This window comes from Nicotiana tabacum, chromosome 16 (assembly GCF_000715075.1).
Source record: "Nicotiana tabacum cultivar K326 chromosome 16, ASM71507v2, whole genome shotgun sequence".
Lineage (NCBI taxonomy): Eukaryota > Viridiplantae > Streptophyta > Magnoliopsida > Solanales > Solanaceae > Nicotiana > Nicotiana tabacum.
In genome coordinates, this window is record NC_134095.1 from 49,798,471 (window position 1) to 49,870,559 (window position 72,089).

At 36.8% G+C, this 72,089-nt stretch overlaps 3 protein-coding genes across 12 annotated transcripts; all 3 read left to right on the forward strand.

The window, feature by feature from the left end:
• The first annotated feature begins 23,937 nt into the window (after positions 1-23,937).
• On the forward strand, positions 23,938-31,477 carry LOC107832501 (F-box/LRR-repeat protein At3g03360-like). The gene is made up of 7 exons (XM_075232082.1): positions 23,938-24,185; positions 24,291-24,900; positions 25,218-25,337; positions 25,816-28,375; positions 29,565-29,939; positions 30,353-30,514; positions 30,948-31,477. Exons 1-4 carry the CDS (start codon positions 23,938-23,940, stop codon positions 25,960-25,962), a joined length of 1,125 nt encoding a protein of 374 aa, XP_075088183.1. The 3' UTR covers positions 25,963-28,375; positions 29,565-29,939; positions 30,353-30,514; positions 30,948-31,477.
• Positions 31,478-33,994: 2,517 nt separating this feature from the next.
• On the forward strand, positions 33,995-36,525 carry LOC107832500 (uncharacterized). Its single transcript, XM_075232786.1, has 3 exons — positions 33,995-35,048; positions 35,454-35,615; positions 35,967-36,525. The coding sequence occupies exons 1-2, from the start codon at positions 34,636-34,638 to the stop codon at positions 35,497-35,499; spliced, it is 459 nt and encodes a 152-aa protein (XP_075088887.1). The 5' UTR covers positions 33,995-34,635; the 3' UTR covers positions 35,500-35,615; positions 35,967-36,525.
• Positions 36,526-44,718: 8,193 nt separating this feature from the next.
• LOC107813081 (F-box protein At5g03100) lies at positions 44,719-58,492 on the forward strand. 10 transcript variants are annotated; one of them, XM_075232788.1, is made up of 6 exons: positions 44,719-44,856; positions 44,968-45,062; positions 54,583-54,623; positions 55,124-56,760; positions 57,097-57,261; positions 57,855-58,492. In XM_075232788.1, the coding sequence occupies exons 4-6, from the start codon at positions 55,774-55,776 to the stop codon at positions 58,209-58,211; spliced, it is 1,509 nt and encodes a 502-aa protein (XP_075088889.1). In that variant the 5' UTR covers positions 44,719-44,856; positions 44,968-45,062; positions 54,583-54,623; positions 55,124-55,773; the 3' UTR covers positions 58,212-58,492. The 10 variants fall into 10 exon arrangements, with proteins under 10 accessions (XP_075088889.1, XP_075088893.1, XP_075088891.1 ...); XM_075232792.1 differs by having other exon boundaries at positions 55,793-56,760; XM_075232790.1 differs by having other exon boundaries at positions 44,968-45,057.
• The last annotated feature ends 13,597 nt before the right edge of the window (positions 58,493-72,089 follow it).

Here is a 72,089-nt window from a genome sequence, read left to right on the forward strand (position 1 = left end):
TTCTCGTGGAAATTACTTATGAATGAGTATTGGTGTTAGCTGAGGTAGTTAGGTATTGGAACAAGTTTGGTTATAGATGTTTCTCCCTTGCTGGGACGTAGTTAATTATACTGTCGATTCCCTTGCCGGGATAGTGTAGTTCTTTATTGATCCCTTGCTGGGAATCTTGTTATGATTGTTGTTGATTGTATTTGTGGATCGGGTTGCACGCCACAACAATGATATATATATGGATAGGGTTGCACGCCGCAACAATATTATATGTGGATCGGGTTGCACGCCGCAATAATGATATATTGGGATTGGTTTACACGCTACAATAGTGTCGTTATATATTGGGATCGGGTTGCGCGCCTCAACAATGTTACTATATATTGGGATCGGGTTGCGCGCCGCAACAATTGTTGATACAAAGTGTTTATAGATTGGATACCAGTTCTTATTGTTTTGCTATTACTCTTGATTTACTGTTGATATTGATACACCCCCACAGCATGTACCCCCGCCCATCTTTACTTATTTATTTCTGTTTTATTTTCCGCTGTATATTATGTAACTGCACAGGTTCATTTGGTAGTCTGGTCCTAGCCTCGTCACTACTTCGCGAGGTTAGGCTAGGCACTTACCAGCACAAGGGAGTCGGTTGTGCTGATTCTACACTCTGTACTATGTGCAGATCCCGGAGCAGCTCTTGGACCATAGCATTTGGATAGCTACTTTCAGTCCACGCAGAGATCCAAGGTAGACCTGCAGGCGTCCGCAGGCCCTGGCGTCTCCTCTATCCGTTATTTCCTGTTTCAATTCTTTGATTTGGAAACAGTGTATCTTTATTTTCAGACTTTGTATTTAGCACTCTTAGATCGTCTGTGACACCAGTTCTGGGTGATTAAGGCTTAGTTGTATTAGATTCATATTGCAGACATTTTACTACATTTCTTCCGCTTAATGAAATTTCCGTTGTTTTTCATGTTATTGCTTTATAAATGCTGAAAAGGTATAAAAATGGATAAAGGTAATCAGTTCAATAATTGGCTTGCCTAGCTCACATTAGTAGGCGCCATCACGACTCCCGAAGGTGGGGAAAACCGGGTCGTGACAATATGGGACCATTAACCTTCCATGTATACCACATAAGATGCATCTATGAGATAGTTACATGTGCGATCATTATTAACCCGCAACCTGGTGTTTGCGTGATAATTTGCTCAATAATTTAATTTAAGAGCATAATTTCCAAATTTTCTAATTGAGATAGTTTATCTTGATAAGTTGGTTTACATCACAATTGGTCTAGCAAGATGATTTATTGAGTGCCTCCACTTAATAGTTAAACTATTGCTTATGAGAACAAAGTTATGTATATCAGTTTGATATATGTTATATACGAAATTAAATTATAATCTCCCCTCACAAGTGGTTCAGGGTAAGGAATCAAATAATTCCATCTTATTATTATTGATGTGCGGTGTATATTTTTATTAATACCATAACACACAAAGATGGGCTTTCAAAGTTGAGGAAACAAGTTAGTTTTTCTAACATGAGGGGTAGACAAGATAAACAATTGAGAAAAAGTTATGTGGAATGAATTATCGTGTGTACATCTAGATTGTCACGACCCTAAAACCGACCCGGTCGTGATGGCGCCTATCGTGAAACTAGACCAGCCGACACAACTCCCAAATTAACCATTAATTAATAATAATCATTTTTAAGTCTTTAATTAATCAATATCAAATAATATAAGTCTAAATGAATAATGCGGAATAAATACACAAGTCACGAGCGTCTACTAAGGTCTGAATACAACGAAGAGTCTAAAATATACTAAAACAATCTAAGGAAGACAAGAGGGAGAAGAGCAGGGTTGTGAACGTCGGACAGCTACCTTGCCAACTCCGATGACTCTGTCACTGAGCACTCAACACCCGCTACCGGGTTCAGAAATACCTGAATCTGCACACAAGGTGCAGGGAGTAATGTGAGTACACCAACTTAGTAAGTAATAAAGGTAGATGAAAGCTGAGCAGTAAGAAAACACGTAAGCTACATCACAACGCTACAACAAATGCAGTATATTTCCAAAACAGTACAGAAATTATTTAATTCATAAACCAAGCTTAGTTTCCGTAAAACCTTTTAAAACAACTTTCAATAGTTTCAACGAGTGATAAAACAGTGAGTAAAAAAGATGGAAACATAAACAGCCTCTCGGACAAAAACATGTACCATAAACCACCCCTCGGGCATAATATCAACAGAACCAGCCCCTCGGGCTACCTTACAATCACTCGTAATCAGCCCCTTGGGCATATCATAAATCAAGATCCGCACCTCGGGCACTAACATGGAACAACATCAGCCCCTCGGGCTATATCACATCTTACAATGGGTACCCGCGCTCACTGGGGATGTACAGACTCCGGGAGGGGCCCCTTACGGACCAAGCGCAATAACAAGCCATCTCGTGGCATAATCAATATATCACTCATTCAGGGTACCCGCATTCACTAGGGGCAGGAGGGGCCTATTACGGCCCAAGCGCAATATCAAGCCATCTCGTGACATAATCAAACAGGCTCTCGGCCTCATATCAAGCCACCTTGTGGCGTACAACTCAAGCCCTCGGCCTCATAATCATGATCAGTACAACACTGATGCGGCGTGCAGCCCGATCCCATAATCCTCACAACATAGGTTGTCACGACCCAAACTGATGGGCCGCAACGGGCACCCGGTACCTTACTCAACCTAATACCAACGTAATGCATCTTTCTTATTACATCATCATATACACGTGACATACGAGCCTAATAGGCCAACATAATCATTTATAATCTCAAAACATAGGCCTACAAGGCCGTACAATCTTTCACATACACGACATATGTCTACAAGCCTCTAAGAAACATAAATATCATAAAGGTCGAGACAGAGTCCCGCCATACCAAACAATATACGTCTAACTCATACTAACCAAACAAGCAACTCCGAAGCAAATGGAGCGCACCAACATCCTCCGCTGAGCTGATAGCCTACATGGAGGGCTCTCGACCTATCTATCAGGACCTGCGGGCATGAAACGCAGCGTCTCAGGCAAAAGGGACGTCAGTACGAATAATGTACTGAGTATGTAAGTCACATAAATAAATACATAAGAGACATGGAAGACATATAGAGTACATGACTCAACTTGTAAGTCTGAATAACTTTGTAAATCATAAATTACTTTTAGCGTCATGCGTATGCGTATGAATGTCATGTCGTGCATAGGTACATGTTTCATAACATCATCAGCCTCTGAGGGCATCTTATTATATCATATCGGCCACTGCGGGCAAACATCATCATCATATACCAGCTGATCAGGTGGTGGTGCGTATATAACGCCATAACCTTTTCTCATATCCCATATACATATATTTACATATATACGCGTATATAACGCCATCTGGTCATGGGTCAATGCACATGAATGCAATACATGAAGAGTACATCAATAAAATCATTCGGAAGGTCATAAGACCACTTTGCCTCTTGAGAAATATCATAAAGTAACATCTTTTCAACTTTCGTTTTTTTCTGAGATCCATGAACAGATGATAAAATATTATGACACATGGGAATTAAAGAGCATAGATATTTCTATTACTTCTATGAGTATAGTCACTTATGGAGTTTGTGCATTGGCACGTTTCGTTCATATCGTATGAATCATGCCAAAAGAAAGAAGGGATAGCCTTAACATACCTGTTTCTGTGAAATTCTTGAATGGAATTGTTCTTGCTTCTTTAAAATATATAAACAAAACTTGGCTTTGAATTCGTTGAAATTCTGGACGAAATTGCTCTTGAATGAAGCCTTTCTTTATAAACGAAATCTGATTCTGCTTCAACGTTTCCTTTGAGCCAAAGGAATAAGGCTTTTGAATCTTCAACTAAGGAATTGATACATAACATAATGGACCAAGGAAAAATGCTTATACGTAAGCACTATTTGGTGAGACTTATCTTTAAGTCTTGCCTTTTAGTTACATTTTCATAGCTACCCACATGGCAATAATGACTAATGAGTCATTTTTTGCCATGGTGGATTTGTGACATATTTTTATTTTGGGTATATTTTATAAAATATTTCACTTATTAGTTAACCGGGTAATGTCCCGTTATCCGGTAATTAATCAATTATCTGCATAATTTAAAAATTACCACAAATTACTTAAAATTCTATTTATTTTCAAAAATACTTCATATACACTTTATATATTATACTACCATGGTAACATGGTACCCTGCATGGTACTAGTTCATAATTATCGGGTATTATCGCTCAACCCGTATTTTATTCCAAATTATCCTCTTTCAACGAAACTTGTTTTCTTTAATCTGTGTACCCTTTTATCCTTCATAACACTTATTTATTGCTTGCTATAAATAGCGTAAGTACGTTAATGTCAAGATGATGTCATCCCTGAGTCTTACATCGGTTAACTGAAAATGAAATTTTAACGTACAATACTTCATGGTGCAACGTCGTCGTAACTTAATACTGCGAAACGTGACATCACCTTAATGTAATACTGTGAGATGTGAAATCTCACTTCTGGGTTCTTATTAATTTATTTATGGCGTATTTTTATGTACGAAAATATGGGGTGTAACATCATTCCCCCCTTTGGAACATTCGTCCTCGAATGTTAATTGATCCACTTATCGTTCTCATATCCCATAACTCTTGCGAATACTTTAGTAGTCCTCTTGCCATCTAGGCAACTGTTCTGTGAATAAGTCCAAAGGCCAGGGCATGTCCCCCTTTTAAGACTCTTTCTCACACCACAACTTGTAGTCGGAATCTTTCTAATCTCGTAATTGTTGCTACCTTCTATCATGCAACTTTTACGACTCTAACTTTGTATATGCGCCTATACAACTCTTCTCTTCTATTTCCTCTATCTTTTATCTCTAGGCTTCACTTTATGAACATATACAAAATTATGTCAAGTTGTCCCTCTGGGCATCATTAGATTTACTATATCTAAGTAGGTCATATTATACCATAATTCTTACTTCAATTCATCGTTATTGAAGTATGCTACCGAACTCCAGGTTACTCTGGGTGTTTATCTATATGCATAAAGCTAAATTCTTTAACGCTTCTTCATTACTGTTGATCTTAAGACTGATGGCCCAATCTCATATCGTACTTTTCAACTTTTACCCATCAATTGTTGATTCACCTCAATTTTGATCCATAATCCACCCCTGATAACTTAACCTTTTATGTAATATTGTTGCTATGATTCACGTTTTATTGAAGAGCATCTGAAATGATTAGATTGATCCACCTAGGGCGATACCCTGCTTTTATAACCGTATCTCACGGCATCCCAATGTGATTTACCTTGCGTGGGTATTTTAATCATGTCCAATTCATGAGATACTTTCTTTTATTCGTCAGATCATTACTCAATCAAAGGCCTAAACGTCATTTTTTTCTATAATAATTACACCCTCATTCTATTAACAGGGCAGCATTCCATCTCTTCTGAATGTTATTAGTCTTACACTCCTTTTGAGTTCATTCAGGCTATACTGAACTTTCTATAACTTAGAGAAATCATTAGCTTTCTTGTTTTCATGGGTTTCAATCTCGAGGACTTATCCGTTCTCGTCACCCTTTCACTTGCCTTTCCTCATCCTTACTCATGTTTCGTTAAAACTTTGTCGCTCTACTATACTTTAGCTTGGGACCTATACATATCCATTTATTCTATCCGCGGCCTTCCTTCAACTTGCTTGCACCATAGATTTCCTTATGTTGTTCTGGAACATCAAGAGAGACATCACATCGTCTCTAACTATCCTTTACTCTCATAATCAGGCTTTTCGATACCTAGACCATAGGCTAGAAGATCTGCTACTGACGATGTTGCTATCATTCCTGGATATTGAATCCCCGCGCTTATAGACTTCTATCCGAAGTATGGATTATTCACGATGCCTTTGAGTATCTCGTATGTTGTTCACCTTTGCCTTACTTTCCTTAAAGACTCACATCATATCTTCTATTTATTTCGCACCTCTGACTTTAAGAGAGATCCTGCAATGTTCTCGATCATGATATTTCTATTTTCTGGGTCCAATAATCAAACTTCTGATTTACTTGGGCTGTTTATTTTCCTCATTCTTCTGATCGGCCTTTACGTCGGCTTAAGCTATCTTCCGATCTGTGATTCATAGTATTACTTATTCTGTTTAACCTTTCATGGGCGCTGAGGAATATGCATGATACAATCCTTTAACAATTTAATCCTTCGTTTATGACCTGGGCTCAAAAAAAAAATTTCTTTTAACGTATACCAGAACCTTCTACGGTTGTATATGCTACATATATAAAACTCCAAACCCTTAAGTAAGTTCTTAATACAACCAACTTTGGATCATTGATCGAGTAATTCCCCTTTTCCCCTCTTATCTTATCTTAGTGCCCATATATATTGAAATTCCATAAAACTCATATGATCCTGAATATCATTTCTGATTTTACTCCCTGTTCATTAGCCACTGTAGGTGCCACTTTCTTAGGGAGTGCATACAATGTTGTTTTGAGACTTTTGTCACATGACCATTTCCTCTTTAGGTCGTTGTGCTTAGGTTGAAGCCTTCTTTCTTATCTCCTCAGATAGTCTTTTGTTGTAGTACTTAGGGAGAACCCTTGACTCTCCTAAAGCAATGAGCTTATTATGGACCTTCTTTTTTTTTTATGTCCTTACTTGTCTATAATCATCTGTAGTTGCTTACTTTCATGCCCTTGTGCTTGTATGGTTGCTTCTAAACTGATATTTTGACTACCTTCCCAGTGGAACTTTCTTTTATCCCCAAAATACTCATATAGTACCTTTAATTATCCCGACTCTTGTTTGAATATGTCTCAAGTATTATAATGATATTCTTTGAGGCTGAATTCTCCATGTTGGGTTCTACTATATTTATCTTACATGATCTGATGTCTCATCTGTAACCCCGTGTTTAGTCATAACTGGGATCTTTCCTGATCAATTACTAACTACTCGTTGGCCCATTATTATGTCAATGTTCCTCGTAATCTTTCTTGGGTTATTTCCATTGTCTTACTTACGTCTCGCACTGGCTCCTTATTTATTAATAACAGCTCGGGCATGAACCTTTACTTCCTCTCCTTGACATAGTGCTTGCGCAATATTCTTGAATCGTAGTGTATCTGTAAGATTTGGATAAGTGTCATCTCATTCCTCTTTCATTTATCGCATTCTTCCTTTACCATTTCATAGTCACTAGAATCACTTAATTTTGACTTAATGTCACATCACTCTATATTCCTCCCTTTAGGGGTGTACTAAGACTTGGAGCTATGACGACCTGCCTATAGATGTTTTTCCTCTTCATTGTTGGCGTCCTCTCACATTATCAATGACCCTTACTCACCTTGCGGTAATCCTTTTGTACCAAGGATAACAAAATCCCTCGCTCGTGATGGTGACACTTAGTGTAACTGGCACATACAGTCTCTTAAGCTTAACTTTGCTCACATTGCTTGCTTTAGGGAAGCGTTTTCCTGAATGAACATTCTCTGAATTTCTCATGAACCTTCTTCTGTTGTCCGTCCTATTATTGCCAGAATACGATATGAAATTCATATGATACCGACTCTTATCAACTCACTCAGCCTCTATTTCATGTTTAGTTTATCTTGTTTACCAATCCATTTTGGCTTCTATTACTCTGGGGTCTAACTTTTCCTTTTGGTAATTGTGTCAGAGTTGCGAACTTATTTTTCGAAGTGAGGATATGACTTTGCGGCCTATATTCTTTCATTGTCTCAATGCCTGTCATCTTTTGTCTTTCCCTTTACTTGACTGTAAATTCTGTAATACTGTCATCATTTGTTTTTGACTACCATTATCATCCGTGTATCATATCTTACTCATAATGTTTTATTAACTCTCTTCGCATCTCTCGCTAATATTTCTGCATATCCCTTTTCTTGTGAAAACTTCAACACAACATTCTTTCGCTTTTAGCTCTCCTTGCTTGATTCATCGGCTCTTCAAGTTGCTTAATGTTCTCACTTTATTAGGGACGCGAGCCACATTATAGTAATATTTATCCCTTTAAGGCTTATAGTGCATGTCTTTGTAGTACTCATATCTGAGTGCACTATTTCAGAGTGCACCATCTGGTGTCTCATAAGGAGATCTATTAGCATATTTGCAATATCCTTCGGAAATGTCAACTGACGCAAACAATTCATCCATCATATCTTCTTATACTACTTTTGTTACCCCCATAGGGCATATCTGGAAGGGGTGCGACCAATTGTATATACCTCTGTTACTATTGAATATAACTCAAAAAGCTTATGTTTCTCTGCCTCAATTATAAACGTTGTTAACCTTCATTAACTAGGTACCTCGTACCCTTTTTCACCTTGCTCCTTTTACTTGCCGAAACTTGTACTTATCTTCTTAATCTATCATTGTCCTTCACCATAAAGATGGATAGGCATTCTTGCCTTAAGGATTCTTATCAGAAAGCTTACACCTTTCAGTACACCCATGAACTCTAAAGATCTCATATTTACTTATCGTAGGCATCATACAAAAATCGAATTCCTCTGACTCAGCTCTCCCATAACTATCTCTCTTTCCAACCGTCTTTCCGGATGTAGGTATCGTCTTATTACGAATAATATAGAATTTCGAAATTTGACTTCTTATAAGTGAGCTCTACCACACGATCTAGAGTAAGAAGAAAGAGTAACAATCCTAAATGCCCTGTAGCCTCCTGCTTATAAGTGTGGTGCACGACACACCCATAAAAAAGACTCTACTAGACACGGCTTGTAGACTCCCTAGGACAGAACTGCTCTGATATCACTTTTGTCACGACCCAAACCGATCGGCCGCAACGGGCACCCGGTACCTTACTCAACCGAATACCAACGTAATGCATCTTTCTTATTACATCATCATATACACGTGACATACGAGCCTAATAGGCCAACATAATCATTTATAAGCTCAAAACATAGGCCGACAAGGCCGTACAATCTTTCACATACACGACATATGTCTACAAGCCTCTAATAAACATAAATATCATAAAGGTCGAGACAGAGTCCCGCCATACCAAACAATATATGTCTAACTCATACTAACCAAACAAGCAACTTCGAATAAAATGGAGCGCACCAACATCTTCCACTGAGCTGATAGCCTACATGGAGGGCTCTCGACCTGTCTATCGGGACCTGCGGGCATAAAACGCAGCGTCCCAAGCAAAAGGGACGTCAGTACGAATAATGTACTGAGTATGTAAGGCACATAAATAAATACATAAGAGACATGGAAGACATATAGAGTACATGACTCAACCTGTAAGTCTGAATAACTTTGTAAATCATAAATTACTTTTAGCGTCATGCGTATGCGTATGAATGTCATGTCGTGCATAAGTACATGTTTCATAACATCATCAGCCTTTGAGGGCATCTCATTATATCATATCGGCCACTGCAGGCAAAATTATCATCATATACCTACTGATCAGGTGGTAGTGCGTATATAACGCCATAACCTTTCCCATATCCCATATACATATATACATACATATATACGCGTATATAACGCCGTTTGAATCATATTTACATATATATGCGTATATAACGCCGTTTGAATCATATTTCGGCCACTGTGGGCAACATCATTATCATATACCGATTGATCAGGTGGTGGTGTGTATATAACGCCATAACCTTTTCCCATATCCCATATACATATATTTACATATATACGCGTATATAACACCATCTGGTCATGGGTCAATGCACATGAATGCAATGCATGAAAAGTACGTCAATAAAATCATTCGGAAGGTCATAAGACCACTTTGCCTCTTGAGAAATATCATAAAGTAACATCTTTTCAACTTTCGTATTTTCTGAGACCCATGAACAGATAATAAGATATTATGACACATGGGAATTAAAGAGCATAGATATTTCTATTACTTGTATGAGTAGAGTCACTTATGGAGTTTGTGCATTGGCACATTTCGTTCATATCGTATGGATCATGCCAAAAGAAAGAAGGGATAGCCTTAACATACCTGTTTCTGTGAAATTCTTGAACGAAATTGTTCTTGCTTCTTTAAAATGTATAAACGAAACTTGGCTTTGAATACGTTGAAATTCTGGACGAAATTGCTCTTGAATGAAGCCTTTCTTTATAAACGAAATCTGATTCTGCTTCAACGTTTCCTTTGAGCCAAAGGAATAAGGCTTCTGAATCTTCAACTAAGGAATTGATACATAACATAATGGACCAAGGAAAAATGCTTATACGTAAGCACTATTTGGTGAGACTTATCTTTAAGTCTTGCCTTTTAGTTACATTTTCATAGCTAGCCACATGGAAATAATGACTAATGAGTCATTTTTTGCCATGGTGGATTTGTGACATATTTTTATTTTGGGTATATTTTATAAAAAAAATTCACTTATTAGTTAACCGGGTAATGTCCCGTTATCCGGTAATTAATAAATTATCCGCATAATTTAAAAATTACCACAAATTACTTAAAATTCTATTTATTTTCAAAAATACTTCATATATACTTTATATATTATACTACCGTGGTAACATGGTACCCTGCATGGTACTAGTTCATAATTATCGGGTATTATCGCTCGACTCGTATTTTATTCCAAATTATCCACTTTCAACGAAACTCGTTTTCTTTAATCCGTGTACCCCTTTATCCTTCATAACACTTATTTATTGCTTGCTATAAATAGTGTAAGTACGTTAACGTTAAGATGATGTCATCCCTGAGTCTTACATCGGTTAACTGAAAATGAAATTTTAATGTACAATACTTCATGGTGCAACATCATCGTAACTTAATACTGCGAAACATGACATCACCTTAATGTAATACTGCGAGATGTGACATCTCACTTCTGGGTTCTTATTAATTTATTTATGGCGTATTTTCATGTACGAAAATATGGGGTGTAACACAGGCCCTCGGCCCTACTCAATCAGAAATCTCTCAAGCCACTCGGGCAATAGTAAAATATGATGCTCAGCCCAAAATATCATTTAAAGTGTTAAAACATGGTAAACATGGTTGAGTTATGAAAAATAGTATAATATAGCATGGCTGAGTACAGATATAAATTCAAAACAGTAAGGAAATAGCAGTAAAAATCCCCTAAGGGTCCAAACAGTTGGCACGAGGCCCAAATATGGCATTCAGCCCAAAACATGGTGATAGCAAATAGTTTTCAATTAAATACGCAGTAAAATAGTTATTCGGGATGGACTAAGTCACAATCCCCAACAGTGCACGACCCCACGCTCGCCATCTAGCATGTGCGTCACCTCGAAATAGCACAACGATGTGAAATCTGAGGTTTCATACCCTCAAGACAGACATTTACAATCATTACTTACCTCTATCTGATCCAAACTCTAGACCGCGGTGTCTTTTCCCTCTCAAATCGACCTCCGGATGCTCCAAATCTAACCAAAATCAGTACATAACCATTAAAATATGCTAAGGGAACAAAGCCCACTCAAAAATATCTAACTTACATCAAAAATCTTGAAATTGCTCAAACCCGGCCCTCGGACCCATGTCTCGAAATCCAATAAAAATCACATCAATAGAATCTCCATCCTCTTACGAGTTTACCCATATCAAATTCGTCAAAACTCGACCTCAATTGCCCATTCAAATCCCCAAAAGAATTCTCAAACTTTTCTTCCATTTTTCCCCAATTTGCACTCAAATTTCTCAAATTAAATGATGAAATTCAAGACTAAATCATGGAATTAAACCAAATATGAATGAAGAATACTTACCCCAATTGCTTCACTGAAAATCTCCTCAAATTTCACCTTCTCTCGAGCTCTCCAATGGTTTTTGTGATATTGGACTTAAACCCTCCTTTTTAAAATATAAACTGACTGCCCAGGTTTAACCCTTCGCGAACGCGGTAGCTCCCTCATGTTCGCGAAACACAATTGCCTCAGACCCAGAAATCCTTCTATGCGATCACGATGAACCACTCGTGAACACGGACCTTTACTAGCTCAGCCATCGCGAACGCGACAGCCTCATCGCGAACGCGATGAATACTCAGCTCACCCTTCGCGTTCGCGTCTACACATTCACGAACGTGAAGAACAAAATTTGCCATCTCAGAGAACACTCTTCGCGAACGCAAAGCCCTTCCACGAACGCGATGAACAAACCTTCTGCAACACAAACCAACAAAATTTGCCAACACTCAAAACCAAAGACTGGTCCGTTAACTACCTGAAACTCACCCGAGGCCCTCGGGACCTCAACCAAACATGTCAACATATCCCATAAAATCATTCAAACTTGTTCCAACCTTCAGAACGCTCAAAATAACATAAAAACACCAAGATCACATCGGATTCAAGCTTAAGAATTCCAAAAACATCCAAATTTCGCTTTCGATCAAAAAGTCTATCAAACCTCTTCTGAATAACCTGAAATTTTGCACACACTTCAAAAATGTCACAACGGACCTACTACAACTTTGGGAATTCCATTCCGACCCCCAAATCAAAATCTCACCTATCAACCGGAAAACGCAAAAATTCTAATTTCGTCAATTCAAGCCTAAACCTTCCACGGACCTCCAAAATACATTCTGATCATGCTCCTAAGTCCCAAATCACCTAACAGAGCTAACCAAATCATAAATACTCCGATCCGAGATCATATACAAACAAGTCAAAACTTGGTCAACCCCTTTCAAATTTTAAGATTCAAACTGAGAACTGTTCTTCCAAATTCGTTCTGATTACCCTAAAAACCAAAACTGATGATTCACATAAGTCAGAATATACCACACGGGGCTAGTCATGCCCAAGAACTGGCGAGCGAAGTGCAAAAGCTCAAAACAATCGGTCAGGCCGTTACATAGATCCTCGAATAAGATAATATGAACTTGAATTTCATAAAAAGATAATTCATTTGCAATATATTGCAAAGCATGCTAGATGTATTTGCTGACCCATAGAAAGTAACTATATTCTCACTGCAAATGTGTTACATCTTACGTTTTTGTACGTTAAAATTTCATTTCAGTTAACCGACGTAGACTCGAGGATGAGATCATCTTGACGTTAACGTATTTACTCTATTTATAACAAGCGATAAATAAGGGTTATGAAGGATAAAGGGGTACACGATTAAAGAAATTGAGTTTCGTTGAAAGTGGCCAATTTGGAATAAAATACGGGTCGAGCAATAATACTGGATAATTATGAACTAGTACCATGCAAGATATCATATAACCACGGTAGTATAATATATAAAGTATATATGAAATATTTAAAAAAATAAAATTTTAAGTAATTTGTGATAATTTTTAAATTATGCGGGTAATTGATTAATTATCGGGTAACAGAACATTACCCAGTTAACTAATAAGTGGATAAATAATTAATAAATTAACCCCCCCCCCATGTGGCAAGAAGCCACAAAGCCTAGAAAGTGACTAAGTAGTCAAAATTTTAGGTGTCTACTTAATAATGACTTAAAGTTTTAGAAAGACTTATACAAACTTATCCAAATCTGTCTTTAGCCTCATTTAATGCCTTTGGCTTCATTTTCGTTACTTTGGCGTTGAAAGCAGAAGCATTCCATTTCAACAACAAAATCATTACTTGAAGCAATTTTGTCCAAAACAATTCAACCCCTTAAAAAATTTCGTTAGAAATTTCAAAAGCTAGGAACAGAAGCCACTTACGTTGGAACAAGTTTTAAGTTTAAATCCATTCTTTAGATCAAAAACGTTCAAAGAAGTACAATTCGTCCAAGATTTCAAGGAATTCAAATGTAATTTCGTTCATATTTCGTAGAAGCAGATTCGTTCAAATAATTCAAGAAACAGGTATGTTAAGGCCCTCCCTTCTTTCTTTTGGCATGGTCCAAATTATACTAAAGAAACGAGCAAACACACAGCTTTCATAAATTACTCTATTCATAGAATTATTAGGGGTGTCTATATTCTTGATTCCCCGTGAAAATTATTATTATTTTCTGTTCATGGGTCTCAGAATAATACGCAGTTGGAAAAGTTTATTCAGAAGGAATATTGAGATTTTTACGTATTTTTCATGTATTTCACTCATTTATACATGTGCATTGACCCATGACCAGATCGCGTTATATACACGTACATATGTAAATATATGTATATGGGATATGGAAAAAGGTTACGGCGTTATATACGCACTACCACCTGATCAGCTGGTGTATATTGATGATGTTACCCACAGTGGCCGAGATGATATGATGGGATGCCCTTAGTGGCTTGATGATATTATGTACACCCATACCTATGCATGGCACGATATTTATACGCACGTGCATGACATTATAAACGTTTCAGAATTTATAAAGTTATTCAGATATAAAGATATGTTTCCTTATTCCATATTTCATCTGTGTCTCTTATGTACTAATTTTCATGCCTTACATACTCAGTACATTTTTTGTACTGACGCCCTATTTCACGGGGCCTGCGTTTCATGCTCGCAGGTAGGCAAGCTGACGGTCCCCCTTCTTAGGATCCCTGATCCACGAGAGTTGACGTGCTCCATTTGATCCGGAGTTGCTTTTGATTTTGGTACGATACGTTTGTATATATATATATATATATATACATATATATATACATATATGTATGTATATATATATATACATATATGTATGTATATATATATAAATATATGTATGTATGTATATATATGTGTGTATGTATGTATATAGGTATGACGTGGCTCAGTCCCGTCTTTGTACAGCTATGTTTCTATTAGAGGTCTGTAGATAATATGTCTATTTGGGTTGCATGTGGCCTTTTTGGCTTTCAGTTTTGGATGTACAGTTGTCTATATCAGCCTTGCCGGCTCGGCCACTGTATTCTGCATGTATACGTGCATATGCCTTGATGGCAGGTTTCCTTCACGTATGTTAATTTTGCAATGCAGCAAATGTTATTCAGATTCATATCTTAGCGCATGCTTAGGGGTGTTTGACAGGTATGACTCAGGCACCCGTCGCGGCCCATCGGTTTGGGTCGTTAAAAAAGTGGTATCAGAGCAGTTTTGTCCTAGGGTTGTCTACAGACCGTGTCTAGTAGAGTCTTGTTTATGGGTGTGTCATGCACCACACTTATAAACAGGAGGCTACAGGACATATGGGATGTTATCCTCTCTTCTTATCTTAGATCGTGCAATATAAGCATTCATGTTCCTGACGATATGTTATGTTTTTAGCGATGCCTCCAAAGACTACAGCCGCTAGCACGGGTCAGAAGGCTACGAAGGTGTTAGAAAGAGAGATAAGTTATATTATGGATTTAGACCCATCAGAGATCATGGGTTCTATTGAGGAGGATCCATTCGAGTATCCATATGAGTCATCCATTCGAGTTGTTTCGACCACTCCGGCAGTAGATAGGGTGAGAGGAGTTCCGACCTCACCAAGGCCCTTAGTTTCACAGCCGTTGATCAGGGTATGAGGGGAGTAGTGCATGGACTGGCACAGCCGGGATTCCCTCAGGCTCAAAACTATGTCAAGGTATTTAAGGACACCAGCTCTTCTGAGGTTCCAGATAGTCCTCAGTCTTGGGAGTCCGTCAATCAAGGTTTGTCAGTGTATGTTATGGTACACAGAGGAAGAAGATAGCAGTCGGGCCAAGAGGAGGAAGGTAACTGATAAGGACATGAAGATTGCACTTTGAAGTGTGTCCGATCGAGGTTCTCATATAGGACGAGGCAAGGACCCTCTACTATAGACTTCTTCCAAGTGTCAGTTTTTGGTTGGTGAGTTCCACATCTTCTTGGAATATTACCAAGTCAGGGTTTTAAATGTGTTTGGTTGTTTTATGAGGATGTAGAGAGCCTCGTCCCGACTTGTATATTTTATGGTTATGCCTACTTAGAGGTTTTGCAGATAGTATCATGTATATAGTTTTGGGTATGATATGTCTATGGCTTAGTCGACCCCTATGTATATAAACCTTTTTCTAAATTAGTTATGCGAGTTAAGTCTTAATATTGTTGCTTATATATATAGATGTCGCCGTAATGGCCCTGATAGGTTTGATAATAAACAAGGATAAGGTACATGGTGTTCGGTTGGATAGAACTTGATATTATAATGGGTATGGATTGGTTGGCCTTTTGTTATGCTAACATCAAGTGTAGGTCAAGGAATATGGTTTAATTTCAGTCCCTAGGAGAGCCTGTTTTAGAATGGGAAGGTAATACGACATCACCAAGAGGTAAATTTATCTCCTATCTCAAGGAAAAGAAGATGATCAATAAGGGCCGTATTTATCACTTAGTTCGGATTCAGGATATGGAAGTAGAGTCACCAACCATTCAGTCCATCCTAGTGGTTAATGAGTTTCCAGATGTTTTTTCTGATAAACTTTCGGGTCTTCTGCCAGAGCGAGAAATTGAGTTTGTCATCGACCTTCTACCAGATACTCATCCAATATCTATTTCCCCCCCACCACCCCATAGAATGGCCCCCGCATAGCTGAAAAAGTTAAAGGAACAACTAAGGGGATTGCTTGAAAAAGGTTTTATCAGACCTAGTATGTCACCGTGGGGAGCACCTGTGTTGTTTGTGAGAAAGAAGGATGGTTCCTTACGAATGTGTATTGATTATAGGGAGTTGAATAAGGTAACGATCAAGAATAAGTACTCGCTCCCGAGGATTGATGATTTATTTGATTAGTTGCAAGGTGCCAAGTATTTTTTAAAGATAGACTTGAGGTCCGGGTACCATCATGTAAGGGTGAAGGATGAAGATATTTCGAAGACAACATTCAGGACGAGATATGGGCACTTTGAGTTTCGGGTTATGTCTTTCGGTCTGACCAATGCCCTAGTAGTATTCATGGATTTGATGAACCGTGTGTTCAGGATTTGTTTAGATCTATTCGTAATTATATTTATTAACGATATATTGGTATATTCTAGTTCAGAGGCTGAGCATGCAAATCATCTAGGTACTGTGCTCAGAGTTCTATAGAAGGGAAGTTGTATGCAAAATTTTCTAAATATGAATTCTGGTTGAACTCTGTAGCTTTCCTTGGGCATATTATTTCGGGTAAAGACATCCGAGTGGATACACAAGGGACTGAGGCAGTGAAGACTTTTCCTAGACCCACAACACCGATGAAGGTTCGTAGCTTCTCCATTTGGCAGGTTATTACAAGAAACTTGTAACGAAATTTTCTTCTCTTCTAAGCACCTTTGACCAAAGTAGTATGTGGTGTCTTGCTTGATGTTCCGGAATAACATAAGGAAATCTATGGTGCAAGCAGGTTGAAGAAAGGTTGCGAATAAGTATAAATAGATATGTGTAAGTCGCAAGTTAAAGTATGATAGAGCGACAAGGTTTTAGGAAGACAGGAGGAAGGATAAGAAAAGATGAGTGAAAAAGGTAACGAGAATGGATAAGTCCTTGGGAATAAGTTCATAAGAAAGATGATGATTTCTCTAAGTTACAGAAGGCTCAGTATAGCCTGAAAGAACTCAAAGGAGTCTAAGACTAGTAACATTTAGAATAGATGAAATGTTGCCCTAATAGTGGGATAAGGGCGCAATTGTGAGGGATAAAAGATGAAGTTTAGTTCTCTGAAGGAGGGGAATTTCCTGAATTGTACAAGATTAGGATAACTATGTAAGTTCACTCAGAAGGGAACTAGGTTTCAATGGACCGACACTTGCGAATGGAGTTTTCCAGGCCTTAAAAGACAAATTAACTTTAGCACAGGTTCTAACGCTTCTGCAGGGGACCGATGATTACGTTATCTATTGTGACGCTTCAGGCATGGGGTTGGGTTGTGTGCTGATGCAACATGGTAAGGTTGTGGCATATGCTTCTAGACAACTAAGAGAGCACGAGAAAAAATACCCGACCCATGATTTAGAGTTAGTCGCGGTGATTCATGCACTAAAGATGTGGAGGCGCTACTTGTACGACATTCATGTTGATATCTATGTGAATCATAAGAGCCTCCAGTATATCTTCAAGATAAAGGAATTGAATTTACGTCAAAGAAGATGGTTGGAGCTACTTAAAGATTATGATGTTGATATTTCATACCATCCAGGGAAGGCGAACGTAGTAGCCGACACCCTCAGCCGTAGATCTATGGGTAGCCTATCGTATTTGCAGCCAGAAAATAGGGGAATAGCCCATGAGGTTCATCAGCTAGCTAATCTTGGAGTTCGATTACTGGACTCAGGTGACGTTGGAATTACTCTTCAGGGTACGGTAACATCCTCTTTAGTAACTGAAGTGAAGGAACGCCAGTACGAGGATCCTGTGTTAGTTCATTATAGGGATACCACCCTTCAGAAGGAGAAGACGTCATTTGAAATTACAGGAGATGGGGTCCTCAGATATCGAGGACGATTATGTGTGCCTAATGTTACAGGGCTGTATCGGCAGGTTATGGGAGAAACTCATTATTCTCGTTATTCTATCCATATAGGAGCAACAAAGATGTATCATGATATTAGGGAAGTGTATTGGTGGGACGGAATGAAAAAAGATATAGTAGAATTTGTTGCCCAGTGTCCTAACTGTCAGCAGGTTAAGATTGAGCATCAAAACCCGGTGGATTATTGCAGGCTATGGAGATTCCGACTTGGAAATGGAAAGTAATCAATATGGACTTCATCGTAGGCTTACCTCATACCCAACGTAAGTTCGATTCGATATGGGTGATTGTTGATAGTCTTACAAAGTCAGCCCGTTTTCTGCATATTAAGACTACATATTCCTCAGAGGATTATGCGAGGCTTTATATCAAGGAGATAGTACAACTGCATGGTGTCCTTGTGTCTATCATCTCGGATAGAGGAGCTCAGTTTATAGCTAACTTCTGGAGGTCCTTCCAAAAAGGATTGGGGACTCAAGTAAGTCTTAATACATCATTTCATCCCTAGACAGATGGACAGGCTGAGCGTACTATTCAAAACTGGAGGATATGCTATGAGGTTTTGTAATAGACTTCAAAGGTAGCTAGGATGATCATCTGCCGCTTATTGAGTTCGTATATAATAATAATTACCATTTCAGTATTCAGATGGCTCCATATGAAACTCTTTACGGACGGAAGTGTAGGTCGCCTATAGGGTGATTTGATGTTGGAGAATCGGGATTACATGAGGGCCAGACCTGGTTCAGCAAGCCATAGAAAAAGTAAAGCTTATCCGGGATCGACTATTGACAGCTCAAAGTCGTCACAAGTCATATTCTGACGTGCAGTGACGAGATTTAGATTTTGGGGTTGATGATTGGGTATTCTTAAAGGTGTCGCCTATGAAGGGTGTGATGAGGTTTAGCAAGAAAGTCAAACTTAGTCCACGATATATTGGGCCTTATAAGATCATTCGAAAAGTGGGCAAAGTAGCTTATGAGTTAGAATTGCCCTCGGAATTAGAGTCTGTCCAGCCAATTTTTCACGTATCTATGTTACGAAAATACATTGGCGATCCTACCCGAGTGGTGCCCACGGATGATGTACAGATTACAGAGGACTTGTCATATGAGGAAATTCTGGTTTCCATCTTAGACCGACAAACCCGCAAGTTGCGGAATAAGGAGGTTTCCTCCGTGAAAGTACTTTGGAGAAACAACAATGTGGAAGAATTGACTTGGGAGACCAAGGAAAACATGAAGTCTAGATATCCCTACATATTTCCTCCTCCAGAGAAGGGTCCGACTGAGACGTCATAATCATAAGGTACGAGTATAAATTCTTGTATTGGTTATTATCGTTGGTCATGTGAGGCCATTGTCGTTATTCATAATCATGGTCCTATGTGTCGTTGGGTTATTAAGCTTCTACAGGGAGAGTTAGTAGTAGTTTTGTTACAAAGGTGGCCCTGCCAAAGTTGTACAGAACACGAGGAGTTGAACATTTGAGGACGAATGTTTCTAAGGGGGGAAGGATGTTACATCTCATGTTTTCGTACGTTAAAATTTCGTTTTCAGTTAACCGACGTAGACTCGGGGACGAGATCATCTTAACGTTAACGTATTTACACTATTTATAACAAGCGATAAATAATGGGTTATGAAGGATAAAGGGGTACACGGATTAAAGAAAACGAGTTTCGTTGAAAGTGGCCAATTTGGAATAAAATACGGGTCGAGCGATAATACCCGATAATTATGAACTAGTATCATGCAAGGCACCATATAACCACGGTAGTATAATATATAAAGTATATATGAAGTATTTAAAAAAATAAAATTCTAAGTAATTTGTGATAATTTTTAAATTATGCGGGTAATTGATTAATTATCGGGTAACAGAATATTACCCAGTTAACTAATAAGTGGATAAATAATTAATAAATTAACCTCCCCCCTCCCCCCATGTGGCAAGAAGCAACAAAGCCTAGAAAGTGACTAAGTAGTCACAATTCTAGGTGGCTACTTAATAATGACTTAAAGTCTTAGAAAGACTTATACAAACTTATCCAAATCTGTCTTTAGATTCATTTTAATGTCTTTAGCCTCATTTAATGCCTTTGGCTTCATTTTCATTACTTTGGCATTGAAAGAAGAAATATTCCATTTCAAATAACTAAAGCTTCATTTGAAGCAATTTTGTCAAACAAATTCAACTCCTTAGAAAATTTCGATAGAAATTTCAAAAGCTAGGAATAGAAGCTACTTACGTTGGAACAAGTTTTAAGTTTAAATCCATTCTTTAGATAAAAAACGTTCAAAGCAGAACAATTCATCCAAGATTTCAAGGAATTCAAATGTAATTTCATTCATATTTCGCAGAAGCAGATTCGTTCAAATAATTTAAGTATTAAGGCCCTCCCTTCTTTCTTTTGGCATGGTCCAAATTATACTGAAAAAACGAGCAAACACACAGTTTCCATAAATTACTTTATTCATAGAATTATTAGGGGTGTCTATATTCTTTATTTCCCATGAAAATTATTATTATTTTCTGTTCATGGGTCTTAGAATACGCAATTGAAAAAGTTTATCCGGAAGGAATATTGAGATTTTTACGTATTTTTCATGCATTTCACTCATTTATACATGTGCATTGACCTATGACCAGATGGCATTATATACGCGTATATATGTAAATATATGTATATGGGATATGGGAAAAGGTTACGGCGTTATATACGCACCACCACCTGATCAGCTGGTATATGTTGATGATGTTGCCCACAGTGGCCGAGACGATATGATGGGATGCCCTCTGTGGCTTGATGATATTATGTACACCCATACCTATGCATGGCACGACATTTATACGTACATGCATGACATTATAAACGTTTCAGAATTTATAGAGTTATTCAGATATAAAGATATGTTTCCTTATTCCATGTTTCATCTATGTCTCTTATGTACTAATTTTCATGCCTTACATACTCAGTACATTTTTCGTACTGACGCCCTATTTCACAGGGCCTGCGTTTCATGCCCGCAAATGCAGGTAGGCAAGATGACGGTCCCTTTTCTTAGGATCCCTGATCCGCGAGAGTTGGCGTGCTCCATTTGATCCGGAGCTACTTTTGATTTTGGTACGATACGCTTCACTTGATCCAGAGCTGCTTTGGTTTTTGGTAAGATACGTTTATATATATATGACGTGGCTCAGTCCCGTCTTTGTACAACTATGTTTCTATTAGAGGTCTGTAGACAGTATGTCTAGTTGGGTTGTATGTGGCCTTGTTGGCTTTCAGTTTTAGATGTACAATTGTCTATAGCAGCCTTGCCGGCTTGCCCACTGTATTCTGCATGTATATGTACATATGCCTTGATGGTAGGTTTCCTTCACGTATGTCAATTTCGTAATGCAGCAGATGTTATTCAGATTCATATCTTAGACGCATGCTTAGGGGTGTTTGACAGGTAGGACTCAGGAACCCGTCGCGGCCCATCGGTTTGGGTCGTGACAAAATGCTCCTACTAGAATAAGTCCTAGAAGGACAAAGTATATGATACGCTTAAAGCGTATAGACAAATCAGTTTCAAATAAACTTCTTAATAAAGAACATAAGCAACTGATCAAAATGATCATAATAAGGAGGCAAGTGATGTAGAAAGATCACATGACATAACACTTCATAAAATCTCAAGAGAGATTCAGGTACCTGAAAATATGAATGAAGATATCTTTATGTCATGTCTTTATGAAAAAAATATTGATACTGATAAAATATTTGTTGATGACATCTATGATAGCGCTAAGTATACATGAGGATCTTAAGTCTGTCGAATACAGACACAAAAATATTGGTCAAGTGGAAGAGACACAATTCAAATAGAATTTGTTTCATATGAAAGACATATAGTTTTGTCTATGATGTTCAAACACTTGAAAACATAAAGTCAATGGTACGTGCAATCAGTTTTCGATATCTTATTTGGGTGGAGTTTGATCTTTTGCTGCTCTCATTGACTACAGAGGCATGCAAGAGAAAGCTCTGAACAATTATTCAATGATTGAAGAGGCTTTGACAAGACCTCAGCATTCTCGCTTATGTTATTAAGACTCACTTGTCTTCCGGCTAGCATGACATGAAAACTTTATATGCATATAAAGTTTATTTAAATGGCTTATATGACTTAACTTATATGACAACCTTTGAAGGATTCAAAACGCTTAAAGCATATACAATTCTTGATTCTGAAGTACCACATTTTAAGTGCAATTTGTGCACATATGTATCTTGCTATAACTATAAGCATGATAATATGATAGCGAGAATTTCTATGGAGATATTGAAAATGTCATTCCACGTCATTATATGAAGACATTACATATCTATCAAGAATGATGATTTCAAAGTGCAATATATTCATTCAAGTTAATATGACTGATTTGTTCATCAAATCTCTACCAACGATCTTTTGAAGATGGTATACAAGATTGGAATGAACATGTTCAAGGATGTGAATTGATGCTCTCATCAGAGGGAGTTAATACGCGTTGTACTCTTTTTTCCTTACAAGGTTTTGTCCTACTGGGTTTTTCTTGCAAGTTTTTTAACGAGACAACCAAAAGGCGTATTATAGATATGTGTACTCTTTTTCCATCTCTAAATTTTTTTCCCACTGGCTTTTATTTTAGTTAAGGTTTTAACGAGGCACATTATCTGTTGAATAGACACTCAAGGAGCAGTGTTATAAATAGAATTCTATTTAAGGTGAATGTCTATATTCTAGAGAGATTCTAGGGTTTGTTACTTGGTGGCTAAGTCAATTTTCTCCCTATAAATGGGGGTTCTATTCCATTTTAATTCATTTCAAATCAATAAGAATTTTCTCTCTACTTTTCTTTGCAATACTCTTTTCTTCTTCTATTGTTTTATAATATTTTCACAATTTTTACTTCAGAACACTTTTAAAAAAAAATTCAAAAACAGCCCAAAACTATATTCATGTCCAAACACAACTCTAATTTTCAAATGTTATTTTCATTTGAAAAAAAAAGAAGGGAAAAGGGCTATGTATGTCCCTATACTATTCCACGTTTCTCTGTACGGATACGTGGCACATTTTTAGATCCCCAGACCCTTTTTCTTTTCCCAACCCAGATCCATACCCGAAAACGTCCTAAACCCATATATCAATGTTTGTATTGCGAATTTGCGAGGGAGCAAGTGCGTTTGATTTATTATCTCGTTCTCGTCCTAAAAAGATTTCAAATCTCGTTATTTGCTTAACTGAAGAAAAAAGGAATGCCATCTGAATGAATGAAGGTTCTTTGGACGTGGAGAAAACCAAGACGACGCCCATTTTCTAGAAAATTCCCAAAACTCTTTCTCCCCGTGAAATCATGGCTTCACGCAACAAGAAAAATGGCGATTCTAGTATTAGTAACTTGGGATCAAAGAACGGAGTTGAAGAAACCCTAGACCACATCAGCCAGTTGCCGGACGCAATCCTGGTACAAATTCTCTCTCGTTTGCCGACGGAAGACGCCGTGGCATCGTGTGTTCTTTCAAAGAGGTGGCGTTATCTCTGGACTTCAATTTATAACTTCCTTTTCGTTGCTAGAAATTATAAGAAAGCAGAAAACTTCAGGCACTTTGTGGACCACGTTGTGACTCATTCCACTTGTTCCAAAATCAAAAAATTCCAACTCGATTTGATGTGCTTCTTTGGATGGGTTTTAGATTTGTAAATCAGCCAATGGCTCAGCTTTGCTGTGGAAAGAAAAGTGGAAAATCTTGTTTTCTACTCACCTGTTGATCTTACTTCCGTATTGCCTCTATCTATCTACAGTAGTTCGTCATTGATTGCATTGGAATTGACCCGCTGGGTGTTCGATAAAAGATGGGTTATAGTTTGGAACTCTCTAAAGAGCCTAAACCTGCACTTGATAGGGTTAGACGATGACAACATTGTGAACTTACTGTCAGGTTGTCCTGCTTTGGAAACGTTGGAGTTGAGATTATTCAGAGGTTTTCATCGTCTTGAAATTACTTCTTCAAATTTAAAGAAACTAATATTGGCAGGCTATCTGAACTTGCGTGATGACGGAATTATGGAGTCTTTGGAAATTATTGCCCCACATCTTCAGCATTTGGAGATTTCAGGAGATCTTGGACATTTCATGTGTAGGCGAGTAAATGTCTCCTCTTTGGTTACTGCTAGCCTCACTTTTGAGATTACGTGTATCGCTATGTTTGAAGACACTTGTGGTGATTATCATCAAGTTTCCAGAAACCTTGTTATGGACTATCTTGAAAAATTAAGTCATGTGACTCAGCTAAGAATTGGAAGTTGGTTAGCAGAGGTTTGTTTTTATGTCAAAAGACCTTATTCTCTATTTGATTTTGATTAGCAAAGTATTGCAGAATGTAAACCTGAGAAAGGGAAGAACCTTCAGAATCTCATACAATTATGAACTTTTTTATACATGAAATTTTTAGTGAAAATAGTTTTTTTTGGTGAATAATTGAATGGAATCCTATCTACTTTCTGAAGTTGGATATTCCTTAAAGTGGTTAGATGGTTAGATTTGTCATAACACTACCTTTTTGTTGTCGATTACTTTTCCTATTGTTGCTTCTTTCTCTATCCTTTACTAATTCATTGGGATTATTTCTCCAGGTTGTGTTCATGTTGCAACTTGATGGATTGCCACTTCCAGAATTGAGATGCAAATGTCTAACGCTAGAGATGAATGTCTCACCTCTTTTGGAGACACTAAACATACACTTGGGAGTTGAGGTCGATATTTCTCTCAATTTGTGCTCTTCTACTCACATGCGATGACTTTGAAGTTTTAACTTTTTAACAACCCCCCCCCCCCCCCCCCAAACACACACACACACAAAAAAAAAGAGTGTAAGTGTTTTTAAGGAGAATGCAAATAAAACATTAATTATCATTAAGAATCTTTTGTCACACTATAAAGCTGTAAATTGATTGGTCAGGGTAATTGCTTTCTATCTGGTAAACGAGCTCAAGAAAGTAAAAGGATCGGTGACCAAACTTAACTGCTTGGTTTATGTACTGCTTGAGTATTTCTGATATGAATTCGATATTGTGATCATTTACTGAGAACAAAGGTTCAAGATTTGTGGTTTTTGAAAATTGTTCCTTTATAGGACAATGCTACTGTGCAATCATTTTATTTTATCTTCTGTTCAATGTTCCCATTAAGCTATAGACCTGCATTTGGTTCTGATTATATTTTTTGTTCCAGTTGATTAATTACCACTGTGGATTTGAGCTAAGCTATTTTGACAAAGGAGTAAATATCAATTTGCAGAATTGGATATCGAACATCGTGTTTCCCAGTCTTAAGAATGTTAAGATTGTTGGCTGCGGTGAGGAATGTTCGAACAACTGATATAATCTAAGCTTTTCGAACTTTCAAAATTTCTACTAAAGAATGCAGTACTTTTGGAGAAGTTTGTTATCGTAGCAAAGAGAAGAAGATGCTGCTATTGTTCAAAGCTCTGTGTCTTCCGATATTTTTGTCAACTTGCTAAGAAATTGTTAGACAGCCCAAGATCATCTAAGAATTTTGTGATTACTTACGAAGAGGCTGCTTAGCGGGACTAGACTGGAAGTGGTTTTGTATTGGAATACTAGAAATGTTACCTTATATTGTTTCTTTTGATTTACTGCAGATGTAACTTTGAACTTGTGGCATACCAAATGTTGTGGATGCTTGAATTCTCACGAAGCCTTTGTTTGTTGCACTCTAAACATTGCATATGTACTTGGAATTTTCATTCAACTTTTTTCTGGAACTGTTAAGATCGGCAAACCTACAAGGAACATGTTTTCTGATAATTAAGCTCATGAAATGCTGTATTTTGCTTCCTTTGCCTATAGCATCAAGATTCTATAACAGGGAAAAGGTTCTCTTTTCGGCCTTTTTCTTGGAAAGAGGAGTTTCTACTTTTTTATTTTTCATTTGGATAATTTTGGAAATCTCCTAGGGACAGTGGCATACGATGGATAATAGGCTCACCCCTATACCCTTCTCTACTCAAGTACCAGACTTTTGTCTGCAGCACAGTTAATCTAATGATCCATACACCTTGCGAAACATTGATTGATATGTGCTCTGTTATTTGCACATTAGCTGTTCTAGCCAGATCGTTAGAGGAGCTATAATTTCATCTTCTAGTTTTTTTATTTTCTTCCACTATTTTTTCTGAGATATTCACGCTCCTGCAAAGCCAATTGCCTGAGGAAGTGGGTACTGATTTTACTTCTGCTGATAAACTTATCTATTGGGACAAGGTCACCAAAGCGAGGTATATCTTATTTAAATCAAAGCCCATTTTCTGTAGAAGAATTGTTGATTTGAAACTTCTAAAGAAAAATGGGTGTTTTGACAGAGTGTATGAGAGTGTCAATTCTCATTTTAAGAATATGAATTTGGTACAAGAGAAAAGAAAATGGATCAAGAAAGTTGATTCAGAATCAGTGCCTACAGCCTATCATGTTCCATCACTTGATGAACAATTTACTGAGATGTTAATCCAAGAGAACTTTAAGCCATTTTGATTTGTCGTAGCACTATCTTTTTGTTGTGGACTACTTTTCCTTTGTTGTTGCTTCATTCTCTATACTTCACTAACTTCATTTGAATTATTTCACCAGGTCATGTTCATTTTGCAAGTCATCCCCAAGAAAGGGAGCTTCAAGTACCTGAGGTCGATTATACAAGCGATGGAGATATTGACGAGGATGTTACGCACCATATAGGAGTGGGGTGGATGAAATGGAGGCTAGCGTCTGGTGTCCTGTGGGACACGAAGGTGCCTCTGGAACTTAAAGGAAAGCTTTATAGAGCGGTGGTTAGGCCGACTATGTTGTATGGTGCAGAGTGTTGGCCAGCCAAAAATTCTCATACCCAGAAGATGAAAGTTGCAAAGATGAGAATGCTGAGATGGATGTGCGGGCACACTAGGCTGGATAAGATTAGGAATGAAGATATTCGGGTGAAGGTGGACGTAGCTCCCACAGAAGACAAGATGCGGGAAGCTAGGCTTAGATGGTTCGGGCACGTGAGGAGGAGAAGCCTGGATGCACCGGTAAGGAGGTGTGAACGGCTGACCTTGACGGGTATGAGAAGAGGTAGAGGGCGGCCTAAGAAATATTGGGAAGAGATGATCAGGCAGGACATGGTGTAGATGCAGATTTTCGAGGACATGGCCCTTGATAGGAAGTGGTGGAGTCGAGCATTAGGGTTGTAGGTTAGGAGATAGGAGACTAGTATGATAGTGTTTTGTTTTAGGCTGCTAGTGGCTGCAGTTATGTTCTTAATACTTCATTAGGGTCGTAGGCTAGGCTGTAGTATGTTTAGTGACCCTTTGTGTACATATTATTCCCTTGGGTCTGTAGTACTGTGCCTTTGTTATTGCTTAGTGTTATTACTTTGCTCTTTATTTTCTGGTTATTGCGTTGCTGGTGTTATCTTTCTGGATTCCTTTGCTGTTACTGATACACTGTCTCTTTCTTTCTTGTGTCGAGGGTCCATCGGAAACAGTCTCTCTACTCCTCCGGATTAGGGGTAAGGTCTGCGTACATACTACCCTCGCCAGACCCCACCTATGGAATCTCATCGGGTTGTTCATTTTGCAACTCGGAGGAATACCGCTTCCGGTATTGAGATGCAAATGTCTAACACCAAAGATGCATGGAACAAACAATACTTTGTATGGAATAGCTAGCCTTTTGGGGGCGGCGCCTCTTTTGGAGACACTGAATATACACTTGGGAGAGAGGTCATTACTTCTATCAATGTATGCTCTTCCTTTTACATCCAATTTTATACTTTGAAGTTTTAAACCCCCCCCCCTTCCCCCCCAAAAAAATACGGAAGTGATTTTAAGGAGAATGCAAATAAAGCATTAATATCATTAAGAATATTTTGTCACTGTATGGCTAAAAATTAATGAATTGTCAAGAAGTCTCCTGTTATTGCCTAACTCTCCTGTTACGAAATTATCCACAATTACATGAATCATTGTTCAAGAGAACTCTAATGAATTTTCAAGAAGTTTTTCAATTTGATCCCTCTAAATAGTCTTCGGACACAATGAATACTAATACAAGATGAATTTAATTAAAAATATGTTTAGAAGTTCCCCAAATTTCTGTGTTAATTTGTTTAGTAATGTAAAAAGATGGGGGATTTAATTTATTTATTTAAGAGGACAAAAGAATGGGAAAAAGCAACGGAACAGGAAACGTGTGAACGCCCCTTCGGTAGAGAAGGGAAAAAACCACCGGAAAATATTCCAAAACCCTAAAGCCTTTCTGCACCAAAATCCTATGGCTCCCGACTAACATACTCCATCGTCAAAGAAACAGAAAGTGAGAGCCCCCGGAGCTGAAAAAACAAATAGAAAAAAAAAAGAAGAGAGTCGCCGGAGTTGAAGAAACCCTAGACGACCGAATCGGTCAGTTGCCAGACTCACTCCTCATTCAAATTCTCTCTTCTGCCAACTAAGGATGCCTTCACTACATGTGTTCTCTCGAAAAGGTGGCAGTATCTATGGACTTCAGTTGATCACTTCATTTTCAGGTGTGAAAAGGAATCGCAAGCAGAAAACTTCATTTCCTTTGTGGATTATGCATTAGCTCATTCTACTTGTTCCAAAATAAAAAAATTCCAACTGAATTTCACTTACCTGTCTCAATACGAGTCCCCATGGCTTCCTAAGGCTGTTAAAAGAAAGTTCCCAATCAGCCGATGGCTTAGTACCGCAGTTGAAAAACATGTCGAAGATGTTGTATTGTGGTCAGATTGCAGTGAGAAAGATAACATCGACTTGCCTCAGTCTATCTGCATTTGTTCCTCATTGATAACATTGTATCTGAGCTGCTGTTTTTTTGATGAAAAATTTGTCATAGAGTGGAAGTCTCTAAAGAGCCTAAAGTTGAAATATATTACGTTAGATGATGCTGATATTGTGAACATACTGTCAGGTTCTCCTGCTTTGGAAACTCTGGAATTTTCTAATGTCGAGGGTTTCCGTCGACTGGAAATTAATTCTTCAAACTTAAAGAGACTCAAGTTCAAAGAATATTGGTTGCCAAATGATGGCGAATGATCATTCTCTGGAAATTGTTGCTCCGTATATTCAGCATTTGGAGATCTCCAAAAATCTGGATGATCTCAAGTGTCGGCTAGTAAATGTAGCCTCCGTGGTCAGTGCTAGGCTTACTTTCCGAATTACTTGTTCAGAATATTCTAGTGACAGTTGTCCTGATGATCATCAAGTTATTAAGACACTAGTCCAAGAATATTTTCAAAAGTTGAGTTGCGCAACGGAGTTAACAATCGGAACTTGGTTCATGGAGGTTTGTATTTAAGTCAAAAGAACTTTATTTCCTTTATTTGATTATAGATATCATAAAGAGAATAGCATTTAGAATATAATACAATTTAGAACTTTTACACATTTTCTGATAGTAGAGACTTCCCCTAGGGCAGTGACGCACGGTTGGAAAGTCAGTGGATAATGGGTCCACCGCTCTACCCTTCTCCGGTTAAATACCAAGCTTTTGCCCAAGAACTTTTACACATTATTATACAAAGGCTACTGGTTTAAGTACAAAACTCTTGTGACTTTTTGCAATTGCAATCTTTCTGTTCACTTTCTAAAGTGGTGTATTTCTTTTATTATTCAGCTAATGTGTTATATTTGTCATACCATTATGTGTTCACTTTGTTTCTCTATCCTTTACTAGTTTCATTGGGATTACTGCATCAGGTCATGTTGACGTTTGAAGGGGGGCTGCTGCTTCCAGAATTGAAATGCAAATGTCTAACTTTAGATTTGCATATCACAAAGTTTTATTCCTATGGAGCAGCTATCCTGTTGCAAGCCTCGCCTCATGTGGAGACACTTAACATAACTATGGCAACTATTGATGTAACTTCCTGCAACTTTTTGCTCATCTTTTTTTTCACATTCATTATATGAAGTTTTAACGTCCCCCTTCCCCACGCTGAATGGTTTTCTTAAGGAGATGTAAATATATCCTTAATCATCAGTAAGAAACGTTTTTCACTAGAAAATATCATTTTAATATGACTAGTTTTGTGGTTAATGGGCTCTGATGGGAAAAAGATTGCTGGCAAACACAACTTCTTTCATTCTTAGCTTGGTTCACCTATTCCAAGAGTCATCCTAGAGGAACAGTTGTCATAATCATTTGCCCAGAACCATTAAAGATTGGTCGGTTCGGAAATTGTTCTGTACCAGACACTTCTACTGTGAAATCATTGTATTGTGACTTTCGTGCAATAAGATTTTCATTTGACTTTAACACATGTATTTGATCTTGACTATATTCTTTCTCTAGTTGGATTTTTCCCGATGCAAAGTTGAGTTAGGATATTTGGCAAAAGGAGGCGATATTCATTTGCTGTCGAGCTTTGGGTTTCCCAATCTCAAGAATGTTAAGGTTGTCAGTTCTTCAGGGACGTGTTTGCAGGGGCATCTTGTATGGGATTATGATGAACTTTTCAAACTTTCAGAATTTATACTACAGAATGCAATGGGTCTGGAAAAGTTCGTTCTCATATCAAGAAGAAGAATGTGCAAGAGATGCTCAATGAACTGTGCGTCTCAATATTTATTTCGATTGGCTGAGAAATTGGTAGGTTGCCCAAGGTCCTCTGCAAATTCTATGATTATTTGCCAGGAAGGAGCTTTCCATGACTAGATGAAAAGTAGTTTTCAGTTGCAGTATACCAGAAATGTTACCTTATATTTAGTTTTGATTTACTGCTGGTAATTTCTTGAACTTTTCTATGTAACTGATAACTATTTGTTCCTGTTATCTTGCCCTTATGACATGCCAAATGTTATCGTTGCTTGGTTTCTGATGAAGCTTTTTTTGTTGCATTCAAGATGTTATGTATGTGTTTCAGAATTTCTAGGCAGGCACAAGTTTTTCTGCAGGCAGCTTTCATGGAGTATGCTTTATGCCCTCGTCTCCATTCTCTAAAGCCGAAAAGCATATTGCACAGTTAAGTGAACTTTAGTCAGAATACCCCCATAATCTTCTTCTTCTGAAACAAATCTAAACCTCTTCTTGTTTAATATTTCCTTGTTGTAATTTGTTATATATCTATATGAGCTCCTGGCAACAATAGTAGCCACTAGCCAGTATCGTGAACCTTAATTTTTGAACAAGTCATTAATAAAACAAACGGAATGTAATCCGTCGAAAATAGAGAAACATCTAACCAGCAGAGATGCTTTTTTCATTTGAGGTACTAATAAGCAGAAGAGATGTCATATATTATACTCACAGTCATTGTTCAAAGTCAGTATTTTAACCTCTTTGAAGTCGGTCCGCCATGGAATTGATGATAAGGGTTTTGGTACTCGCAAGTATCTCGAATGAATATATGAGGATCTTGTTAGAAAGTTTTATGCAATATTAAAGGTATCAGAGGATGGAGTTTTTGAAATTTCGATTCAGGTTAGAAGATTGGTCATTGATGAGGAAAAGTTTGATGAAGTCATTGCAACCAAGCTTGTTAGGGATTCTGTGTTCTTCAAAAATGTTTGGCCAAAAGATTGCAGAGTTTAGTTTGATATATAGGTTAGAACTCAACTTAGTGAGGTTGTCAAGAAACTGGAAAATAGAATGAATGCACATGTAACGTCGTTTGAACAGAGTGTTGCTGCTTGAAAATTATTTTGGTGTGTGAGAAGGATCTGTGATTACAAAGTTAAATTTTGATGGAAAAGTTGCTGGGAAAATTAGATCCAATTGAAAGCAAGTGCGGAATTGGTCTGGCCAACTTGTAGAGAGCTCCCTCTGAAGAAGAGCATGTTAAAGGGCAGCCCGGTGCACAAGGCATCTCGTGTTTATGTAGGATTCGGGAAGGGCCACACCTCATGGGATGTGATGTAGACGATTTACTCTAAATTCTAATGCAAACATTAATGGTTGCTTCCACTACTCGAACTCGTGACCTATAGATCCCATGGAGACAACTTTACTATTGCAACAAGAGAGGAGTCTGTTATGTGAAGGATTTCATGTGTTCGAAAAAGAATCTCGGGTCCTCTAGAATGAAAACATTTTAAGCAAATTAATTCCCCAATGTTTATACAGCGCGATGGTGCAGGTGCATTTGATGTATCATCTCGGTTTCCATAGGAAAAAAGGGCTCAAAATTCTTTACAAATTGAATACAAGAAAGTGAACCGGTAAAAATCTCTTACAGTATGTTTTATTTTTAAATATAAAAATAAAGAAATTTAACATAAAATTCAAAAAGAATTTATCACGGGTCACAAATCTAATTGACATCTTTTGTACTAAAGACATATTTTGATGTTGTTCATTAGTACTTAATAGGAAAAAATGCCATGAATAAAAGGATTGTTTAACTTGTGAAAAGCTATACTGAAATTACAATATGGAGAATTTAATATGGCGATTAAATATTATTTAGGTTATATCTTTTAGTGATATGTTTAGTACATTGGACTAAGAATAATAGCCTGTTTGGCCAAGTTTATTTTTGGCCAAAAGTGTTTATTTTTGGCCAAAAACACTTTTGGCCTCAATTTGAGGTGTTTGGCCAAGCTTCTGGAAGGAAAAAAGTGCTTTTAAGGAGAAGCAGAAGCAATTTTGGAGAAACAGAAAAAAGTAGCTTCTTTCCAAAAGCACTTTTGAGAAAAATACACTTAGAAGCAGTTTTTTAAAGCTTGGTCAAACACTAATTGTTGTTCAGAAGTGTTTTTCAAACTAATTAGTCAAACACAAACTACTTCTCACCAAAAGTACTTTTGAGAAAAGCACTTCTCAAAATAAGCTGATTTTTGCAGCTTGGCCAAACGGGCTATAAGATAGACGAAATATAAATATAAAACAAGATTTAAAATAGATAACTTTGAATAAACTTTTACATTCAATTTCGACATTACCTTTTTAAAAGACTTTGTAAGAAAACTTCAGAGACGGATAAATGTATTTATTATATTGTTATTTTATTTCGAGAATAGTAATCTCATATATAATTTATATGATATAATTCGATATCATATATAGTCAATCCTCTTTATAGCATGTTAATTTGTTTCGGTACTTTTTAACTGCTATAATGAAGTGTTATTATAAAGGACATACATTATAATATAACATGAAAATTGGCTCGCAAGGATTAGCTGAGTTGGTGATGATTTCCCTCACCACCAACCTCCTTCGTCAGAGTTGCGACAGGGTTACCCGGTGCATATCGAAAGTTTTCCGTTGGAATTTTTCAAAAGAGATTATTACATATAGAGATATGTTAAATTCGGAGAAAGAACTGAGAAGGGCCCAATAGAAAACGCCACCCCCTCTAAAAGACAAATTTAAAAGGAAAAGAAACCAAAAGAAATAAAGATGATGAGAGCAACTTTTTAGGAAATTGCCCAAAACACTCTCCTCTTGAAATCATGGCTACACGCCGTTCCAGCAGAAATGGAGTTTTTAGTAGTACCAGCAGCAGTAGTAGTAGTCATTTGACAGATTCAGTGATGAAGAAACCCTAGATCGTCTCAGTCAGTTGCCGGACGCAATCCTTGTACAAATTCTCTCTCTTTTGCCCACCAAAGATGCCGTGCCATCATGTCTTCTCTCAAAAAGGTGGCGTTATCTCTGGCATTCAAAATATAACTTCCTTTTCGAAAATTTTTATTACAAGGAACCAGAAAACTTCAAATCCTTTGTGGAGAACGTTTTGACTCATTCCACTTGTTCCAAAATCAAAAAATTCAAACTCGATTTAGATTACATCTATATAACGAACTTTGAATCGGAAATCAACCGATGGATTAGCTTTGCTGTGGAAAGAAAAGTGGAAGATCTTGTATTGTGTACCCTTGAGGAAGGACTCACTTACCAATTGCCTCTATTTATCTATACTAGTTCGTCACTGATTACATTGGAGTTGTGCTATTGTGTGTTTGATAAAGGACTACTCATAGCTTGGAACTCACTAAAGAGCCCAAAGCTGGATGTAATAAGGTTAGACGATGACGATATGGTGAAATTACTGTCAAGTTGTCCTGCGCTGGAAACCTTGGAGTTGTCATGCTTCCAGGGTTTTCGTCGTCTTGAAATTACGTCTCCAAATTTAAAGAGACTAGTATTAGATGGTGGCGGAGGATTCGATTCTTTGGAAATTGTTGCTCCACATCTTCAACATTTAGAGATTTCAGGAGTTCGTGGATATCTCAAGCGTAGGCTAGTAAATGTTTCCTCTTTGGTTACTGCCAGCCTCACTTTTAGCATTATCTGTATCACTGTGGATGACGAGAGTTATATTGGGGAAGAGGAAAAGGAAGATGATGTTGAGGAAGACAATTGTCCTGATTATCATCAAGCTTTCAGAAACCTTGTTGTGGACTATCTTGAAAAGTTGAGTCATGTGACTCAGCTCAAAATTGGAAGTTGGTTAGCAGATGTTTGTTTTTATGTCAAACGACCTTATTTGACATTTTATTTTTACAAGAGAATTGCAGGATGTAAATTATGAGAAGAGCCTTCAGAATGAATATAATTATTCCGTGAAAAAAGAATTTTTGGTTAACTAACTGAAAGAATTTTTTATAATGCATACAGAATGATTTCGTCTTTGCCTTTTTGTGAGTTGTGACCTTTCATGATCTTCCTATCTACTTTCTGAATTTTGATATTTCTTTATTGACAATAGATTATTTTAGGAACTAACCTTTTCTACATCGTTGTTCCTTAAGTGGTTAGATTTGTTATGGCATTGTCTTTTCGCTGTGGATCACTTTCCTTTGTTGTTGATTCATTCTGTATGCTCTACTATCTTCATTTGGATTATTTCTCCAGGTCGTTTTCATGTTGCAACTCGAAGGAGTTCCACTTCCAGAATTGAGATGCAAATGTCTAACGCTAGAGATGCCTATAACAAAGAATACTTTGTATGGAGTAGTTAGCCTATTGCGGACCTCGCCTCTTTTGGAGACATTGAACATAAACTTGGGAGTTGGGGTAATTTATGGTTTTCTTTTTACATCCATCTTCTACTTAGAAGTTTAACTTTAATCCACCCACCCACCCACCCCCACCCCAAAAAAATAATTAATTGGTCAGAGCAGTTGCTTTCTATCTGGAAAGGAAAAGGATTGGTGACCAACTGAACGTCTTTTAACTTCGTTTATGTACTGCTTGAGTATTTCTGATAGGAATTAGCTATCTGAGAACTGTTCAAGGTTCGTGGGTTTTGGAAATTGTTCCTTTATCAGATACTACTACTGTGAAATCATTTTATTTTATCTCTTGTGGAATATTCCCATTAGGCTATAGACCTGCATTCGGTCCTAATTATATTCTTTATTCCAGTTTGCTGATTATTACCACTGCGAACTTGAACGAAGCTATTTTGCCAAAGGAGATAATATCAATTTGCGGAGTTGGATTTCAAACATTGTGTTTCCCAATCTCAAGACTGTTAAGATTGACGGCTGCAGGGATGAATGTTCGAAGGAGTGGTCCAAAGCTGGTGATAAGCTTTTCGTACTCTCGAAGTTTCTTCTAAAGAATGCAGTGGCTTTGAAGAAGTTTGTTATCGTAACAAAGAGAAAAATATGCGGGTTATGTTATGAGAGTTGTGTCCCCCAATATTTATCACGATTGGTTAAGAATTTGTTAGACAGCCAAAGATCATCTATGACCTTTGTGATTATTTACCAAGACTCTGCTCAGGATGACTAGAGTGGAAGTGGGTTTGTTTCGGCATACTAGAAATGTCACCTTATATCATAGCTTTTAGTTTACTGCTGCTGTAATTTTGAACTTGTGGCATACCAAATATGGAGGATGCTTGGTTTCTCATGAAGCTGTTGTTTGTTCCGCTCTAGACATTGCATATGCACTAGTAATTTTCTTGCAACTTTTATGTTCTTGCAAGTGTCAAGATCGGCATACCTACAAGCCACATGTTTTCTGTATAATTAGGCTCATGAAAAAGCTGTGTGTTGCTTCCTTTGTTAAAAGCATCAGGACTCTATAACTGGGGAAAGCTTCTCTTTTTGGCTTTTTTGTTTGAGAGAAATGTCCGACTGTTTGTTTACGGTATTAACGAGGAAGAAACAACCAAATGGAAACAACAACTAACTATGGCTCTTGGCCGAGGACAACGCCCTAGGCGTAGGGGAGATTGGAGCAACAGGGAATAAGCAATAATCTGTAGCCATTGTATTTGAGGCTTAAGTGCTGTTGAATGCTTTTACTTGAGTTTGTGCTCATAATAAAGACTGTTTACTTACACCTAATTGCTTGATTTCCCTGAATCTTCATTCCTCAGGCAGATTGAGTGTCTTGAACAACTTACTAGGGGTTGCAATGATTGTGGACTGATGGACACACAGATTTCTTGATAAATGCCCTGCGGAAGAGCTTGAGGAGGACTTATATACTTCATTATGTTCTTACTATTAATAGACACGACTTCTCCGCTACAGGTGTGACTTCGTTTCTTTTCATCAAACACCATGGATCCAACTTTACCAGCAGGTATCCAAACGCTTCTTCAGTAATTCTTTGCATTTTCAATATAACAGGTTATAATAGCATAATTTCCCGAGATGTGATCTCAAAGCCAATACAAGTAAATCATTTGGGAGGTCACAGATAGGCAGAAGTACTAGGCCATAGAACCTTAAAACCCCAATAGGGAAAGACGAGCTAGGCATCTATTGAGTAAATCTAAATCGCTCATTTAAAACTTTATACAAACAAAAAAGAGGTTAAAATGTCTACTGAAATCCACCTGAATATAGCAGATTTTCTAATATACTGTCCATCGCGACATGTAAATAAATCCTGCAAACTTGGAGGTAGATAACCCCAATAATGGCCACCTACATAATTCGAGCAACATTGTACGAGAAATTGAGTACTAGTGCTAGTTTTCCATTAGGTTACTTGTAGGATGCTGCAATTTTAAAGATGAAGGCTTACCACATGACTGTAGTTTGTTAAGGTCTGATTTCTAGAACAACTTTCCTTGCCTGATGCTAATAAAGCTAATTTTGCATTTTTCTTGTGATAGAAACTTTAGGATGAGGACATTTGAGTGAAGCTACTGTTAGTCTCTTTGTTGTGGCTTTCTTATGGTTTCTGGTGCCTGGAGTCAAAAGTTAGCTTGTTGAAATGTTAGTTTCTTTCAGGAATATTTCACAAGGATAACAGAACGTAAAAAGAGTTATAATCATCTCTTATTTGGATGTGATCTGAGGCGAATAAAGGATTATTTGAATGTGGTAGAAAAAGGCCTAGATTGAATGATTTTGTCAGCATTGCTGATGGTTCTTGAAGACTTAATGTTTTGTTTCTATTTCAGGGCAGCTACTAATTATGCTAAGGCCAAATATATAAACGGTTCCTTTTAAGCTGTTCACAACGATTAGATAGATACTCCTCAACCGAACCCATTACCAAATAGACACTTCTTCTCGACTGAAGTGCGACCTCACGGATTACTCTTTTACCATTAGACCAAAGTCCTAGGAGCAGACATCCTACGGTTTGTTTAAGCAAACCGTTGTGTTTGAGGCTTAGAATGCTGTTGAATGCTTTAGAATGAGCACTTGTGTCCAAGAAGCATGATATTAGTCAAGTATGCGAGAAGATTAGTAGCTTAAAGAAGACAATATTTGTTGTGTGAAAGGATCAGAATAACGGGGTTACAAAGTTGAATTCTGATGGGCAGAGTTGCTGAAGAAATAGATCAGATAGAGAATCAGGTGCAAAATCGATTCGACCTACTTGGGGCCTTTTTATTGAAGGTTCCAGGGAGAATCTGGTTGATAATGGTTAACTGAATCCTCTATAAAGTTATACTTGATTATTGAATAGGTAACCTTGCTTAACTATAGAATATAGATCCCTTGTACAGTATTTAGTTTTTGCTTGCTTATATTTTCTGGTCTTTTGGTGGCTATTTAAAGTCACTAACTGTGGTGAATTTTCTCGCAACTTTTGTTTCCCTGGAATTGTCAAGAGCCAAGATGGGCAAACCTACTAGCCACATGTTTTTTGCTAGTCATTAGACTCATGAAATGCTGTATTTTGGTTCCTTTGTCAATACCATTAAGATTACATAATAGGGAGACTCTGTTCTCTTGTTTGGCTTTGTCTTGCAAGGAAGAGGCCCCCTGCTGGTTGGTTAGCAAATGTACCATAAATAAGATGCATTATCACCACCATCCAAATAAATTACTGTTAGTTTCTTTGTTGTGATTTTCTTATGGCTGCTGGTAATTACTCCATCCGTCCAAATTTACTTGTCCAGTATTGATTTGGCACACCCATGGAGGAATAATAATAATAATAAGATAATTTTACTATATTACCTCTATTTATTATAAGTCAACTAAATATTTGAAATCATTAAACATACTTAAGCAGCCGACTAATAATTCCTTGAAGTTCCAACCCCAATAATACTGTGCTGTATTCCCTACAAAAAATTAGAGCAACAAATTTCATCCATTTTCATCTTAATGGAGAGACGTTCCTGATGCCATTTACTATTAGCTATTGCAAAATCAACTTTGACTAATATAACTTCATAATGTTGGGAAATGAGTTAGAAAATGGTAAAAGGGTAAAACATGTATAAAATGGTAAATTATTGGTTTTTCAAATTAGTGAGACAAATAAAAGTGAACATGGACAAGTAAATTTGAATGGAGGGAGTATGTTAAATTGCACCTTTTAAGGGAATTCTTACCTCATCTTTCCTTTAAAATCAATCTTTCTGCAGTCATAAGGGCTGATTCTTTTCAAGAATCTGATGCGTAAGATTTTCAACCCAAGTAGATGCGAACTGGTATTTAGAATTTTCAAGCCTATTTTCACTATTTGAAGAAGGAATATTTAAATAAAAACAATTTATATGTATTTCATAATTAAACTGAAGGATTAAAAGAAAATCTGATTGCTCCATATCCTAGTACATTGTGCAGGAGACAACAGAGGCCGCAATCTTAAAAAGTGTAATTTCATCAGACATTCCAGTCAAAATTCCAAGGGAGTGTATTCAATTTCGTTGCCTATCTCTCTTAGTGACTAAAGTTTGCAACACTTAAATTAATCATGTCAACAAAATTTAAACTAAAACCAAGACATACGCTACTCTATTTGATCCATCTAAATAGTCTTCATAGAGCTCGTTTGGATGGCTTTAAAAGTGATTTTTCAGTAGAAGTAGCTTTTAAGTCAAAAAATAATAAATTGGGGTTACCCAGTTTATTGCTTTTGGCTTGTTTTAAGCTGTTTTTAATTTATTTTAAGCAGTTTTTAACTTTGTCAAACACCTTAATAGTCTTCGGACAAAATTCCTATCACCATATTTAATTAGTTAGTTGGTTCCCAACTTGATATTATAAACATTTTATAGTTCCAAGTATGTTTATCACCTAGATTTTGGAGGCAGATAAATTAGAAACTATGTACTTGAGGGTTGAGAAGTATTTCCTCCGGTTCACTTTCATTAATTTTTTTTGCTTGTTTTCGCACCTATTATGAAATTCACCTTTTATCATTAATTTTAATAATTAAATATATTAACCTTAATTTGTTCACTTGAAAAAATACAACAAATACTTCTAGGCTCTTTATTCCAATGGCAACTTTGAAAAAAAAAAGTTAATTCCTTCCTGATATCTGAAAAAATCAAATATTGTGAATCACAAAAAAGGTCAAAAATTAATTAAAGTGAACCGGAGGAAACATTATGCTATGGGTGTTTAATGAGCCGGGGTCGGACATGGCTAAGTTCGGGGGGGGGGGGTGTAAGGGGTTGAGCTGGCTAGCTTCAAAATTTTGATTAACTGGACCGGTCTAAACCTGTAAAGTTAATTCACTGTTGAACCGGTTAACCGGACCGGTCCAACGGCTATTTCAGTTTTTTTTTTAAAATTAACTTGACCGTTGGCAACGATCAGCTTCCAATTTGACCGTTGCCCAACGGATATTTTGCAAGAATAGCCCTTTTTGGGCATTTATTTTTTAAAAAAAATAACACTTTTTGTAATTAGTAATTTAGCACTTTGAGAAACTATAAATACACCATCCCTCTTCTTCATTTCTTCACTCATCTCTCATTTTTCAAACTCAAAATCTCAATTGTCATTCTCTCATTCTTCACCTAAATTGCAATCAATTATTTGGCTCTCATTTTTTTAGAATTTAATTTATGTTATTATTTGAAGTTTGATGTTTGAACTTTAAAAAATTGACGTTTCTTCGTGATAATATTGGAGTTGTGAAATTCAATTTTAAATATTCAAGACTTCAAAAATCATCAAGTGTTCAATTTATCAAGGAATTCGGTGCATTCCCTCCGACTCTTTCTCTTATTTACTATTTTATTTACATATTTAATTTTTGTTAGTAGTTAAATTTTCACGATATGTTTAATGCTGCAAAAAGAGTTTGTAATAAGGTTGTTAATCGGGGTAATCGGGGAAAATCGAAAAAGAGGTACTACTTCAACTTCTAGTTTAAATGACTTTACACATGTTTCTGAAACATCACTTAATAATAATATAGATTATGAACAATTACAGGAAGATTTCGGTATAGAAGATAATGAATTAGAAATTAAAGATGAGACATCACTTATATCTAGTAGTGTTGGAGTTGGTAGCAGGGTGGTGGTCTTGGCGCTAGTAGTAGACCACATGTGGCCCCGCCTAGTGATTAGAGAAGGAGAAGTAAAGTTTGAAAATATTTTGAGGAAATAGAGAATTCTGATAGAGTTAGATACAAAATTTGTAAAGATGATTTTAAACATAAGGCTAGAGGAAGTTTAAGGGGGAATGAGACACTTAGTAAACATCTAAGAATTACTCATCCTATAGAATGAGCTCTGATTTAGATAAAAATTAAGGAACTCTAAACCTTAGTACTGGAGGACTTATGAAATATGATAAAATGAAAGATCGTGAGGAGTTAGCAAATATTATTGCTTTGGGTTGTCTACTTTTTTCTTTTGCTTCTTCATCATATCTTATTATGTATATTCAAAAGATTTATAATCTTTTATTTAAAGATATCCCTAGAAGTACTTGTAAGTCTGATATCTTTAGACTTCATGGATAATATCAGACATACATACGTTATTTGTTTGACCACCTTCCTTGTGGAGTTTCTCTAACTTCTGATATTGACCATGTTGTTAATGGAAATAATTATTTGACAATTACATGTTATTGGATAGATAATAATTATTGTATGCAAAAATATATTATCGCTTTTAAATATGACGAAGATCAAAGTCATACTGCTATTTTTATAAGTACTACTACTTGTGAATTGTTGAATTTTATAATCTCGATAAAAAAATATTATGTATGTCTTTTGATAGTGTTTCTAACAATAATTCCCCTATTTCAATATTAAGACTGCATTTGAAACCACTGCTTAACGAAATTTTTCGTGTAGGGGTGCATGTCATGTTTATAATTTAATTATTAAAAGTGGACTTGATTTATTTTCAACTGAGATTACTCATGTTAGAAGAGCGGATGTTATTATTCAAGGAAATAATATACAATCTAAAATTAAGGAATTTAAGACTAAGTGTACCAAGCATAACCTTAACCCCAGGTTCATGTCAGATGAAATTATTACTAGATGGAATTATACATACTTATTTTTTAAAAATGTTGCTACAAATATAGATTGCCGATAACTGAAGTTGCTAATGCGCATGGTACTGATCCAAACCGTATGTTAACAACTAATACTTGGGAGGTCATTAATGATGTTGTTAAATTTTTACATAAATTTTATACAGCTACTGTTGAGTTTTCTGGAGCATATTACCCTACTGTTACTATGGCTTTAGTACATATAACTGAAATTTCTTTTCTACTCTCTGAATTTAAGAAGAAAGAAATATATAAGCGTGCTGTTAAAAAAATATAAGCAAAATTCAAAAAATATTTCTTTCCAATTCCTCTGATTTACTTAATTGGTGTTGTTTTAAATCCTTCTATTAAGATGTCTAATTGTCACCAATTAATTAATGCTTTATATACTTATATGGAGATTGGACCAACTAAAATCCCAGATATATATTGTTGTATGAACAAGCTAAATGATTATTTACAACACTTATATAATTATTATGCAAATATAATTGATTATGTTGCTATTAATATAGACAATGTTAATCTCACTATGCATTGTACCACTTCTACTGCATCTACTACTATGGATGAAGATGAAGGCCTTGATGGTTATAATATTTGGTCTACATTTACTTCCACTCAAACCAGTAGCAGGAACATTGATGAACTTCAATTCTAGTTGCAAAAGCAAATAGAGCCTCGCACAAAGGAATTTTCACTGTTGGGATGGTGGCATGAGAATGAAAAGCAATTTCCTGTACTTTCCTCTATGGCTCGGGACGTGTTGAATGTGCCAATTTCAACTGTTGCATCAGAGAGTGCATTTAGTCAAGCAAGACAACAACTAGGAGGCATCCGTCACTCATTGAGAAACAATGCTTTGAAAGTTTTAGTATGTTTCAGAGATGGATTAGATCGGAACGAAGAAATCAGGGATATAAAGATGTTGATAAACCAGAAGACGAGGAACTTGGAGATATATTAACCATGGTAACCCATTTGAATTTAACATTCCAGAAGATGGCCAAGAAGTTCATATTTATTATGTAGAACTTACTAAGGCAATGTAAAACCTTTGAAGTTCTGAATTTATATTTAATAATTAAACTTTGAATTTACTCTTTTTTCGTTAATTTAGTTGTTGTTAAATGTAAACTTTAATTTGCAAGTTTGAAATAAAAAAAGAACTTACAAATTATAAGTGCAATTTTTTCCATCTTCATTATGTTATATTATCTTAAATTCTTAATGAAATATTCAAATATAAGGATTTTAAAGCCTTTGCATCCTTTATTCAATCACTCTTTTTATAAGGTTGTTTTTTATTTTATATTTTTACTTTATATTAATATAAATTACGATAGTTATACAAAATGCAAAAAAAAAAAAAAAATTAAATAAACCCGGCATGCCCCCTTAGGCCCGAAACCATTATGGTTCAATATTTCACCGGATGGGCCACGGTCCGTTAAACCCGGTTTGGAAAAATAGGTAACCGGCCTGAATTGGTGATCGTCCGGTCACTTTTTACTGTTAAAATAGCACGGTCTAGCCAGTTTTTGGACTGATCATTCAAAAATAGTCAGTGTTTGCCAAGTCATTGGAAAATAGCCACTATTTTGCTGCAACAGAAACCGGTCCAGCATAATATACTGGAGTTCGGTGCACCTGTGTATGAACTTCCAGCATAATATGCTTGACCGGTATACTTTGCTGGCTCCAGTATAATATACTGGAGACTGGAGCACCGGTGTTCCAAACTCCAGTATATTATGCTGGACCGGTATATTATACTGGAACTCCAGTATAATATGCTGGAGTTTTTTTATTATTTTGAACAGTATTTTCGTTCAAATTTATCTTTACATGAAAAGTGACTAAAACTCGATTACTTTTGAAACTGTGGCTATTTTTGAATGACCATTTGTAAATTTGGCTATTTTTGAATTTCTCCTCTTTTTACTTCACCCGGACCGGCCCGACCCACCCCTCTATCACCTTTATGTAATGATGTTACTTGCAACAAAAATTAGAAGAGAGAAAGTGAGAGAACCGTAAAACAAGGCATAAAAATTACTCCCTCAGTTCCAATTTATGTGAACCTGTTTGACTGGGCACGGAGTTTAAGTAAAAAATGAAGACTTTTGGAATTTGTGGTCCTAAACAAGTTCAAATGGGGTCCAGAGTATTTGTGTGGTTATAAAAGCTTCTCATTAAGGGTAAAGTTGTAACTTTAAGCTAAATTGTTACCAAAATTAGAAAGGGTTCATTTTTTTTTGGAACGGACCAAAAAGGAAATAGGTTCACATAAATTGGAACAGGGGGAGTAATTATTTCTATTTCTATTGTATAGAAAGGAGAAGTTGGTCGACCAAGGGCAAAATTGCCATTTTACGTTGCTATTTTATTTTATTTTTCCTATTTCTATTTCTATTGGTTGATCGGGGGCAAATCTCTTATTTATTTCCCCAAAGTAATAAATAGTAATCTGTTCAGTATACACCCACACAATTCTAGAAGAATCTCTTATGAGAACAAGAAACCCTCGGTTGTTTCATTTGATTTCTCTTCATGGTCTTTCAATTTCAGTAAGCTTTTCTCTCAATTTTTGCTTTAATTTTCTTCCAATTCTTTTCAAAGATTACTCTATTAAAATGGTAATTTTTTCCTTCTCTCATTTTTCTCTTTCCAAAAATCAGATGCAAAGTTGCCCTTCTCTTGTTCCAACAATCTTCATCAATTTCATACTTATTTCACTTCTATTCATCTTCTCAGCGGGCTATCGCCATGTAAGGTATGCTTTTCTTTAATGTTTTCCCAAATCTTTGTTGAGTTTTGGATTGTTGAGTTTTGGTTTAAGATGAAATAGTCTTAAAATGAGAGTGAATCGGAAATGAGATTTGGATTTGGATTTGGATTTGGATTTGATCAAATGATCGATCGATTGATTAATTATTTGGACCAAATTTGTTTGTTAATAGTGAATATTAACGTGATATAATCCGTGTTTGTAACGGATGTTTTCCAATCTGTGTATTGTGTTGCACCAAGAAAGCAACAAGATGCCTAGTGCACCTCCCACCATGGCCAAGTGCGACTCTCACCAAGCAAGTGGTCATTCCACCATGTAAGTGCTTCCTCCATGATATCCTAATGCTTGTTCCACCACGGAGGGGGCGGATTTCTCTCACATGACTGATATAAATAGAGCAGAAGTTGTAGAGAAAGAAGAACACACCGGAAAAAAACACTCGAAACACTCAGTATACAATTGATATACACTCTGTATATAATTGATATACACTCTGTATACACTCAAACTACACTCTGTATACACTGTGTATACACTGGAAAAACGAATTGCAATCTGATATCCTCTTCAGTAAGAATTCAACATCGGCTATACATTGCATTCCTTCCTCTCAGAATTTCCATTCGACTTCTGAGTTCTCTTCCCTTGTTCTGCATTGTTTTAAAACTACAAACAAAGCAATTGTAAGTGTGATTTGCTGTCGAACTTTGCGTTCGCTGAAATACTGAGGTTTGAAGTACCGCTACACCAATGTGTAATTCGTTCTATCCTGGGAGGAAATAATCCATAACCTTGGGTACTAGGAGGGGATTAAATTCCTTAAGGAAACACTGTGAATTCAGTGGGCTCGAATTAATTTTTGTTTCAGTTATATCATTTATATTTACGTATGTTACTGTTGTAGGTAGCTGATAAAGAGGATACTATATATCTAAGAGTGGAAAAGTTAAAACTTGATCTTCCATCATTCCATATTTATACCAGATAAGAAGTACTATACAGGAAACAACAACAACAACAAGCTTAAGGAATTTAATAATTTTAATTTCTGTATTTGTGTTACTTTTATTATTCTGGAAACTTAAAACCTTTGTGGTTTTGTGTACTCCCATTTGGAGAGTAAAGCCTTCGTGGCGTTTTGTTGGAGATTAAAATCTACGTGATTTTTCACTGCAGTTTTAAACGTTTATTAAACGTTTGTTTGTGTCATTTTTACAGTAAAAATGGCGAATGACGGAAATCAAGTTGTTCCGATGATGACTGCCAACGCATCGACAAGTCGAACTCCGGCGTTGGCACCGACAGAGAAACCCGGAAAATTTTCCGAGATGGATTTCAAGCGCTGGCAGCAAAAGATGTTCTTCTACTTGACTACGTTATGTCTACAGAAGTTCATCAAGGAAGATGTTCCTGATCTTCCAGATGAAACTCCAGAGAATGATAGCTTTCTCGTGATTGAGGCGTGGAAGCATTCTGACTTCTTGTGCAGGAATTATATTCTTAGCGGATTGGAGGATAATCTGTATAATGTATACAGTGGCGTGGAGACGTCAAAAGAATTGTGGAATGCGCTTGAAAAGAAATACAAAACTGAAGATGCCGGGATGAAGAAATTCGTCGCTGCAAAATTTTTGGACTACAAAATGGTAGATAGCAAGTATGTTATTACCCAACTCTAGGAGTTACAAGTGATTATTCATGATCTACTTGCTGAAGGTATATTTCAAATGAATGCTAATGTTGAAAGTAAAATTTTTAGTAATTTTACTAACGGGATTTTCATTGAAGGTCTTGTCATCAATGAGGCGTTCCAAGTAGCAGCAATAATTGAGAAGTTGCCTCCATTGTGGAAGGACTTTAAAAATTATTTGAAACATAAACGAAAGGAGATGTCCCTTGAAGATCTCATTGTCCGATTGAGAATCGAAGAGGACAATAAAGCTGTTGAAAGGAGAGGCCGTGGAAATTCAATAATAATGAGAGCAAATATTGTTGAAGATAACAAAAAGAGAAAGAAGGCTTCTGGTCCGAAATACAACCCAAGCAAGAAGCGGTTCAGTGGAAACTGCTACAACTGTGGGAAAACCGGACACAAATCTACGGAGTGTCGTGCTCGGAAGAAAGACAAGCAAATGGGTCAAGCAAACATGGTAGAAAAGCATGATGATGTTGATGACTTGTGCGCCATGCTTTCTGAATGCAACCTGGTAGGAAACCCAAAGGAGTGGTGGATTGATTCTGGAGCCACTCACCATGTTTGTGCCGTGAGGGAAGTATTTTCTATATATGCTTCTGCTGGACCCGAAGAGAAGCTCTCTATGGGAAATGCTGCTACAACAAACATTGAAGGATACGGTAAGATATTTCTCAAGATGACTTCTGGCAAGGTCATGACTTTGAACAACGTCCTTCATGTTCCCGAGATTAGGAAGAACTTAGTCTTTACTGGACTTCTTGTAAAGCATGGTTTCAAGTGCGTTTTTGTATCTGACAAGGTAGTGATTAGTAAGAATGAAATGTTTGTAGGAAAAAGGTTACCTTACTAAGGGCCTTTTCAAGCTGAATGTAATAGTTGTTGAAACTAATAATAAAATTTCAGCTTCTTCTTACTTACTTGAGTCAAATGATTTATGGCATGTACGTTTGGGTCATGTCAATTATAAAACCTTGCGAAAAATGATTAACCTGGAAGTATTGCCTAAGTTTGAATGCGAAAAATTAAAATGTCAAATATGTGTGGAATCTAAGTATGTTAAACATCCTTATAAGTCGGTTGAAAGGAATTCAAATCCTTCAGGCTTAATTCACACAGATATTTGTGACATGAAGTCAATACCATCTTGCGGTGGAAAGAAGTATTTCATAACTTTTATTGACGATTCGATATTGCTATGTTTACTTACTTAATAGTAAAGATGAAGCAATAGACGCATTCAAGCAATACAAAAATGAAGTTGAAATACAACTTAACAAGAAAATCAAAATGATAAGAAGTGATAGGGGTGGTGAATATGAATCTCCTTTTGAACAAATATGTTTAGAATATGGAATTATTCATCAAACAACAGCCCCTTACACGCCCCAATCCAATGGAATTGCGGAAAGAAAGAATCGTTCATTAAAGGAGATGATGAACGCATTGTTGATAAGTTCTGGTTTGCCACAAAACTTGTGGGGGAAGCCGTTCTTACGGCCAGCCGAATACTAAATCGAGTACCCCATAGCAAAACACAATCCATTCCATATGAAAAATGGAAAGGAAGGAAGCCCAACTTGAATTATTTTAAAGTGTGGGGGTGTTTGGCAAAAGTGCAAGCTCATAAACCCAAAAGGGTAAAAATAGGACCGAAAATAGTTGATTGTGTTTTCATAGGATATGCGACTAATAGTAAAGCATATCGATTTCTGGTTCATAAATCAGAAAATCCCGACATTCATAATAATACGGTTATAGAATCAGATAATGCTGAGTTCTTTGAAAATATATATCCGTATAAAAAGGAATGCGAGTCGATTGGTGAAGGATCTAAACGACCTCGGGAAGAAACAAAAGAAAGTACATTTAATCAGGGGGATCCAAGACGTAATAAACGTCAAAGAACGTCTACTTCGTTTGGACCAGATTTTGTGACTTTCTTATTGGAAAATGAGCCTCGAACATTTAAAGAAGCTATGTCTTCTTCGGAATCATTGTTCTAGAAAGAGACAGTCAATAGTGAAATAGAATCCATATTGAACAACCATACATGGGAATTGGTTGATCTTCCTCCTGGAAATAAACCTTTGAGTTCTAAATAGATTTTTAAGAGAAAAATGAAAGATGATGGCACTATTGATAAATTTAAGGCAAGACTTGTTGTCAAAGGGTATAGACAACGAGAAAGTCTTGACTACTTTGATACATACTCCCCAGTTACAAGGATTACGTCCATACGGATGTTAGTAGCATTAGCTGCAGTGTATGGTCTTGAAATTCATCAAATGGATGTTAAAACGGCCTTCTTAAATGGAGAGTTGGAGGAAGAAATTTACATGGAACAACCTGAAGGGTTTGTGGTTCCAGGTAAAGAAAATAAGGTATGTAGACTTGTTAAGTCTCTTTACGGACTAAAACAAGCACCCAAACAATGTCATGCGAAATTTGACCAAACAATGTTGTCAAATGGTTTTAAGATAAATGAATGTGATAAATGTGTGTACATTAAAAATGTTCCAAATCACATAGTCATTGTTTGCCTATATGTGGATGATATGTTGATAATGAGTAATAACATTGCCAACATAAATGCTACTAAGCATATGCTAACTAGCAAGTTTGATATGAAGGACTTGGGAATTGCGGATTTAATTCTGGGGATTAAGATCCAAAAGACTCCTTAAGGTCTGGACCACATTGAGGTTGATGCCTTCAGTCCATCAGGCGACCCGAGGTAGTCCTGCAGGCGTCCGCAGGCCTTGGCGTCTCCTTCTATCTTTCCATTCTGTTTCTTTCATGTATTTCAGAGATAGCATTGTCACAATCTCATTATATTAAGACAGTACTTGAAAAATTCAAGCACTTGGGCTTTAAAGTTTCAAAGACTCCAATTGACGTAAATCTTGCACTAGCAAAGAATAAAGGCCAAAGCATATCACAATTGGATTATGCTCGTGTGTTGGGATGCTTAATGTACATCATGAATTGTACACGACCAGATATAACTTGTGCTATAAGTAAACTAAGTCGATACACGAGCAATCCAGGTCAATCTCATTGGATGGCAATGAAACGAGTTTTGGGATACTTAGAACATACCCAAAACTCTGATTTGCACTACAGTAAATATCCTGCGGTGATTGAAGGATATTGTGATGCAAATTGGATCACCGGTTCAACTGATTCAAAGTCCACAAGTGGATATGTATTCACTATTGGTGGAGGAGCGGTATCTTGGAAGTCGTCCAAACAAACATGTATTACCCGCTCTACAATGGAGGCTGAGTTCATAGCCTTAGATAAAGCCGGTGAAGAAGCTGAATGGCTCCGGAATTTCTTGGAAGACATTCCATTTTGTCCCAAACCGTTGGCACCAATATGCATACACTGTGATATCCAAGCGGCAATTGGAAGGGTTGGGAGCGTTATGTATAACGGTAAATCTCGTCATATACGACGAAGACATAAAACCGTTAGGCAACTTCTCTCTAGAGGAATTATCACGATTGACTATGTAAAGTCAAGTGATAATGTGTCAGATCCACTTACAAAAGGCCTAACTAGAGAGGTAGTTGAGAAATCATCGAGGGGAATGGGTCTATGGCCGAGAACAAGTCATTGTGGCGGTAACTCTACCTAGAAGACTGGAGATCCCAAGATCCAGGTTCAAGGAGATCAAACAAAGTCATTAATGACGGTTCAACATTGTCAACAAAACTTTTTAGTCCATTCTCGTGATGAGACAATGTTCAGTACCAAGGATAAAACATTAAGGCTTTTTAATGATTTCTAAATTTGATACAGGGTATATCAAATAGTGGATCTACGGGATGACACGTTTAGGAATCACCTATGTAAGTGTGAAGTGTTAGCCGCTTCAAGGAGAATTTTGCAAGGCCAATTCTCTATGCACTTATGAAACCAGGCAGTGTTCATGGCTGAAACGAACACAACAATGAGAACCAAAGACGGTTAAAGGATTGATTGTGTGACTTATGGTTGTCTAGGTATACATTAAAGTTCGACGGTTCAAAGATATCAAATCTACCGATTGACCGAGTATATCTGACATAAGTTCACTACGGAAAGTTCAAAGGGAAACCTACTTATCCAGATACAATTAATTCTTGCTTGCAAATCACACAAGTTTTTCATGCATACTTCCGTGATATAGCCATTCCCCATTTATGTGGGGGATTGTTGAGTTTTGGATTGTTGAGTTTTTGTTTAGGATGAAATAGTCTTAAAATGAGAGTGAATGCGAAATGGGATTTGGATTTGGATTCGGATTTGATCAAATGATCGATCGTTTGATTAATTATTGGGACCAAATTTATTTGTTAATAGTGAATATTAACGTGATATAATCCGTGTTTGTAACGGATGTTTTCCAATCCGTGTTTGTAACGGATGTTTTCCAATCCGTGTATTGTGTTGCACCAAGAAAGCAACAAGATGCCTAGTGCACCTCCCACTATGGCCAAGTTCTCCTCCCACCAAGCAAGTGTTCATTCCACCATGTAAGTGCTTCTTCCATGATATCCTAATGCTTGTTCCACCACGGAGGGGGCGGATTTCTCTCACATGACTGATATAAATAGAGCAGAAGTTGTAGAGAAAGAAGAACACACCGGAAAAAAACACTCGAAACACTCTGTATACACTCAAACTACACTCTGTATATAATTGATATACACTCTGTATACACTCAAACTACACTCTGTATACACTGTGTATACACTGGAAAAACGAATTGCAATCTGATATCCTTTTCAGTAAGAATTCAACATCGGCTATACATTGCATTCCTTCCTCTCAGAATTTCCATTCGACTTTGAGTTCTCCTCCCTTGTTCTGCATTGTTTTAAAACTACAAACAAAACAACTGTAAGTGTGATTTGCTGCCGAACTTTGCGTTCACTGAAATACTGGGGTTTGAAGTACCGCTACACCAGTGTGTAATTCGTTCTATCCTGGAAGGAAATAATCCATAACCTTGGGTACTAGGAGGAGATTAAATTCCTTAAGGAAACACTGTGAATTCAGTGGGTTCGAATTAATTTTTGTTTCAGTTATATCATTTATATTTACGTATGTTACTGCTGTAGGTAGCTGATAAAGAGGATAACATATATCTAAGAGTGGAAAAGTTAAAACTTGCTCTTCCATTATTCCATATTTATACCAGATAAGAAGTACTATACAGGAAACAACAACAATCTTCTTCTAGCTCTCTTCAGATTTTCGAATGTATAGCTGAAATCCATGGCTGTTGTTGCAATGTTTTTGCCTAACTGTCTCTTCAATATTCTTAGGCATTCACTTTATAAATTTTAATTTGCATGATCGTTATTTTTCTTTAAACTTTCAAAGACTACTCTTTCAGTTCTTTTCGTCTTCACAGTTCAGTGTTACATTTAATTTCGATTATGCTTTTCTTTCAATTTTTGCCTAAACTTTTTCAAGTTTTCTTCGCCCTTTCCAGTTTCATGGCTGAAATTAGTGACTAATGTTGTCCTTTTCTTCTGATCCTCTTAAATTTTCCACATCTGCTCTGCTTAGGGAAGTTATTATGAGTTCCCAAGTTGGTAATTTGTTAAATCTCTCATCAACTAGAAAGTCTTATTTTGACATATTTCAAATACTAGATATTTTCGTTTCTATATATCTTACTGCGTCAAGAGAAACCAAAATGAATTTTTCGATTTTTTAGCATATTTCTTCTTCCTACTTGAAATGATGGTATGGCTCCTCATTTTTCAGTTTTTGTTTCTTATTCAGATGTATTCTATGTTTTGGATATTTATGCTTCTGCAACTGTGAAAGAATTCCCTAGCAAAAGTTTAGATTTGTATCTTAATTTTGGCTACAAAAATTAAATATGTAATTCAAGCCTCAATCCTTAGAAAAATATTCAGGGAATAGAAAAGTTGCAGAGATATCGAATATGAATCATAACAATGATGAGCACTTTGGAAAAATATATGCTGACAAATTAAGAGGACTAAGAGATGTGCATTACATAAACTAAATTTTCTACACGTTAAAATTCTTGAAATACCACTTTATTGTTTTTAAGATACGCCATCATCGGTTTCTTTCAAAGACTGTCTTCCTAATCTTGTGCAAGAGATCAGGGATTAGCATACACTCTTTCTTAGTTGCTCATCTAATTTAGGAGAGCTATTCCAATGAAAGAGGGTTCTTAAATTCCTAAAATTCTATTTGCTAGGTCATAAGTTGATTATTGTTTCTTTTGAGCTTCTAGATCGTATATGCAAAGTGATTGATTATTTTAATAAAAAGTCCTTTTTGATGGAACTGAATCTTGGACCCCACACAACCGGAAGACTTGGAGCAGCTAAGAGGGCTTTTTTTAACTTTATTTTGTTGAGAAAGATGGTCATCTAATTAAAATTTATTTCCTTTTCTTTTAAGTGTTGGGACAAGCTAATGAGACAAGTATTTTGACATAGCAATTTATTATACTAATAGATGCTGAATCTTTCACTAGGTTCAGTCAAAGAAATATTTAAATAGTATATTCTAGAGGTATTGATTTTATCTCCTCTAACCAAAACCATTGATTGTATGGACAATGCATCTCAGACGGTCCATTAAAATGCAAGTTGGTTCTGTCTCTCATTGCATCTATGCCTGCTAAATTACACTTTTGTGTTTGATTGTTTTATTTTTTATTTGATAATATCTAATTTTCTTAAAACATTCTTCTATTTGTTGTTTGTTATGCATCCTTATAGCCGTATATGCATTATCTCTACAGAAAGATTGAAATTAAAATATTATTTTTCCATTGAGGTGATATCTTGGGATGTTAATTGAATATTACAGTAGAAAGGAAGAAGGTTAATCAGTCTTGTAAACATGCATTATAGTTTGCTAAATGATTAATCCATATTATATAAACAGATTAAGTTCTTGAATTTTTAAGTTTTAAAGTAAGATATATAAAGTTTTCAGAAAAATGGTGCATCCAGCACATGAAGTGATTTGCAAGTTGTCTTCAAGAAATTTTTTATTAAATTTATATTTTGGGTTCTGAAATGCTATTCCTTTTGGGTATCGGTTACTTTCAGTTAAAGCTATAATTGACTTGGAGAAACAAGCTGCTAATGACACACTAGGTGAAAGAAAGATTTGTATAACCTGACTGTTTGTTGATTCTGAGAAGCAACTAAATCTTTTTACTTAGCTCCATACTTCTTCATTTGTCAAACTTCATAAGAGGATTTTGATCAAGTGTTGAGTCAAAAGGTGTATTGCACTTCTCTAAGCTATAATTATAGAAAACTTGTGCATAAATTTTTCCTGTAATTAGATAGTTATGATCTAGTGTTGAAACCTTAGTTGCGAATATATTTCTTAGTTTCATTTATTGCAATTCAATTTGAGCCAAATGAAAATGTTCTAACCATAAAATATTATGGCAAGGACAGTAAAGACAAAGTTGTAAATGGTAGTGATCCATGTGTGTTGAAAAATTGTGGTAAAGTTTATAATTGGGCCTTTTAAATGCTGATGTTGCTATATGACTGCTAGGTAGCTCTATGCCATACAGTTAGAAGCTGAATATTCTGATTTAATGTAGTATGCAAGACCACTAGGAAGTGATAGTAGGTAGACAATTGATCACATAAAATCACATTCATTGAGTTAAGAGGTGTGTGTAAGAAATTTATGCTCTATTCATTTATTCTTTTGATGAGAATCAGTTTCTGTTCATGTCCTCTATCTAAAGTTACCAAGATCCACCACTGATACTTTGAATGGCCACGCTCAATGCAGTTAAATTTTGGCTGCTCAGTGATTGTTATTTGAATCTGCAGGTAATATCATGTAAATTCATTTTCTTCGTTTTGATTTCAAATTCAATTTTAGGGTTGTTTGACATAAATTTTATATATTTGATTGATATCTTTATTTTTGAAGATTTGTATGTGACTTTGGTAATATTTGATTTTTGAAATAAGTAGAGTCACTTAAGAACAAGTATCTGATTTCAAGTTGCCTCATATAACACTAAGCCGATGAATCTATCTCTCTTGCGAAAAGTCATTATGAGAATACTACGAGAGGTAGCTAGATTTTGTGAAGGTCCTTTGCTAGATTGTGCCAGCAATGTAGAATATATGGATGAATATCTAGGTTATCCAGAAGGATAAGTAGTGCAAGTCCCTCGAGCCATATGCACATTCCAGCGCTGCTTGGAGGCATTTAGAATTTATATTAGTAAGCTACTAAATAAAAATTTCTTATCATCTCATCCAATGATGATAGAAACTTTCTAGATTTCAATGATAATAAAATAAATTGTATGGCTTTGCAGAGTATGGTAGCAATAGTAGAAATGACAGGAGATCGAGTAGAGGTTAACGTTAATGAAAATCGACAAGAAAAAGCAATCTGGTTCTATATACTTGTGGAGTGATGGGTTCCATTAGCGCCTCATGTCATGTCTTTTAAGCATTGTAGTTTTTTTGCTTTTGAAGTAGGAATACGTTATGTCTTTTTATGGAATTTAGCTTTTTTTATTTTAAACTTGTAATTTCAAACAGAGTAAACTGTCATGCCAAAGAATTTTTTATGTACTGTATAGTGTATACAACCAAATATTATATATTGTGTATTTGTATGGATGTTTTATATTCAGCTATTCAGTTCCCCTATTGCAACTATTATAATTAATTTTCTGCTATAATCAATTTTATGCTTGTGTGAAATCGAAATATACTACCACCGCAGAAGTGTTGGGCCCCACGGGCAATTATAACAGAAGAAAAAGTGTGGGAAGGGAAGAAGAAAAAGGTTTTGAAGACCTACTTTGACTTGGCATTTCTTCAATATTAAATAAGTATTCGCTAACGCAATTTTTCAAGTGTTTTGACTATTGAATGATTGTGGGCGGAAATGTGTTACACCTAAACACGTTAATAGTTTAGTTTAAATTTCCAAAATCCGAATTCTAGACTCAAGATCATGGCTTCCGTCGATTTAGGGAATCCATCTAACAAACAAACAGTGACTGTCACCGGAGTTGAAGAAACCCTAGACCGAATCAGTCAATTGCCGGAATCACTCATGATTCAAATTCTCTCTCTTTTGCCAACCAAGGAGGCATTCAGAAGCTGTATTCTATCAAAAAGGTGGCAGTATCTCTGTACTTCAGTTTATAATCTAAATTTCACTGACGCTGATAATATGCCACAAGAAGCCTTTATATCCTATGTAGACTCTGCCTTAGCTCGTTGCACTTCTTCCAAAATCAAAATATTCCAGCTCACTTTCGGTTGGCAGCATGTTTACTGGTCGCAATACAGCCAATGGCTGGCATTTGCTGTCGAAAAAGAAACGGAACATGTTGAATTGAAGTCATTTGGTGATGATTATGACATTTTCACATTGCCTCAATTCATCTACACTTGTTCGTCGTTGATAACATTGAAATTGATCCGCTGTGCACTTGATAAAGAAGTAATTATAGCGTGGAAGTCGCTAAAGAGCTTAGTGTTGATCGATATGGTGTTAGATGGTGACGATATTGTGAACCTACTCTCAGGTTCTCCTGCTTTGGAAACTTTGGAATTTAATGTATGCATGGGTTTCCGTCGTCTCGAAATTAGTTCGTCAAATTTGAAGAGACTAAATATTAAAAGCTGGAGGTTGTTGGATGTCGAAGATGATCATTCCTTGGAAATTTTTGCGCCATATCTTCAGCATTTGGAGATCTCTGGAAGTATTTCTGATCTCAAGTGCAGGCTACTAAATGTATCCTCTCTGGTCAATGCTAAACTTACTTTCAACAATGATTGCGAAAAAGATATTCAGGATTGGAATGGATATCATGTCGATGATGCAGTGGACAGTTGTCGTGATTATCATCAATCATTTATCATCGTCGTGCAAGATTATCTTCAAAAGTTAAGTAATGTGACCAACCTCACAATTGGAACATGGTTAACAGAGGTTTGTTTATTAGTCAAAATACTTTATTTACTCTATTTGAATTTAACAAAAAGTTGCAAAGGGGGAAAGGTTTTAAGAGTCAGATGCAATTGGGCACTTTTATGCAGATTGTACAATGCACTGGTAAATAGAGACCACTCTGAACAAGAAGACATTAATAAATTCCAGTTGCAGAATATATCTTTATAAGTCATCAAATTTATAAAGATATTTTGCCAGATCTGATCCCCTAAAATATTCGATTTTAATTTATCAGAGTATCACAACAGGGTTAAGACCATCATCCGTAAGTTAACCGACAAAGTCTGCTTAGCTGCTTACAATCTCATGTTGCAGGTCCTGTGCATGCTGCAGCTCGAAGAGGTGCCAATTCCAGAACTAAAATGCAAATATCTAACACTAAAGTTACATTTAAAAAAGCTTAATTTGTGTGGGGTAGCTAGCCTTTTGCGAGCCTCGCCTCATGTGGAGACACTCAACATAGACGTGGCAACGATGAGTGTAACTTCCTGGAACTTTTTCTCCTCTGTTTACATATTCATTTTATGATGGTTTAACACCTCCCTCTCCTGTGAAGTTGTTTCTGAAGTAGAATGCAAATATATCCTTGATTGTCAGAAGCTTTGCTAATGTCACTGTAAAGCTTCATGTTAATATGGTGTTGCTACCTTTGGCTAGTGGCAGAGTCAGAATTTTCACTAAGGGGTGTCAAAATATAAAAATTTAAATGTACGACAAAGTCAGGGGATTCATAATATAATATTCATACATTTAAAAAAAAAAAGGTACCTAGCTACAAAATGCAATTTTCTGGCGAATTGACATCCCTTGGTATAAGGTGGCTCCCCCACTGCCTTTTGCAAATGAGCTCTGAAACGAAAAGGTTTTTGCACTATCACTCATTTCTTGGGTTACTTATGCCATAAATCTTTATGATATGGACACCCATCCTAGTCTGTTTTCAAGTACCATTAAGATTTGTTGGTTCTGAAATAATTCTCTACCACACACTTCTGCTATGAAATCACTTTCACTTTAGTGCAATTTCCATTTGGCTACCTGCATTTGGTCCTGATTATATTCTCTGTCTCCAGCTTCATGATTCCTTCTGTCACTTTAAGTTAAGATATTTGGCCAAAGGAGATAATGTTGATTTGCGGATATGGACTTCAAGCTTTGTGTTTCCCAGCCTCAAGAATGTTAAGATTGTCAACTCCTTGGGGGTGTGCTTGAAGGATCATTTCAAACCGGGCTGTGACAAGCTTTTCGAACTTTCAAAAATTCTGTTAAAGAACGCGACTGTTTTGGAGAAGTTCTTTATCGTATCAAAGAAAAGAAAGTGCAGGAGATGTTCAACGGACTGTGTGTCCCAATATTTTCTTCAATTGGCTGAGAAATTGTTAGGTTGTCCAAGATCCTCCACCAATTCTGTGATTCTCTTCCAAGAGTGAGCTTTTCATGATCTGACTGCCAGTAGTTTCCTGTGGCAGTATATACAAGAAATGTTGACTTATATTGAGTTCTTGGTAAGCTGCTCATGCTATCATGAATTTTAACTTCTCTATAAGCTTGTAACTAATTACTTTTTATTATTGGCCTTACCCATGTGGCATACCAAATGTTATTGTATCTTGGTTTATCATGATTCATGAAGTATTTCTTTGTTGCATTTTAGGTGGTGCACATGCGCCTTGAAATTTTCTGGCGACTCTTAGCAAGTCACATTTTTTTATGATAGTTAGCGGCATGAAATGTTGTGTTTTACTACCTTGCTTTGTCAATAGCATCAAGGTCTATGATTGTGTTCGTGTTTCTTGTTGACTTATATTGGTTTGCATTGTTTATTTACCTTAAATAGCCTCGAGCAGTTGTAATTGAGGCTTACAGTGCTGTTGAATCTTTTTGCTTGAAGTTAAGGTTGTATGATTAGATCTATCTGTTTGATTCACCTGAAATCTACATTCTTGGGGCATATTTTTGTTGGATGGGACAGCTTACACGGGGTTGTGAAGAACTTTTTGGAACAACAATTCTCTTGATAAATGTCTTGAGAAATAGTTTAGTTTCTGTTTTCCCTTTGTTTAATAGAACTACCTTTCTGGGTTTGGTTGAACAGCATATAAACAACCAATTTAGTGAACTTTGCAGAAGTGTCAGGCGCTAATGGAATCGAAGTATATTTCTTAATCTTTGATGTACGACTTCATAGTTTTTTTAATCTTTGATGTACGACTTGAAAGTTCTGCATTACCTTCAATAATATTGTAGCTTCATTCATTATTCTCTTCTATCCCAGTGAAATGACTAAAAATTCCCGTGTTCGCCCTCAATCTTGACTTGTGTTCGACCTATTTTAATGACACAAAATATTATGACCAGTCAAATTGTGTGATCCTAATGGTAATTTTCTGTGTCTTGCAAAATAAAATTGAGTTATTTAACAAGCTTGATTGGGTATTGGTTTAGAGTCAATGGAATCAGTATAATAGGTTAAATACCGTTAATTCCGTAAAAATTGCACGGGGCACCCTATTTGGTCGCCCGGCGCCCCCATTTAACCTATACCCATTTTTTTAAATTTTTTTAATTTGTACCCACTTTTTAAATAACTTCAGCCTCCTTTCTCCTACTCCTTCTCCTCATTCGTTTTCTTCTTCAAGTTACAAAACAAACTAGTATTTATCTCCAAAAGCAACGCTGCTTTAGTTATAAAGTCAATTTTTTTTAATTGAACAGTTCGGCAGTTGTATTTCTGCTCCAAATTTACAGCAAATTAGTCTTAGGAAAAAGTTTAAGTTACCAATAGGATGAGCTGTAAAATTTTGGAGTTTTTGTATGTTTATTCGTGTTTGAGCTGAGAAGATGTACACTATTTTTCTTAAAAAATCACTGCTAATTGTGGTGCTTCAGCTCTAGAGCTGAACTTCGCCAGTTATAAACAAAAATCAGCTCTAGAGCTGAAGTTCGCCAGTTACAAAACCAAAACTTCGCCAGTTACAAAAACAAAAACTTCAGCTCTAGAGCTGAACTTCGCCAGTTACAAAAACAAAAATTTCAGCTCTAGAGCTGAAGTTCGCTAGTTAAAAAACAAAAAACTTTAGCTCTAGAGCTGAACTTCAGGCCCGACTACTAGAATGCTAAAGTTTTGCGTGATTGCCTTTGCTACTTCAACCCCGTATGCTGAAGTTATGCGAAAAAGCGGGTACGTTTGCAATTTTTTTTGCAAAGCAGGCACAAGTTAAAACTTGACACAAAAAGTGGGTATAGATGCAAATGCCCCGTGTGACGTAATCTCTAAGCCAATGCAGATAAATCATTTAATTTAAGTGGTTAAAAATAGTCAGAAGTCCATAAAACCTTTATGGAGCATTTCTAGATCCCTCATTGAAACTTATATAAACAAAATGGTTTATTAATCCAGCAAACTTGGAGGTAAAAACCTCAATGGCCACCTACATAATTCGAGCAGCATTATACGAGACATTGAGCAGCTAGAGCTAGTTTTCGATTTGGTTACTTGTTCAATGCTGTAATTTTAAATGTGACTTTTGGCCACCCTAGTAAGCTTCCAAAATTGAAGGACTAGTGTTGTTGATAAATAAGATGAAGAGTTGGAGACGAATGGAAGGATAAAAATGTCAATTATACTATATATAGAATCAAATAAGCCTATTTTCGCAATAATATAAACAAAAAGGGGTCGGCCCTGCCCCTGAACTATCAGGTTTGGTCTAAAATTGCCCTACATTTACCTATTGGGCTAAATATAACCTTCCGGTTAAGATTTTGGCTCACAACTGTCCTAATAGTTAACATCCCATATCAGATTAAAAATTAATATTATTTTGGGAAACTTACACAAATATCCCGAATAAGTCTCAACTTACCAACCTCTAGCCACTAGTCATATACTTACCAAAACTAGCCAAGTACATATAAAAATTGAAAAACCAAATAAATAAGATTCTCTCTCTCAAAGAATCACATGCAAAAATCATCTTCCATATCACGCATGTATCTCACACACAAGTATATATAGATAACATGTGATACACAATTGATACATATGTGATACACAAATGATACACAATGTGATACACATACCATTTTTTTCATGTTCATTTTTTACTTCGAATTTTATTCAAACCACCTCAAACTTCACCAAATCATCCAAAAACTGAGATTCAAGCTCCTTAAGATGTATCCAATCTATTCTAATAACACCCGCTCAAACAAAATAAAAATTTGATATTTTTTTGCTACAAATAGCTAATTGACTAATATTAGTAATATTTTTTGAATTGACCAATTTTTGTAATCAGCTCCTTATAAATGGACAAAGCTGGTAGTTTTCCTATTATTTTTTAATGATGTGGCATTATCCTAATGGTTGATTTAAAACCCACCTCAAATATGTCTAACCCACACATTCTACCCATTAAACTCTCTAACTCATCGATGATTTCTACATCCTATAGTACATAAAATACACCCTATATTTCCCGAAAAGTCAGTTTCACACTCAACTTTTACGAGCGTTCTAGTACTGCTCTATTATTATTTATGGTGAAATTAATACCTCCTTCAAAGATGAGGTGGCAAAAAAAGTGAGTTCACCTCACTCAAAGCGAGTGGGAAGATGAAAAAAAATATTAAAAGCTGCTTAAATTATACATGTCATTTCTTCGTTGGTTATTACATTTGGTTACACTTAATTAGTTGTATTTATTGTTGTACTAATCCTTTTAATTTTTTTTTCCTTTCTCTTCTTTATTTTCCCTGTTGTCTTCTCTTCTCTTTCTCTCTTTTCTTTCTTATTACATACGAGTAATGAGATGAAAATACTTGTTAATGTTGTTCGCAATCTATGTGTGTTAGATATTTCAAATATTCATATGTAACTATACTACAGCTTCAGAGTTCAAAGACTTCTTCAGGATCTCAATGATTCACTTTTGTAGGTCATTTTCCAAGCTAAAATACTTCTACACTGAATCAACAAAAGAGGATACATGAAAAATATCTTGCCAGGTACTTGATTATAAACTCATATAATCTATATAATTGTTAAAGAGCTCTTAAATGGTTAAATGGGAACTATCTTCTTCTTTCTTCCTTTTTCCCGATATAATTATGCCGAAAGCCAATATACGAAATTTAAATTTACAAAAGAATAACCAAAAACTTGAAGAACAGATACTGCTCCCCCCCCCCCCCCCCAAAAAAAAATACTTATTTTTTAGGAAATAAAAAATAATCTTCTTTTCATGATTTTTTTCCAAAATGTTATTAAAACATTTTTACCTATCATATTTAATTTTTGCTAATAGTTACGAACTAAATTTGTTGGTTGAACTACTATATAACATGCTTCTTTTTGGAATGAAGAGCGTAAAATATGAAGCAATCTTGTACAAAGAAGCATCTCTTACCTTGAATATTGAGAGATAGAGAAACCAGAGTAGATATAAAGCGTAATACTTATCATAAGCGGGACTTCATTTTCCATTGGCAACGGACATTTAAAATATGAATCTCTCTTCCACTTTGATAAAAGATAAAAGTATATTTGTTTACCGTGAAAATAGTAATAACAATTAAATTTGTTAATGAGACTCTAAAAATACATGATCTATTTTTATGCTAGTTTGTTAAGCAGTTGGTGCTAAGTGGATGAGATTTAGAAACGAAATAAAGTTAAGGAGAGAGATATAATCGAACCGATAGGTCAGTTATTCGGGGCCTTGGGCTTGTCGATTCTGGGCCTGGAGGTTGATTCCGGAGCTTGATTACGAGCTATCGAAGACAGTTGCTATGTGACTAACAGTTATAATAAAATCAATAGAGGCTCTTTATGGCCAATGATCGGCAATAAATGATGAACAAATATGAAGACAATAAATGAAAGCAATATTATCAAGCGATTGTATGAGAGAGCAAAGAGAATGTTCTTCCATATTTATTATGGAGCAGATGGAGCAACCGAACCTTTACAAAATGTCAAACCCCCTTTATATAGGAGGGGAACTTCAACATAGTACAAAAGCATTAATTACATGAGTAGGGGGATGGGACAATTAGATGGCACATGGCTCTGCCAATGCTAACTGCATGCCTAGGGAGCTCTCCAGTCCCATCATGACCGCGACCAACATTGTCGTTAGGTCGGGTGTCAACGAACCTCGAGGGAGGGAGTTTGACCACAACCTCGTAGCCTCGAGATCTCGAGATGATCGCCTTAATGACGAGAAATTGGACCCTCCAATTTTTCCGTATACAGATAGTCTTCGCGTTTCCTAGAACGAAGTGATATGAAATGATTTTGAGCCTCCATTCCGAGGACATCATTGCCGTGACGTCATCCTATCAGAGCATTAAATGCCATGTCCCAAAAAACCGTGCAAGGGACGCCATCAAATGTGACTATCAACAGATTCACGAACCGCTATTGGCTCGTCCCTTACCCTGCCCATGTGGTTCCTATAAATACATCAACCTTTTGATAATCCTTATTTTCCCAACATCTTCAAATTCGCGAATCTAGACCCATCTCCTTTTACATTATTCCTTTTCACTTTCTTAGAGAAAATTTTACCATCGCAATGGCCAGAACTTCCAGGATGGTTCCTCGGCAGAACGAAGTCGCCTCTTCATCTCGGTCGTCTAAGGAGAAAACAAAGGTGATACCTACTCTGGGACAATGTACTCCCCCCGCTCTTGACATGTCGAAAGATTATATGATCGATAAACCCCCTTCTAAACCGGGCAGATGCGAACACATGTCTCGGTATGTCAGTGTCGTGACCGATGCGGGGACGGTAAAAAAGGACTACCGATAGAAGAAGGCGATGGAGGTGGAGATTCCTAGCCCTGATGAGAACATAACGGATTACAAAGACAATTTCCTCCACGTATATACTTATCCCTTTACTTTGAGTCCGGCTGAGCCTTCTGGATCCCCTCCCCTGGAGATAGATCCGGTCATCCTCGACTTTTGCGACAAATATCAGGTGACGCTCGGTCAAATCTATCCCTCTTTTTGCAGGATAGTCTTGATGCTCTGTTATTTCACTGATAAGGTTGGAGACGAGACCTTTACCCTGAATCATTTGATCAGGATATACATCCCCCGGTTCTATCGAGGCTTGATTAGGCTTCGTCATCGATCCAAGAAATCATTTTTCTCGAGCACGGATAAGGAGAAATATCGGGGATGGATGAGTAGGTTCATCCAGGTTAGAACCTAGGACATCATTCCGGCCGAGAAGATGCCTTTTCCGGAGAGGTGGAACATGCAACGTAAGCATTTTTTCCTTCGGACATGTTTTAAGATGTTCTTTCCTTTCTTCCAAAGAGATAACCTCTTTTTGTTTTCTGCAGCTGCTACTTGGTATCCTAAAGTGGTCTCGGATCTACCGGGGTGGATTGAGCGGTTGGACAAAAAGTTTCTATATCTTGCCCGATCTTGGACTGACTTGGCCAAGATGCGTTGTGTGGACAAGAATCATGGTAAAGTTTCTCTTGCCGCCTACGTCTCAACCCTTCTTGTGCTAACAAGTTGTGGCCGCTATGCTCGTGTAGGCCTTGGCGAGAATATGCTAATAAGACCACCCCTTAGAGGCGGGACGGAGGTTTCGGAGCCTGCCGAGGGAAATAAAAGGAAAGGTAAGGAGCTGCCGACCCTTCTGTGATGAATAAACCTAAGCCGCACAAGCCTAGAGTCACCATTGGGACCTCAACTTCTACTTCCGAGGCAAGCCTCAGTACTGGGGACGAAAATGATGATGAGAGCAGATACCATTTGGAGGAGATGCTGAGGCCGGGCACGGGAGCTCCGCAGCTACTCCGACCGAAAGCTGCCGAATCAGGGACGGCTAACTTAGGTCGGCCCCGCAGACTGAAGACCCTCGAAGAGGGAATCAATGTGGCCTCGGATCCCATGATCGGGTTCAGCGCAGTTTTCGTTGGGGGGACCGTTGCTGCTGACCTAGAAGGATTGGGACCCAGAGCTTTTCAGGAGTAGGAATTGCATCTCGGGGACATTGGTGATATAAGTGATTTCATTTTCGGCTCTCATTTCTCGTCAGGGGAGCTAAGGGATGCTCAAGATGCGAACGCCGCCAAAGCCGAGGGTCCTCTGAAGGGGGGAGTCACGCTTGGCGATATTCTTGATGATGTTAGCGGGAACGTCGATCTTGATGCTCCCGGCTCTGTCAAGGCGGCCGAGAGGTTCATGTAGCAGGTGATAGCTGCTTTAAGTATATTTCTTTTAGCCTCGGGCATCTTTCTTCATTCTTCTAACTTTTCTGTTTTGCTGTAGTGCAAGGAGATGTGCGATCATTCCCTCTTCAGGCTTAACGGGGAGCTTTCGTGCCATGAGAAGGAGCTTGAGAAATTGTCCTCGAGACAGCGAGAGTCGGAGGCTCGTTCTGTACAGAAGGAGAAAGAGTCAGGCGAGCTCCAGGCTACTTTGGAGGGAGCACCGAGAAAAAGCTACCCTTGTCGAGCAGGTATTTTGTTATGCATGAGTCTTTCCCTTGTTCCCATAATTTGGTACTGAATGATTTACTTTTCTTTTTGTAGGTCGAGTAAAATGACTCGCAGATTGGGCGACTAGATGTGGAGATCCTTGGGTTGAGGAAACAAAACGAGGCAGTGACCTCGAATTTGCGTCGACCCATGATCTTTTCAAGGATGCTCGAAAAAAGATAGCTGAGCTGGTTGCGGTCAAGTAAGAGATCAAAATAAATGTAGCTACTTACCTGAAGGACGCAACCATAGCGCATCAAATAGCCCGTGACGTATCGATAAAGGCTGAGAAGAAACTGACTTGGGACATTGATAATAGGCTATATAGACGATATTTACACCCTAAATGTACCATGCTTTATTTTTGTTTTAAAGGCTAAATGATAACAAAATACTCTAATTGGTGTTTTTTTGTTTCGCAGGGACTAATCCGAGTTAGGAAGAGACTATGGAGTATTTTGAGAGTCAATAATGTGGATAAAAGGTCAATTAAGAAGAACTTGAGCAAAAACAAGCAAGAAAGAGGCAAAGGAGGACTGGGCTGAAGGCCACCACGACCGCGGTCGACTGTGGCTGGACCGCGGTAGACCAAGAAAGTGAGGCAGGATGTTTGAGTTTCACCGCAGCCGCGGTAGACTGTGTAACTGCCCAGAACTTTTGGGACTAAAGTGTAAATCGGGGGAAACTTATTCCAACCCTTTATAAACTCAACAAACTCGCCCAAGAAAAGGTTAAGGTTGTTTTTAGACTAATCTGGAGGCAAGAACGAGTGTAAGAAGAGCAACCAACCATTAGAGTTTTTCTATCTTCTGCTTGTTATTTCAATTGCACATTATGAATATTTTTATAATTTTATTTTGCATTGCTATGAGTAGCTAAACATTAAATCTAGGGTTGATGGAACCAATTGTTAGATGAAGTTGTGACTCAATTTTGTTATAATCGAGTCGGGTTTATTATATGATTGTTCAATTATATGTTGTATGGTGATTAATTGAATGGGCCCTTGATTAATCGTGTCTAATTGCCTTGTGTTGCTTGAGAAAGAATACTAGGTTAGACTATTGTTGAACAACACAACTTTTGGGTTATTGAAGAGATTCATTACTTGAACTTAAAAGTGGGGTTAGAGATAATGAAACTTTGGTGGGATAATTCAGAGCTGCATAAATTATCATCTAGAGTAGTTTGAGAGAATGCTCTAGTAAATTATCATAGTTGATCGAGAGATAATTGCGATAACCTATAGCTCATAGTCCTCATAGAGTATTACAGTGAGATTATAGCAAAAGAGTTAAGACTTAAACTAGCAATTGGGGAAATCAATACCCTAGACCTTTTTACCATTGAATTATCTTTGATTTAGAATATTGTTAGTTTTAATATTATTTTGAATTAGTTAAACAAAACCCAATATTTATTGATACAAATCTTGCATCTGGAAATTATTTGAGCTGGTAATAGTATCACCAAGAGATGTAATAGATAGGTTAGTTCCCTAAGGATTCGACTCCGGATTTGAAAATCGGATTATATTTGCAACGACCGCTTTGTCTTTTATTAGGCATAGTTGGGCATGATCAAATTTTGGCGCCGTTGTTGGAGAATTAACGGTGTTATTTATTACAACTTAGAAGTAGTGCTACAATTATTAGTTTAGATCAAGTTTCTACGGTGTTAAATAATTTTTTTCCAGTGCAATTCTCGCGTTTAAACTCTTGTGGGATTCAGGTGTATGCCTAGAGATTCTTCGAGGACTGGTGAACTGCTTGATGAACTCTCAGACCCCGAGAAAACATTCAGGGCATTGAACCATGCCAACAAGAAGAACAAACAATCACAACAAATACACCAACTTGAAATTGAAATGAGTGGCGTAGATAACGTCAATGGAAACATCAGGGATGATCAAGTTAACCCAAACGTCATAGTGGTGGCACCTCTTGTGCCAGAAGCTGCACTTTATGATTGGGCACAACCAACAGCTGACAACCTAGCCACCGCCGTTGCTGTGCCCCCAATACAAGCACAGACATTCCAGATCACAAACAACATGCTGCATCTTTTGCAGAATAAGAGATTGTTCTCCGGGTCACACATTGAGGACCCTCAACAACACTTGAAAAATTTTCTGTCAGTTTGTGTGACCCAAAGGCAACCAAATGTGACCCTAGAAGCCATCAAGTTGTTATTGTTCCCGTTCTCTATGACTGGGAAAGCTCAGACTTGGCTGAATTCGCTTCCAATAAATTCCATTGTCACATGGGAGGAATTAGTCAAGCAGTTCCTGAACAAGTTTTACCCGCCCAACAAAACTGCAAGACAAATTGATGAGATATTGTAGTACAAGCAGCAGCCTACTGAGACCTTGCAGGAAACTTGGGAAAGATTCAAAGAGATGCTAGTGAAGTGTCCCCACCATGGTATTCCAGACCAGATGCTCGGCCAGAGATTCTACATGGGGTTAGCAGACAATTTAAAAGCCAATGTAGATGCTTCAGATGGGGGTGCATTTTTGAGCAAGACATTCATAGAATGTAAAATTCTTCTTGACAAGATGTCCCAGAATTCGAGGTGGATGACAAGAAGTATGACCCTGACACCAATAGTGCATTCAGTTCCTCTTAACCCAAATAATTCGCATGCAAAGAACATAGCCACACTCATGACTCAGATGAGTATATTGACAAAGAAGATTGATAAGATGGGTACAAATCAAGTGCATATCGTTGACACAACAAATGGAGGACTGTGTACACCTTGCATTAATCAGTCTTATGTGTGTTCATGGAGTGGAGAAGGTGACAACCAAGGGTTAAGAGAGGATATGAATTATGTCAACAATTTTGGGGGTCAGAGACAACGAGGAGAACAGTGGAGACCAGCACCCAATCAGTAGTACAGACCAAACATGCCACAACCTGGAGGTATGCAGCCCCAAAACCAAATGGTGTCATATCAGAGACAACAAGGCTATCTACAGCAGAACCAACAACAGTTGGCATATCAGCCACCTCCTCAGCAACAGGATGGCAACATGGTAGATGTGAGCACGCAATTTTTGCCCTATGAGAATTGCTCCCAAAAATTCAAAATAAAATAATTTTTTCCGTTGTTTGCAATTTTGTAGATTTTTATAGTATTTTCTGTCATTATTTGCATGAGTTCGTGCATGTTTATATGTTTAAATAAATGAAAAATACAAAAAAAATAGATTGCATTTGTATTTAGGATTTAATTTTATAATTTTGAGTTGAATGGTAAATTACTTATTTTTATGAAAAATGAAAGAATAAAAAATAATAATAATAATAATAATAATAATAATAATTTGCATTTTTAAAGTGTTTAATGTCAAATTGTGTGATTATTTTATTTTTAGTATTTAATTACTTGTGATAAATATTATTTAAAGTGGATTAGTATTTTAAGTCAATTTCGGTTTTATAATTTGAGTTAGGATTTTTGGTTTTAATTTTGAAAATAATTTAGGAAAAAAAAAAGAATTAATAAAAGAGAGGAAGAACCAAACTTGGGCCAAAAGCAGGCAAGCCCAAACCAAACTCGTCCAAACCCACACCTGATCCAGCCCATTACCAGTCCAATTCAGTCCGTCTCCAGCATCACCGAAACGATGTCGTTTCAGGCCTTTTGATCTGAACCGTTGAATCAGCCTGATCGAAAAGTCCAAACCGTTCCTCAAAACCCGACCCATTCCTATACCCGGACCGCCTAGTTAATACACAAAACGACCCCGTTTCATTAGAAGGTTATTCAGAGCCGTTGGATTTCAATTATCCAACAATCCAAATTAATCAGCTAATTTAATATACCCCAAAACCCTACCCCTACCCCAAACCAACCCCCCCTCATTCGTCTCTCTTCAGAGACCAAAAATCACTGCCTCACTCCGCTGCTTTCCGCCCGCCAGAAATCGTCCACGGCGGCGAACGGTGGCTAGTTACCCCCAAAAGTACACCCCAGAACCCCTTCGAACTCCTCTTCCCAAATCCTTGCTCCAATTCCGTCGAATATCCCTGGAACGGTTCGAATATTGAATCGAAAGGACGAACCCTAGCGCCGCCCTAACTCTCTCCAGTGGCGGCGCCACCTCCAATTGACCCCAAACTAACACCACTTGACCACCACAACTTCCCCTTCCCTAATCCATAATCAGTTTCCTTCGAATGGAGTCCAACCTGCCCGAATCTCAAATCCAAAAGCCAAACTTGAACTCGAAGCTGTTACTAATTTTAGAGCCGAGTTCATCACAAAATAGTGTTACTCACTTGTTTTGACAAAGAACAAGTGACTAACATTATTTGGCGATGGAATCGGAAAGTCAAGATACTAGATTCTTTTTCAGTTCAATCGGTAAGTTCTTCCATTTTTCTGTGTTTATTGGATTAAGTGGTTATTTCCCCCTTCTCTTTTTCTTCTTCTGGTCAATTTCATCTTAAATTTGATTAGTTTCTTTGTATGAATTATTTTTTTTCATTGTTGTTTCTTTAAGACTGGTCTTATGGATTCGTTTCGATGTCAGTAGGCTTTGAAGTGGTATCCTGTTTAATCATTTGGTCAGAATAATTAGGATTAGTTCAGTAGTTTAGTATAATTTCTTGTTTAAATGAGTGTGATAATCGACTGACTAGTATAAGTTTAGTGCAAGTGGTCATTAATTAAGTATGCTAACAAATGGTAGTGGCACACTACCAAATTAATTAAAAGCACTAGGTTAGTGGAGTGAATAAAAAATAGAAAAAGGGACTGGTAGTGGCTAGCTTAATGTCCTTTTAGCGTTGGAAAGTAAGATAACATGGGGACATTTTCAAAAGCTGAAAGAATACAATTTTAAAGAAAGAGAGAAGCTGGAAAGGGCTAGTTGATGAGGTATATAACTGGGAACACCCACGGATAGAGGGGGAGATAGAGAGAAATAAACATTAAGATATACACAACAGTTGGATATTCTGAAATAGGAGGGAGGAAGATCCGGATACTCTGAAATACTAAGAGGAGAAATTCTGAAAATACCAGGCAACTGTAGAAACTACTGTTTCATTAAATTATCTTGGTGATTTCTTAGATTTCGAATTCCTGAAATGAATCCTAGTTCACTGTTTCAATGATCTCTCTTGTTTCAAATTTTTCAAATTTTCAATATGTCCAATCTAGTTTAGTTCATTCGAGTTTCGTTTTGAGTGGGGTTCATTTATCAAGTCTGGGCTATGTTTTTTGCTGTTATTGTTGGTTTGAATCTGAGGTTTATCTGTTGTACTGCTGATTGTTTGAGCTTGCTGAATCTCATTTCTTCATTGTTTACCCTCTTTTCCAGGTATACGCTTCTATTTCCACCTAATGTAAAGCTTGGCTTGGAATATATAAAAGATGGATTTATGGAGCTTTGAGTAGGAGGTGTGTTATGTTAGTTTACTTGTTTGTTTCTATTTCATTTAGGTAGTTTTGATCGTTACTCCTCCACCCCTGAATATGTGATCAAGAGAATAATTTTCTGAATATTGTAGATTACATGATAGTTTGGATGGGTATCTCTTTTAGTTGAAGCCTTTTAAATATATTCGGTTGGTTGCTTGTTTTTGCTTTAAGGTCTGGATTTGAGCCTGGTTGAATATGGCTAACTCAGGTTCTTTTGGATTGTTAAATATGTACTAGTTAAGGTTGTTCCAAGGTTTATTTGTCGAAGTAAATAAGTATTTTGCTTCCTGCTCTCTTATGAGTTTCTGAAATGTATGGACTTTTATGATAATATGATTTGTTTTGATGCTGGAATTGAATCTTAGTTTATTGAATACTGCTGTCAGTTAATTTGTAATTCTTTAAAATTGAGTCCTTCTAATAAGAACAGAAGTGTATTTGTATGGCATTGTGAAGTCTAGTCATTGCCGGGGACTGATCATTTAGCAGCTGTAATCACTAGTTGGTCACATTTGTTAATTGACGAGCATATACTCATGCTAAGTGATTCAAATTGTCCGATGGTTTGTTTTCCTATTCTTGTTTCTCTGTACGAATGTTTGATAGGCTTCTTATGATTAGCTGCGATCTTATTTGTATACAAAGATCTACATGAGTTCTCGCATAACTAGCAGGCGGTGTGTTAAAATTGGAATTCTAGTGAAAAGTCAATTGAAGCTGTACGTGTCAATAGCACATGGGTTTTCGTAATTTCAAGCATTGGAAGTGTATTGCGTGATTGACAGTATAATCGTTTAAGTCAACTATTCATGCACCTAACAAATGTTGAACTGGGTTTAGTTCTTGTACAAGTCATTTGTGTATTCTGGCTCATGTAATATTGCCATACAATTGTTTCATGATATCATCAGTTTCTTTTTAGTTTGATTTGAAAATACAAAGTGTATAAGGATTTTTTTTTGAATTCAAGATCCATGTTGGTAGAATCCATTTGATATACATGCCAAAAATTAATCTTTACACATCTACCCACATTGGCCTTCCATAATTAATGGCCCTCACAAAACTAGTTAGCTTTTTATAGAAAACTTGAAGTGCGCCATTTTCATTAAATAATCCATGGCCCTTATGTAATTAATTTTAATCCTTAGAAACCGAGGCGTGCTATTTAGTTAAATATCCATGGCCCTCGCAAACTTAAAAAAAAATGCGTAGTTGCTTTAGACGCGTTAGTTCAATAATATTACATTCTTAAATTCGGGTGAGCATTTATGTGATCCAAATCCATATCTCCACGATATTAAAATATGTCAAAATCACGGGTGCATTTATGTGACGTGGTTCGAGACGTGTTTTAATAACAT

Excerpts from the sequence above, each read along its gene's own strand:
- LOC107832500 (XM_075232786.1), top strand. The coding sequence starts at position 34,636 with ATGGTGAAATTACTGTCAAGTTGTCCTGCGCTGGAAACCTTGGAGTTG. Across the intron at positions 35,049-35,453 it reads CAGCTCAAAATTGGAAGTTG|GTCGTTTTCATGTTGCAACT; the intron begins GTTAGCAGATGT and ends TTATTTCTCCAG.
- LOC107832501 (XM_075232082.1), top strand. The coding sequence starts at position 23,938 with ATGGCTTCACGCAACAAGAAAAATGGCGATTCTAGTATTAGTAACTTG. Across the intron at positions 24,186-24,290 it reads AAGAAAGCAGAAAACTTCAG|CCAATGGCTCAGCTTTGCTG; the intron begins GCACTTTGTGGA and ends TTTGTAAATCAG. Across the intron at positions 24,901-25,217 it reads TTGGAAGTTGGTTAGCAGAG|GTTGTGTTCATGTTGCAACT; the intron begins GTTTGTTTTTAT and ends TTATTTCTCCAG.
- LOC107813081 (XM_075232788.1), top strand. The coding sequence starts at position 55,774 with ATGGCTTCCGTCGATTTAGGGAATCCATCTAACAAACAAACAGTGACT. Across the intron at positions 56,761-57,096 it reads TTGGAACATGGTTAACAGAG|GTCCTGTGCATGCTGCAGCT; the intron begins GTTTGTTTATTA and ends CTCATGTTGCAG. Across the intron at positions 57,262-57,854 it reads TAGACGTGGCAACGATGAGT|CTTCATGATTCCTTCTGTCA; the intron begins GTAACTTCCTGG and ends CTCTGTCTCCAG.